We start from the raw sequence: 57,454 nt of genomic DNA, 5'->3' as shown, positions 1-57,454 counted from the left end.
GAGGAGGAATGTGGATAACAACCCTGGCTGCCTGTGTGTTCCGAGCTAGGAAGATGTAATGTCCCCACAAACGGGGTAAATGGCTTGCCTGCGTCACAGCTGTCTCAAGCCCAGGCCCTGGGCACCAGCCCAAGCCCAAGGACTAGGTCCAGAGCCACACAGCGCCAGGCCACATCCGCCTCACCTGGGACCCTTTGTGGGGTACAGTCTCCGGCCCCACCCAGACCTGCTGAATGAGAGACCCCATGGCAAGGACTCAGCCACCTGCAGTTTCACAAGCCCCCAGTGGGTTCCTAGGCATGAAGACCACCGGATAGAGGCTGAACTGGCAGGAACCTGTCTTCAGCCCCTCCTCACCCCAGCCGGGCCCTGCCTCAGAGGCAGCACCCAGGACGTGGCCATGACCCGTGGACTCCACTCAATCCCTCTTCTCCAGGAGCCATGCAAAGTGTCAGCCAGCCAGGCCCCTGGAAAGCAGTCGTCACCTCTTAAGGCATTGCGGGTGTCGGTCCTGCAACTGCCAGGTGCAGCACACGACCCATGTCCGGTGTTCGATAGCAGGGAGCCATGACCTGGCAACGATTCCACGCTCAAAGGGGCACCCAGGGGGCCCTGGGTCGGGGCGGATCAGCTTTCCCGGGCACATCTGCCTCATTCCAGATCTCCAGGACTCATGTCTGTGACAGGGAGGGAAGGCTCTGCCCTGGCCTTCCGTCAGCTCTGCCAGTGCAGGCTGGGCAGCCTGGGCTTTAGAGCTGGCTTCTGCCCGCACTTTCTCCGTGAAAGGAAAACAACGCTGAGGCTGCCAAACGCATCTCAGATGCGTTTTAAAAAATTCTGGTCCCCTCTCTCTGTCCCATCATCTGCCTCGGGGACTTCCTCTCTCCGTGGTTCTCACCCCATACTCTGTCACTGCCACATTTTCACCTGGGCCTGGCCTTTGTCTCCACCTGAAACTCCTGAAAATCTTGAAATGGATTTCTAGGTCACTGGGGACTCCGGCAGCACATTCGGCTTCAGAAAAAAGGGCGCCCGCGGTCCCCCAGCACCTGCCCAAGCCACACCCCTAGCTTCCCTCCCTATCCCTGCAGCCTGAGGGTCCCTTCAGCCACCCCTAAGTCCCCACCTGGGCTCCTGCCCCGCCCCTGGCTAGCAGCGCCTTCTCCACCGGGGCCCCTCTGCTCACAGAGCCCCCTCACCTCCCTGCGGATGAGGGGCCAGGCCATGACCCTGAAAGCCTAGCCCTGGCCTTGACCTCCCAGGAGCGCCCTCCCCGCCCTCTCCCGGCCCCATCCTCTGCTGCTGGCCTCTGGGTCGTGCCCCGCAGACTGAGCTGCGCTTGGGGGTCCTGGCGGCCTGGGCCGTCCCGCACCGAACCCAGGCGGTCGGAGCCCGGCGGGGAGGCGCGAGGTCCTTCTGGGGGCTCCTCCGACGCCTTCTCGAGTCGCCTGAGGGCGCTGCTTCCCCGCGGTCGCCCCGGGTTTCTGCGGAGCCGGGGCCTTAGCCTCCGCTCTCGGGAGACCCGGTGAGACCCCGGGGAGGCCGCTGGGGAGGCGCGGGCTCTGCTCCCGGGTCCCAAACGCACCGGCTGCCCCTCAGGAGGGAAGGCGACCTCCACCCACGGCGCTGGCGCCCGCACGGCCGCTCCTCCCGCTCCCGCAGCCTGGACGCCTCCCGAGGCCGCCCCGTCGGGCCTCACGCGCGGCCCCATCCACAGGCCGGGACTGCCTTCCCGGAGCTGGCGGCCCCCAGCCTGGAGGACCCGGCCCCAGACGCCCTCCCAGCCCTCCCCAGCCCACTCTGGCTCCGCAGTCCCCGCCTGGTCTGAGTGCGGGTCTCTGGCCCCGGCCTTTCCCAGGGAGAAGGAAAGCTCCCTTCACGCGCCCCAGGGAGGCGGCCAGGCTCGGAGCGTGGAATCCCTGCCCGCCGCGGACCGCAGGTTTTGGGCAAGCGCTGGCCTTCCTGAGCCTCAGTTTCCCCATCTCTACAATGGGGACGGCAGGGGTTTTTCTGAGGACCCCCAGGAAAAGCTCCAGGAAGCGCCTACTCACAGCGCGTGCTCAGTGGTGGCCCCGGAGCTGGCAGGGAGCAAACGCAACGGAATACGGCCGGGGTCGGGCGGTGGGGGTCTGGGTCGGGGTCAGGGTGGGGGTCGGATCGTGGTGTCCGCGGCGGGGGGGGCTCCGCGCACCGGCTGAGCAGCTCCGGACAGCGGGTGAGGGAAGGCGGCTTCCTCCTTCTTCGAGACCCATCCTCGTGCCCAGGGGAGCGCCTCAGGGAAGGAGGAGCCACGTTCCAGGGCACCTGGCTGGGACCTGCCGCAGCCTCTGCGCGCAGCGGGCTCCATCCCCCGGGCCACGGATTGGGAGACTGAGGCAGGCGCGAAGCCCGCCGCCCAGCCTCCGCTAGGGAGACCCGGGCCACCTCCAGGCAGTTTTCCTGAAGCCCGGGGCCAGGAGAAGGTGAGCGGCTGCCCGTCGGGGGTCGCCTGCGCCGGGTGGATGCGGCGGCACTTGGGTGCGGTGGACTCCCAACCTCACTGTCCGACCAAAGGATCGCCCCGGCTGGGCGGGGACCTGGCGCGCCTAGGCCGGGAGGGGACAGCTGGTTTCGGGCGGCCTCTGCCCCAGTGACCCGTAGACTTTGGCTTTGGTTCAGGGATGTCTGGGGTTAAAAACGATCGTTTGGGTTCCCGCAGTACTGTTCGCGGTCTGAGCATCTCCACAACGCGCACATTCCCATAATGAATTTCCGAGAACCGGCACGCGTGCCTCCCCTCTTGGCTCCTGGGACTGCGAGGCCGGATCCAATCTGTGCGCCTCTGTGCGCAGGGACGGCTGATGGCCCGGTTCCGCCTGTCCGTGCCCCAGGATGCTACAGGCAGCTCAGATGCAAACTCTTTGGGGCTGTGGAGTTTCCGCATTGGGAAACTCTTGCCATAAAAATAATCGTGCTGTAATCCCCAGGGACCATTGAGAGGAAGTGGTGAGGGCGGGGGAGGCGCGGGAGGAGGAGGCTGGGGGCTGAGGTGTGCTGGGGTGGGTAGGAGACCGGCTGCGCCCAGCACGGAGCCGCTTCCTGGTAGCCCTGGCGGCATCACCCTTGGGTCGGGTTCCAGAGCCCGGGGGTCCTTTCAGCTTTCCGTTCCTTTTCCTTATCCTTCGTCCCTCTCTCCAGCTAGAGAGGGGCAGGCTCTGGGGTCTGGGTGCTTTTGTTTTGGAGCCATTTAACTTGAGTTATAATAACATGCTTTTCTGATTATAAAATTAATGCATGGCTACCATAAACAATTTGGAAAAGACAGAAAACAAGTTAACACGTTAAAATCTCAATCCTGTCTGGTGAGGACTGCAGTGAAGCCCAGCTGGCCACCCCTTCCGGGGCCTCTGTTCTCCCCAGGGCCTTGCAGCCTTTCTGGGCTTGGCATTGCTATGGCTAAAGTGTGAAAGGGTCATGCAAGGCTGTCAGCCCTGCGTCCCCCACGTGTGACTGCATGGGGTCCCACCCAAATCGGAGTAATATACCCACTCAGCCTCACCCCTGCTCTGCTGGCCCCAGGGAGGAAGTGCTCATCATTGCATCCGCCCACCCCACCCCTGCAGTGCCACATTCACCAGCCTCGCTGGGCATCTTCCCCCTCCCCGCCCTCTGCCCCTGCCGCATTCACCAGCCTCACTGGGCATATTTGCCCTCCCCGCCCCTGCGGTGCCATATTCACCAGCCTCGCTGGGCATGTTCCCCCATCCTGTCTTCTGCCCCTGCCTCATTCACCAGCTTCACTGCCCCTAGCCTTCCCTCACTCAGCAGCCTCTGGGCCCCGGTCCCCACTGCCACTCCGTGTTCCCAGGCTCTGCACTCCCAACCCTTCATCTGCTCATCCCTGGGAGGCAGACCTGTCACCTCATTTACAAATGGAAAAAGGTGCCTTTCAGGAACTGACCTGAGGCTGTGCAGCCCCCTGCCTAGCAGGTGCCTAGCGGTTGCTGCTGTTTCTATCAGAAAGAAAAACTAACAGGGGGAGGGAGGGGGGAGGGCTGCCCTCCAGCCTTCAGGGGCTTCATGGGTGGAGGGGGCCGGACCTTTCTGGTCAGGTCCCTCTGGGTTGAGAGGTCATCTCCGGGCCAGGACTCAGAACTGGAAGAGGGAGGGGCAGTGAGGAAAGGTCCCTTCCTGGCGGTGCTGCCTTCCATGGGGGCCTGGTGGGGCAGAGGCTGGAACACCCACTTGGGGTTTCTGGTGGGAACTGGGGAGCTGGGTGGGGAGCCTGAGTCCCCTCAGAGGAGGAGTCATTTTGAAACTGGAGGGAGAGGCTAAAAGAGGAGGCTGTGGAGAGACCTAGTGTTGACCAGGGTCCAGCGTCAGGGTTTAGGTTCTCTAGCTCTTCCCCGCCTCCAATGTCCTCCATGTCCGCACCATTCCCACGTGCCTGTGTCCCACCCCTTCTCCCACACACTGTCCCCACTCCCCATGCCCCATTCCTCTCCAGAGAATCACTGGTCTAGAATAGAGACCTACAAACTTGGGCCCTTAGGCTGGCCCTCCACCTGTTTTTGTCAATAAAGTTTTATTGGAACACAGTCATACTCATTCACTTTCAGAAGGTCTATGGTCACTCTGCTGCCACAATGGCAGAGCTGAGTAGTCACGGCAGAGACCATTTGGCCAGCAAAGCCTAAAACACATACTGTCTGCAGGGGCTTCCTGGGTGGAGGCGGGGTGAACCTTCCTGGTCAGATCCCTCTGGGTTGAGAGCTCTTCCCCCTCCAGGGAAGAGCTTGCCCACCTCCGCATCGCAGCTCACTTTTATGGAGCACTTTCTGTTCTGTGCCACCCGAGCCCATACCCAGGCCCAGTGAGCTCTGCACATTGGTCATCCCCTCACTGCAGGGGGAGGCCCCAGATACCACCCACAGGACACATTTGTGTGTGAAGTGCCACACTAGGGCCCAGAAGGGACAGCTCCCCACCAGGTAGGGACAAAGCAGGGGTAAAGGGAACACATGGGCCGGCCTATGAGCTGGACCCTTCAGGATGGGAAATGCGTGGGCGGGGTTGCAGAGGGGGTTGGTGAGGGGCTCGGGGACAACACAGGTGTGTTCAGAGACAGGGCGGGTCATTAGATTTGATGGAGGCTTGGGGTCCCTGAGCTTAGGAAGCCCCCATGGAAACCAAGTCACAGGCATCCAGGGTGAGGAAGGCTGCCCACAGGCATCCAGGGTGAGGAAGGCAGCCCACAGGCATCCAGGGTGAGGAAGGCAGCCCACAGGCATCCAGGGTGAGGAAGGCAGCCCACAGGCATCCAGGGTGAGGAAGGCAGCCCACAGGCATCCAGGGTGAGGAAGGCTGCCCACAGGCATCCAGGGTGAGGAAGGCTGCCCACAGGCATCCAGGGTGAGGAAGGCAGCCCACAGGCATCCAGGGTGAGGAAGGCAGCCCACAGGCATCCAGGGTGAGGAAGGCAGCCCACAGGCATCCAGGGTGAGGAAGGCAGCCCACAGGCATCCAGGGTGAGGAAGGCAGCCCAAAGGCATCCAGGGTGAGGAAGGCTGCCCACAGGCATCCAGGGTGAGGAAGGCTGCCCACAGGCATCCAGGGTGAGGAAGGCAGCCCACAGGCATCCAGGGTGAGGAAGGCAGCCCACAGGCATCCAGGGTGAGGAAGGCAGCCCACACTTTTCTTGGAGACACATCCCCAAAGACGTCCTTGCGTGGCTCCGTTTGGGCGGAAACCATGAATTGAACGGGAAAAGAAATATGTCAAGTATCAGAAAGAAGAGTGGCATGCTTTGACAGCAAGTGGACTCCGAGTCCAGGGCAGAGCCTCAGTTAGGGTAAGAGGCACCCACCCGACCCGACCCGACCCGACCTGACCCGACCCTCGGGAGCCCTGCTCTCTGGTCAGTTGGCCTTCGTGGGGGTGGGGAGGTGGGTGGAGGAATGAGGTTTAGTGGTCTGTGAAGGTGGCAGACCTTGTTTTGGTAGATGAGGCATTATCTCCCACTGCCCCACCGCATTCGAGCTGCTTTCAGTCGGCTTGGTGCTTTTGCTCTCTCTGACCATGCAATTGTCGTTCACTGCTGGGCCATGTGGACGGACTGGAATTACAGTTTCTTCTCCTCCAGTTTTCCCCCTGGAGTCCATCGTTGCTTAACTGTTTTCCTTGTTCCATCTCCTTTGAACATTGAGCATCTTCCCACCCCCAGGGGGCCTGGAAGCCTTCCCAGCATAACTCCCCACCCAGCCAAGGCTACCGGTCAGTCTGTCCCTGGACAGGGGGTGACAGGTGAGCCTGTCTGGCAGCCCTTGCCAGGGGCTGTGAAATCTTCCTTTGGGTGAGTCAGGGAAGCAAGAATGCCACCTCCTCAGCTCTCTCCCTCAAGGAGGAGCCACACCACGCAGAGGAAGGCAGAGGAGGGAGGAACTGTGCTCCCAGTGTGGGAAGCTGCATCGGGGGGTGGGGGGCACAGGCCCACCCAGGCCACAGGGGGATGGAGGCTGCCCCCAGCTTCTCGCAGCCCTCCCTCCTTCCTACACTCACCTGCCTTCCCCGGGGCAGATCTCCATTTCTGCATTGCACCCGGCCTGGTGGCCTGGGACCAGCCCTGATGGTCGGCCTGTTTGTATGGATCTGTGGGGGATCCCATGAGAAAGAGCTTGTTGGAGCACCCCACCTGGGGCACCCAACTCCATTTCCTGCCCCGAGCCCTCCCCACTCGCCTCCAGGGAGTGTGTGTCACCTCCTCCCCTCTGCCAGCCCTGCCTGCAGCCCTCTTCTCCGCCCCCGCCCCCGCCCCCAGCCTGCAAAAGGCCTCACCCGCCTTCAAAGGGAGCTGAATCAACACTGCAGAAGGAAGTCACTGGGGGGAAGAAGTGAAAAAGAAAAAAAAAGGCCTACGTGGGGGCAGGGTTGGGAGGAGACCAGAGTTGGGTTGCAGGGGAATTTGCAGGCAGGTTGGAGGGTGGGCGGGAGAGGGAAGTGTGGTGAGTGACTGGGAGGGAGCAGCGGTTCCCGGGTGGCCCCCAGGGTCCTCGTGGGGGTGCTCTCCAGGCAGGAAGGGGCTTTCTGCCACTTGGACATCTCCCCGTGGGGCCAGACCCCAGGGGTCTCCAGGGCTGGTTAGACCCCGTTCTCATCCCTTATGAACCTCACTGACCTGACTCTTCCCTTAGTGCCGCCAAAATATTGCAGCTCCCCAAGCACCTCTGTGAAGTGAGCCTGGAACCACCCCCTCCCCACTGGCCCTCTCCACCCTTAGCATCTTTCTTGACCTTCAAACCCTGCTCCTATGGGGTCTCCTCCGTGGAAATTTCCAGAATCCCACCTGTCACAGAGAGACCTTCTTCCCAAGCTCTGGGGTTGTGTGTTATGGGGATTGAAGCTGGGCGAAGGGAAGCTGGGGGGCCCAGGCCAGCGTCCAGTATGGGAGGGCAGGAGAGCAGCCCTCAGGCTCTGAATCTCCTTCCCCATCTATGCTCACCGGCTGCCCCTGCTGCCTCCACGTGTGGACGCTGGGTCCCTCTCATCTGCCTTGTGTCATGGCTGACATGCTTGTCTCCTGAACTCGATGGTCTGTTCTGGAGCTCAGGGTCGGGCAGCCTCAGAGCACACAGTTCTGCCAGGCAAGCACAGGGAAAGGCTCAACCAACCAACCCCTGATGACAGCAGGTAGTTTTCTGGAATACATAACTGAAAGTGACTGCAAATGGAATTTCTGGGCTGACTGGAGGGAAAAGATTGTTCCCAGAATCCTGCTCCAGTCCTGCTCACTCACGCCTGGCTTCAGAACCTAGCTTGGTGATTCAGCAGATGAGAAACCCGGAGCAGTTGTACCCAGACATGCGGCCAGTTTCGCCCGCCTGACTCCCTCGGCTCTTAGGGACGGACTCCTCAGTCCTAGCTTGGGATCAACATCTACTCTTTCCTGTGGCTGCTTGGCTGGAGGGCCCTGGGAAGCAGCCCGGCGTGGCCCCACGGATGCCGGTTGCCGGTGGTACTACATTTCCTTCTGTGGTCGCCATTTCCTCATCAAAGCAAGAGGGCAGGGCAGCAGGCCTCCCGGCTCCGTGGAGCCTGTGATTTTTCACTCCGTGCAGCCACACCTGATATTTTTACACTAAACGCACCAATTACTCACTTGTCTCCACAAAGAAAAACGTGCACAGCCTCTGACTTCCAGCCTTGTGCAATAGGCACGTCAGATGGGGGATAGTAAGATGAGTGCTGAGTGAGTCCCCAGAATGGAGGTCTGGGTCCCCCCATAGCAAGGTCACGGCTCTGGGAAGCCCCACGGTCCCTAGCCCCTCCCCTCCACTCCCTCCACCAGCCTTTATTTATTTATTTAATTCATTTATTTATTTATTGTATATATATTTTTTGAGACGGAGTCTCGCTCTGTTGTCCAGGCTGGAGTGCAGTGGCACGATCTTGGCTCACTGCAAGCTCTGCCTCCCAGGTTCACACCATTTTCCTGCCTCAGCCTCCCGAGTAGCTGGGACTACAGGCACCCGCCACCATGCCCAGCTAATTTTATTTTTACTGATTTATTTTTGTTGTTGTTGCATTTTTAGTAGAGACAAGGTTTCACCATGTTAGCCAGGATGGTCTCGAACTCCTGACCTCGTGATCCACCCGCCTCGGCCTCCAAAAGTGCTGGGATTACAGGCGTGAGCCCCCGCACCCGGCCTCTAACAGCTGTTTTAATGCTCCGTGTGATCATTTCAGCATTGAGATTATCTCAGAGTTGGCATCTATTAGTTATCTTTTCTCTTACAAGTTCTCAAGGTTTTCTTTGTTGCTGTTTGAGTATTTTTGGGTTGTATCATGGACATTTTGAATGTTATTTAATAAGACTCTGGATTCTACTAAAATCCTCTGGACAACAATGATCTTTTTGTTTTGCTAGCAGTCAGTCTGGTTAGGGTTAGACCACAAGTCCAGACCTGCCTCTTGTGGGCTGTGGTTCTCATGTGAGTTCAGCTTTTATTTTTTCTTTTCTTTTCCCTCCCTCCCTCCCTCCCTCCCTCCCTCCCTTCCTTCCTTCCTTCCTTCCTTCCTTCCTTCCTTCCTTCCTTCCATCCTTCCCTCCCTCCCTTCCTTCCTTCTTCCTTTCTTTCTTTCTGACAGGATCTTACTCTGTCACCCAGGCTGGAGTGCAGTGGTGTGATCTTGGCTCACCATAGCCTTGGCAACGTAGCGAGACCTAGTCTCTATTAAAAAAAGAAAGAAAGAAACAACAACAACAAAAAGAAAATTTACGGAATTGTGCAATCATCACCACAATCTAATTTCAGAGCATTTCCACCCCCTGAAAGATCCTTCTGCTCATTTGCAGTCACTTCCTCCTAGCTCCTTTAAAAAAAAAAAAAAAAAAGATATAAACTATTTTAAGAATACAGAACAGCATGGAGAGCACTAGCACCAATCCCCAAACAGCTACCTCTCATCTTACCAAATCTTAACCTGTTGCCTGACTTGCCCAGAACTTTTTCTTCCTTTTTAGTAAAGAAAACTCTACAATAGAACTTTGAAGCCCTCTGCTTCCATCTCCCAGGCCCGTAGCCTTCTCTGTCTTCAGAGGTAACCACTGTCCTGCTCTAGGGGTGTATGGGTCTGCAGGGACGAGGTGCATGTTATTCTGCAATGCCTCCTTCTACATTTTGCTTTTCAGAAGAATCTCAGTGTTACGGACCTGTGGGTCACAAGGCTTCAGAGCAGCACTTCAAGGGCTCTTATTCATTACCCCGTAGCGTGAGTGTGGCACCATGGATGTATGCGATCTAGGCTATATTTGGGTCCACTTTTCAGGAGTGCTGTTTTTTTTTCTTTAATGCCATCCTTTGGCCAGCATCTAATTTCATTCAATTGTGTCCATGAATTTGGCCTCCTTATGATCTTTGTGCTTTGGAATATGTGGTTATTTCCCTTGCGGTCTAGTAATTATGTGTTTATCATTGTCCCACTTTGTAACATAATTGTGTTTAAGTTGGAGACGAACGGTTACACTCCTCAAATTCTCTACCTGCCAAATTTGCATTTCTATTTGATTTTTTCTTGTTTGTTTGTTGTTTTTGTTTTTGAGACAGAGTTTCATTCTCGTCACCCAGGCTGAAATGCAGTGGCACAATCTCGGCTCACTGCAACCTCTGCCTCCCAGGTTTGAGTGATTCTCCTGCCTCAGCCTCCCAAGTAGCTGGGATTACAGGCATGTGCCACCATGCCCAGCTAATTTTTGTATTTTTAGTAGAGACAGGGTTTTGCCATGTTGGCCAGGCTGGTCTTGAACTCCTGACCTCAGGTGATCCACTCACATCAGCCTCCCAAAGTGCTGGGATTGCAGGTGTGAGCCACCACGACTGGCCTGATGTGTTTATTTCTGAGAGAGATCTGTTAGAGATATTTGCTGTTTGGGGCTGTGTCAGTTTGCTTATATATTTGTCAGTCTTTGTTTTATATATTTTGAAGTTTGGCACATAAAGGATTATGGCTGCTGAACTGTCTGTGGATTCTGACTCTCATTGGCTACATCTTCCTTTGTCCATTTGATGCATTTTGCTTTGATTTCTATCTTTTTGATGTTACACGATATCTTCGTTAGTATTTTCTAGCACATACGTGTATTTTCCGTTTCTTTATTTTCAGCCTTCAGTGTTCTCTTTTAACAGTTTATCTGATAGAGAGCCTTCTTTACACTTTTTACTTTTTAATTGTGATAAAATATACATAACATAAATTCACCATTTTAACCATTTGAAGTTATGCATTTCCGTGGCATTAAGGACACTTAGTACTGTGCAACCATCACCACCAACTTCTCCAAAACCATTTCATCTTGCAAAACGGAAACTTTATACCCGCGAAATAATAACTTTACACTTCCTTGAAATGTTTTTTTAATCTTACTACAAAAAATTTCACACATCTACAAAAGTAGAGAGAATAGTTTAGTGAAGCCCTATGTCCCCAACAGTGGCTTCAAAAATAATCAACTCACAGGTGATCTTGTTGTATCAACACCTCTCCCGACTCTCCCCCAACCCAACCCACCCTCTTTATTGGGAAATAAATCTGAAACATTATACTGCACCATCTGCAAATATTTCAACACGTAACTCTAAAAGATGGGGACTTTTTAACATAACCACAAACCATTGTCACACCTAAAACAATTAACAATGATTTTAAAATATGGTCTATGCATTGCAATTGGTTCTATTAAGAGATTAAATCTCTTAATCTAAAGGGTCTCTCTCCCTTCGTCTCTCCTCTTGTACTTTGCCGTTTGCCTTGTGAGGGTTTCTTCAGCCTGGATTTTGCTAATTGCATCCCTACGATGTCATCTAACACACCCTCCTGATGCTTCTTTGTAGATCTAAAAGGTTCGACCTGATTCAGGCTCAATAGTAACATTTGTTCTTTCTATTTTTCTTGATTTCTATTGTTATTTCATCAAGACTAATTCATTAAAGGTGTGTGCATAATGTCTGCTGCGTCCGTGATGTTCGCAGCGATGGTCATTGCTTACTTTAAGTCATCAGCGGGTGTAGTAGAATGATATTCTCTTTCTGTCCTTCTTCATTATTTTCTAGGCTAAGTCTGTAATGAGAAGATACCCTTGACAGAGAACATTTCATTGGAACTTGTTTTGTCTCTTTATTTCTAAAACCCAATGCAAGACCTTGTTGATTTAAAACAGGAAAATGTAACCCATTCACAGGTGCTGTGATTCCTGATGGGTTTGAAATTATTCCCAATGTTTTATTGTTTGGTTTTTATTTACCTTTCTTGTTTGTTCTATTTTCCCTTACTTTTTTCTTTTAAAGGATTTGCCTTTTTTTTTTTTTTTTTTTTTTTTTTTGCTCAGTTGCCCAGGCTGGAGTGCAGTGGTGTAAGCATGGTTCACCGTAGCCTCAACCTCTTGGGCTCAAGCAATTCTCCCACCTCAGCCTCCCAAGTAGCCTGGACCATATCACGCGCTACCATGCCTGGCGAATTCTTAGAACATTTTTTTGTAGAGATGAGGGTCTGGGTCTCCAAATGTTGCCTAGGCTGGTCTCGAACTCCTGGGCTCAAGTGATCCTCCCACCTCGGCCTCCCAAAGTGCTGGGATTACAAGTGTGAGCCACCACGCCCAAAATAAAGATTTGTCATATTTTTTTTCAGGTATATACATGCTATTTTTATTCCTAAGGAGACTCTTGAATTGTTAGCGTATATGCTTAGATATTTTCTATCAAAATGCCCACTGACAAGTATCTATATTCCTCCCCAGATAGGATGGAATGGCAATGTGCTCCCTGGCCCCTCCCAACCCAGTCCTCTAGGCGTTTTGTTTCACAGCGTTAATATTTTTACCACTATTTTTTAAATCAACAGGTTATGACATCATAATTTTTGCTTATTTCTTTGCCCAACTTTGTATCATCTGCTCTTGTATTTCTCATGGATTTCTTCATGTCTATTTCTGCAAGACATCTTTAAAACAGAGTTTAGGAGCCGGGAGCCATGGCTCACGCCAGTAAGCCCAGCACTTTGGAAGGCAGAGGTGGATGGATCACTTGAAGCCAGGAGTTCAAGACCAGCCTGGTCAACATGGTGAAACCCTGTCTCTACTAAGAGTACAAAAATTACCCAGGCGTGGTGGTACATGTGCCTGTAATCCCAGCTACTTGGGAGGCTGAGGCAGGAGAATTGCTTGAACCCGGGAGGCAGAGGTTGCAGTGAGCCGAGATCACGCCACTGCACTCCAGCCTGGGTGACAAGAGCAAAACTCTGTCTCAAAAAAAATTGAAAACATAAAAATAAATAAATAAAACAGAGTTTAGGGTAGTAATGTGTCTGAGTCCTTGCTCTGAAGATGTCTGATTTGGGTTTTTTTTTTCTAGGTATAATCTCTTTCCCCCCTCTTCCTCCCTCTCCTCCTCTCCCTTCTCTCTCTCTCTGAGCCTGTAGTATTTTCCCTTTCGTGTTCTGTGGTATCCTCCTAATGTCCCTAGTGAACAGGACCTCATCCATCCATCCCTGGGGTGTTCAGTGGCCTCGCAATCCACGTCCCCGCCCAGATCTGCAGCCTTCCTCCTGTGACCTGAGTGTCTCCTCCTCGCTGTCCCTGTTCTGTCCCCTCCCGCCCCCACATGCAGGTGGATGTCAATGTGTGCACGCACCCAGGTTTTCTTGCCTGTTCCCATCTCTTTATCCTCCTTGGCTGGTTCCTCCGCTCCATTCTCTGGCTCAGGAATTTGCTCTCCAGGGTTTTTCATTCCGCTCTGTAGCAGAATGTGCTACTATTGCTTTCCAGCATCAAACTTTTCACTCCCATGGCCTCTGTGTTCTTCTTCCTAATGGGTGCCCTCTCCTCTGCCTGGCGCTCCTGGAGGCCGGGCCCCTCTCCCGAGTGTGAATCTGATGGAGGCAGGTCCTTCTCGCCGGGACCTCATGTGAGAAATGACATGTCCCACCTGTCTCAAGGGGCCGCTCTCTGACATCAGAGCCGCTGTAGAGTGGAGAGGGGCAGGGGTGAAGGGCCACGGTGGTGCAACCCACCACTTCCTCCAAGGAGGAGCTGAGAGGAACAGGAAGTGTCAGGACTTTAGGACCCGCGCCTCCAGCTGAGGTTTCTAGACGTGACCCAGGGCAGACTGGTAGCGAAGCCCCCACGCCCAGCCAGGAGCACCGCCGAGGACTCCAGAGCACCAAGGGTGAGTGTGCAGAGGCCCCGCTATGTCCACGGTGATTTTTGGAGGGAAGCACTCTCCTGCCCCAGCCTGGAGTGACCCTGGTGGCCCTGCTCATGGCCCCGGCCCAGGGGTGTCTGGCAGGAAGGGGTCTCCAGACCGTCTGCTCCAGGGTCCCCTTTGAGACCCGGCAAGGGGAAGTGCCTGCCACCAAGAGCAGAGCCACATGGTGTGCTGGGAGCGCTTGCGGCTGAGGATGGGGCCAGCATGGGAGGACAAGGGGCTGTGAGGCCGGCAAGGCCAGGAGGAGGCTGGGCCCACAAGCCCCTAGGGGCACGGCTGGGGGATCCTGGTGCTCCGGGCTGGGCAGGAGGCAGGTTCCCGGGGCCTCCTCTGTGAACCTGCTGCGCCTGCCTGTGTTAGGCCCTCCTGTCTGCATGCTGCCCTGCCTGGCTACAGTGATTCCATCTCCAGATCGACTCGCAGTGTGTGGTGTGTGATATGGTGTGGTGTGGTTCGTGGTGTATAGTGTCGTGTGTGTAGTGTGGCATGGTGTGCATGTATGGTACACGTGTGTGGCATAGCGTAGTGTGGTGTGTGTGTGCATGTGTGGTGTGCAAGTGTGCGTATGTGATGTGGGGAGTCTGTTGTATGTACATGTATGGTGCACATGTGTAGTGTAGTGTGGTGTGGTGTGGCACATGCTCCACGGTCCTCTGGGACCCTCGAGCTTCCCTGCCTCCTCCGTGGGGACCCCTGGGTGACGTCTTGCTGTAGGGGAGCGGGCACTGCTGTGCGATTCTGGTCGAGTTGGTTCAGCTGGTGACCCTGGCCTCCCCACAACAGGCTACTGGAGGCCATTCCCAAGGTCCTGGTGGGAGGGGGATTGAAGCCACGCCCCTGGGTCCCAGGCCCACCTGGCCCCCTTCCCCCAACACTGCACTCTTGGGGCCAGCCCTCCCCATGCATTCTCCACCCCTGGCACCACCCCTTGCATCACCGTCCCCACACCCAATCCCCCCTCCCCTGGATCTGGGAGCTGGGATTCTGCCCTGCTGTCCCTGTCCGTCCGGGGCCCCTCTCCTCTGTCAGTTCCTGGGTGGGGAGAAGGAGGGGTGGCATGGCTGCAATGGGGAAGGGGGGGATGGCCGGAGAGCACAGCCTGGGAGCGAGCTGTGGGGGCATAGGGGACACTCGCTGTCACTCGCCTTCCCCGTGATGGTGGCGCGACGCCTGCGGGTTTGGGGGCTGAGGCCGGATTCTGGAGGCTTCACAGAAATGAGCTGCTAGAAGCTCTGGGCTGTCTGCCGTCACCCCAGCGCTTCACCATGAGCGGCTTTGCGACTCCATGCCCAGCTCACTGCAGAATCCCCGGGGGCCAGCACTTTACCAAAAGTGGCCTCCAGACTCCACATTTTAGGAAGGAACTCCCGCCCCATCCAGCTCACAGCAGAATCCCCAGGGTCCCTGCCAGCCTGGCACCCAGCGTGCCCCTCAGTATTCTGGGGATGAGTGGGGGAGTCCCTCTGCCAGGAAGAGGTCCCTGGCTGCGTCCCTGCAGGGCGGCGGCTGAGCCCATGCCTCGGCCCCAGGGCCAGTCCCCGCCGGGTGCCATCCTGAGCAGGGCCACAGAACGGATGTCCCACATGGCCAGGACCCCTGTGGCCACCTGACCCTGGGGGAGGTTGTAGCCCTCGGTGAAGCAGGTGACCGGGCGGGCTGTGGGGTTTGGTGTCAGCTCCGCAGCGTCACTGCCACTCAGCGTATGAGTTTCCACTCCCAGCAGTAAATGAACTGATGAGCAACCGAAGGCACCTCTGAGTGCTGAGAGAGGGGAACGCTCAGCTCCTAGTGCTGGGAGAGGGGACGCTCAGCTCCGAGTGCTGGGAGAGGGGACGCTCAGCTCCTAGTGCTGGGAGAGGGGAACGCTCAGCTCCGAGTGCTGGGAGAGGGGAGGCTCAGCTCCGAGTGCTGGGAGAGGGGAGGCTCAGCCACCCAAGGGCCTTTGCCCCAAGGGAGTAAATCGGGGCATTTCCTGGTGGGTGTGGGCTGGGCTGGAGAAGCTGGGCCTCCTGGCAGGGGCTGGCATGAGATCCAAACACTGCCCAGGCAGCTGGACACTCCTGAGCCTCGAGCTTCTCACCTGAACCACGGCGTGGTAACCCCTGCCCCTCAGGCGGCATCAACATGACCTGCCTAGTGCACAGTGAGCCCGAGGCAACACGGCCACCACCGGGAGACTCCCTGGGGAAGAGGCCCCCAGACAGCGAGGTGCCCATGAAGGAAGTTCTGCACAGGGGCCGCGGCCGTCCAGGAGATGGGAGGGGCCCTGTCTGCACCCTGTCTGGAAGGGGCATGGGGTGAGCAGGCTATTTGGTCCCCGGCGACTCAGTTTCCCCATCTGTGAAACAGGAGGGGTGGTCTGGCCAATTGTGCGCACTCCAGCTGTCTCTATAGTCAACCATGTAACTTGAACTCACTTCCCCAGGGCTCCTGCCAGGCCCAGGTCTGTCCACTCTGGCCCAGGCTGGGCCCCACCAGGTACCAGGGCTGTGGGGCATTTGCCTCTGTGGATGGGGCAGCGTGACGCCTGTGGCGATTCCATGGAACAGGTCCTGTGTGGGCCCCCCTTGCTGCACTCGTGTCCTGTGTCAGAGAACCGTGGTTCCCGCCTGAGGCCATGTCACCGGAGGCTGGCTCCTGTTCCCGGAGGAGAATGCCAGCTGCCACAGGCGTCAGTGACACAGGCATTCGCCCAGCAGGTACAGCCCAGGTCGCTGGGAAGCCCCAACTCAAGGGGCTCTGCAGTGGGCGCCTAGCAATTATGGAGATGTGGGTGATACCCACCCCAAGCTGGACCTGGTGCCAGCAATGATCCCTCCCATTCTGCTTGGCACAAACTGGCACTGACACGGGGCATTGATTAGGTGGTTGCATTTGTCGATTCCGAGCCCATGTGTGTGGAGCCCAGGCCCTGAGCGAGCACAGAGGGCCCTGGTGCTGTCCTGAGCAGAGGCCCCTGCCCACCTGGGGCTGCGTGTTCTCTCCGGCCATTCAGGGTCCGAGAGTGCAGAAGAGTTAGCCCCAGAGGAACACCTTCCTGCCCAGCTGATTTGTAAACAGCCTCGCTGGGGACACATGTTGGTGTTGGGAGTGGTGGAGGTTTCTGTGTGTGATGGAAACTTGGGGTAGGTGTTGGGGAAAAGAGGTACTGAGAGTCTCAGCAGAGGGCAGAGTCCAGGAGTCCTGGAGTGCAGCTCCCAGCCCCTGTGCCGTGCCTAGAAGAGAGGCTGGCAAGCCCCTGTCCCATGGATGGGTGAATGGGTGAGTGACAGTGGCAACAAGCCCATTCCAGCAGGGAGGTCCCACCGCCATGAAGCAGCATCCTCATCAACGTCACAGTGGGAACAAGAAAGCCGGTGGCTTCGGAATCTGGAGAAGCAATTTCAGCATAATTCATCGACCACCATGAAATTCCATTTTTAAAATGTCCTTTATTCATTTATCACAAAAAGGGTGGAAAATACAAACAGGAATAATGAAAATCGAAAATACTCATAGTGCCACCACCCAGAGAAATGCAGAATATTTTGGAACTGTGTCTCTCTTTTTTTTCCCATAAATTCACTTTTACCACGAAGCCAAGCTGCCCTGAGCAGCTGTTCGCATGTTTTTGTTGCTGTGTGGGACTCCATAGCGCAGGCACCGAAACTGCCAGAGCATCTTACAGGTTGATGGCTACACAGGGAATCAAGATATTTTGGCTGAAATCCCTGGTTCTTTCCTGGGGTGACTCATATGTTTCTTAGCCAGTTTTCTTCCTTCTTTTGTGAATTACCTGCTCAGGGTGCCACACCCTTGAAACATCCTTGAATGGAGTATTTACCTTTTTGTTATTAATTTCTAAGATCTCTTTAGAGATGAAGATTACCATTTACCTTTTGCACTAGAGAGATAATAGCTATTTCCTCTATGCAATTTGTTATGTACAACATGTGCCATTTTTAGAGTCTATCTTCTTGCTATTTTCCCCCTTAGCTTTTTTTTTTTTTTTTTTTCTTTTGAGACAGTTTCACTCTTGTTGCCCAGGCTGGAGTGCAGAGGTGAGATCTCGGCTCACTGCACCCTCTGCCTCCCGGGCTCAAGTGATTCTCCTGCCTCAGCCTCTTGAGTAGCTGGGATTATAGGCGCCCGCCACCACGCCCAGCTAATTTTTGTATTTTTAGTAGAGATGGGGTTTCACTGTGTTGCTCAGGCTGGTCTCAAACTCCTGACCTCAGGTGATCCGCCTGCCTCAGCCTCCCAAAGTGCTGGGATTATAGGCGTGAGCCACCATGCCCGGCCTCCCCTTAGCTTTTATGCTGAGGTTTCCTTACTCTTAGATACCTATTCTTCTATTTCCTTTATTGTTTTATTCCCTAAAACTGAAGTCCTACACATTTGTGGCCATTCTTTTATGTCCACAGCAAGAGCGTCCGGGGCCTCGGCCTCACGTCGCCACCCAGAGACAGACAGTCTCCTTCATGTTAGACGGAGGAGTGGTGTCCCCTTGTCTAAAATGCTATAAATATCATTTGATTTCCCTTTGACTTCAGGTATTTAGCAGAGTACTTTAGCATTCCTTATTAACATGTGTGTGTGTGTGGGGGGGGGTGGGGTGTCTCATTTTATTTAATTTGGCCAGAAATTGTGGCCTTTAAAATTTGTGCTATCAGGCCGGGCGCAGTGGCTCATGCCTGTAATCCCAGCACTTTGGGAGGCCGAGGCGGGTGGATCACGAGGTCAGGAGTTCGAGACCAGCCTGGCCAATATGGTGAAACTCCATCTCTACTAAAAATACAAAAATTAGCTGGGCCTAGTGGTGTGCACCTATAGTCCCAGCTACTCAGGAGGCTGAGGCAGAAGAATTGCTTGAACACGGGAGGCGGAGGTTGCAGCGAGCCGAGATCTAGCCATTGCACTCCAGCCTGGATGACAGAGTGAGACTCCATCTCAAACAAACAAACAAACAAACAAAACTGTGCTATCAAACTTCACAGATAGTCAAACCAACGGTAGGAACACGTCTCCCTGACCCTTGGGAAAATATACTTTTGCAGGGTCGCAGGTTCAGAGGCGACATGGGCTGGGTTTTCCTGCATCCTCTCTGCTCCGACTTGTTCCTATTTGATCTGACCTGTTTTTGTCCCTGGATTTCCTGGAGCCTCTGTCATCCAAGGACAGTGTTCCAGCCCCCACCTGACGGCACTTCTCTCCAGTTCTTTATCACGTTCCTACGAAGCAGGAATGAGTCCATCTTGATGCTCTGGCTTTTGGCTTAAAAGGTGGATGCCTAGTTTATAATCATCCCTTGAGCCTTCAGTTCCCAGCGCAGGGGTTGGCTCCCATGTCCTCTTCCTTCCAACCTTGTACCCTACCGGCATCGTCCATCACTTCCCGCGCACCTCCGAGTCACTTTGATGCGAGCACCTCTCCTCTAAAACAGCGCAAGGTGGGTTTCAGCACAGGCAGGAGGAAGCTCTGATGCAAAGTTCTAATGGGTCTGCGGGGCCTCTGGTTCCTCAAGCAGTCTCGTCTTAGAGTTTTACGGGGTTGCAAAAAGGAAGCCTGAGACTGGGCACGGGGGCTCACGCCTGTAATCCCAGCACTTTGGGAGGCCGAGGTGGGCGGATCACGAGGTCAGGAGATCGAGACCATCCTGATCAACACAATGAAACCCCGTCTCTACTAAAAACACAAAAAAATTAGCTGGGCGTGGTCGTGGGTGCCTGTAGTCCCAGCTACTCAGGAAGCTGAGGCAGGAGAATGGCATGAACCCGGGAGGCGGAGCTTGCAGTGAGCCAAGATCGCACCACTGCACTCCAGGCTGGTGACAGCGAGACTCCGTCTCAAAAAAATAAAAAGGAAGCCTGACCCTGCTGGATTCCTCTCCCAGCATAGGCTCTGCCCTCTCTCTGCTGTCTTGCTTAAAGTTTCCTTTCTTTTTCTTTCCTTTTTTTTTTGAGACAGGGCCTCGTTCTGTCACCTAGGCTGGAGTTCAGTAGTGCCATTAGGGTTCACTGCAGTCTCCCCGTCCTGGGCGCGAGTGATCCTCCTGCCTCAGCCTCCTGAGTAACTGGGACTAGAGATGCATGCCACCATGTCTGGCTAATTTATTTTCTATTTTTATTTTTTGTAGAGATAGGGGTCTCACTGTGTCACCCAGGCGGCTCTCAAACTCCTGGCCTCAAGTGATTCTCCTGCCTTGGCCTCCCAAAATACTGGGATTGCAGGCGTCAGCCACCAGGCCGGCCTCTTCCTTTCCTGTGTTTGCTCCTGTTCTCCTGTCCTCGACTTCTGTGAAAGGGTGTGTGTGATTTGGCCCAGATCTGCTGCAGATCTCTTCTGACGCCGCTTTCGTGTCTCAGAGCCTGAATGTTCAGAGCTTTGCTCACCGTGAAGTGGGGTTCTTGTTAGCTGTGTCCATTTGGTGCCCGGGAGGGAAGGGCGCCTGGCCCCTGAGGGGTTGTCCGCAGAAGGACGACCTCGTCCCCCCGGTCCTGCCCCCTCAGCCCCCCGCTCCCCCTGTGCAGGGGACTTGGTGACAGGTACCACTTCCTGCAGCTGGGCTGGGGTTGCACCAGCACTTCCCTCTCAGGCAGGGTTGAGGTCAAGGGCGACTCTGATGCAAGGTTCTGAGAGGCCTGTGGGGCTGTGGATTCCTAAGCAGCCTCAGCTTTGGGTTTTGCACCTTAGGTCTTGGTAAGGGGACCCGCCCGCCCTTAGACGGGGGAAGTCCAGGAGCTGGAGGATGAGGAGGGCACCCGCCCCCAGTGTGGGGCAGCAGGGAGGGCCTCAGGGTGATCAGGTTCCAGGCCAGAGCTCTGGGGCCAGCTCAGGGGCTGGGGTGGGGGGTGTCTGTGCTCTTCCTCCCCTCCTGCCCTGCAGCTCTGCCGGCTTAGCCTCAGGGCACCAGAGGTGACAGTGGCCAGGCACCTGCCTGTTTGCCCGAATGCTGCCCTACATCTGTGCCTTACCCATTCCCATCCCCCAGGGAGCTGGCACAGGCCCTTCGACCACCTCCAGGCACACGGAGGAAACCGAGGCAGATAGGCCTGATGGGGTCTTGGTCTCTCAGGCCTCAGGTGAGGCCCTGGATCTCCGTGGGCCATCCTGGCTGCTGGGCAGAGGGGCTGCCCTGCCCTGTTCTCCCACAGAAGGGAGGCCGGCTGCCAGGCTCAGTGCACTGCCTTACCTCCTGGAGCGGACCTTCGTCCCCAGCTGTTTGTCTGGGCTCAGCCACTGGCAATGGGGGGTGGGGCAGGGCCTGGCTTCTCTTGTGCCCCCAGCTCCAAGCCCCCCAGGGCTGCTCATGGAGGAGCAACAGTGGGGAGAAGGTGGCTCCCCACCAGCCCCCTTCCTGTGGTCAAGGTTGGGGTGCTGTGGTCTCTGAGCCAATCCTGCTGGAATCAAGGTGCACCCCCCTTTCCCTGTGGGCAGGTGGGGGTGCCCAGGGTAACTGGGCGCCAGGTCCATATCTTGCTGCTGCTGGGGGCCTCAGTTTCCCCATTTGAGGGTACGAAGTGTTTGCATGCCGCTGGTCATGACTGTGTTAGGGGTGGAGACGTCGTGTCTGCGGCCCCAGGGAGAGCGTGGAGCTGGGGTGTGGGTCCTTACCAGCCTGGCTGGGGCTGCCAGGGGAGGTCTGCACCCCCTCCCGACTTGGCGCAGCTGCGACCTGGGGGAGTCCTGAAGCCGGCTGGACCCTGCACCCTGGGGTAGCTCCAGCATGCACAGGGCCTCCGGTCAGCTGAGGGGCTGGTGGGCACTCGTGGCACCGAGGTCAGTCCAGGCGCAGGACTTTGAGGGGGCCCAGATGGAGAGCTGGAACTGGCCTCGGCCTGAACCACAACCCCCAACGATCAGAGATATGGGGGCTTTCAAACACAGGGTGGGCCCAGTGTGAACCAAAACCACCTCCTCCAGGAAGTTACAGCAGGGTGCAGGTTCTGTTTTTGACCCCAGGAGGGGAAGGATCAAGGGTTCCCTTTTGACATTTTTGAATTCTGATTATAATTTTGCTGGGAACCAGGGAATGAGGTCACCGCCAAAACAACAGGACCTTGGGGCTTGTTGGGGCATCTAAGCTGTGGGATCCTCAGATGGGCCCCTGGTGGGTGTTCCGTCGGCCTCAGAGCCCCCAGCACAGGTGCAGGGCTTTCGGGGGATGGAGGGGAGCCAGGGCCTGTGGCTGAGGGCACCCAAGCCTCCCGGGCCACAGCACAGCACCCAGCGCTGTCTTCAAAGCCGGCAGGCCCTAATTTGGGGCTCTGCTGGCTTGGGTCTGCCCACTGAACCTTGGGTGACCCTGCCAGCACCACCCGAGGGAAGGGAGTGGGGCAGGAACGCCCCAGCAGCCTGGGAGGCCATGAGAGGAACTGGCATTTGCTGGGGGAGGTGTGTTGATCTTTGCTTCTGACAACAGCCCCAGGGTAACGGAAATGTCTTCCTGCCCACCATGACAGGAAGGCTCCTGGGTACCCCTTCTCAGTACCTCTCCACCTTCTTGGTGCCAGATAAAAGGGTCCCAGCCAGCTATAACGTTCTCAGGTCCTGGGAGGTCAGACCCAGGGGCCCACCCCACCTAGGAAGCCCTAAGACCTCCCAAGGAGCCGACCTAGGCCTGGTTTGTGCACCTCCAGGATGGAGGGAAGGGAGCCCAGGGGTGGAACGGCCCTGCTGCCTGCTAGGAGGTGCTGCCGGCCTCCAGCACCAGGCTGAGGCCTGGTTCCGTCATTTTGCCTCTGGGGCCGAGGGCCTGTGAGTGACCACCGAGCCGCCCCTGGCTGTGGATGTGTGGATTAAGGACAGGGTGGGTGTGTACCTGGAAACAAAAGGGCAGGACCCCGGCAACTGGTGGCTTGGGCAAGTCAGGTGACTTTTTTTCCCACCTGGCAGGGACTGCAGGGCTCCTGGGCAGGCCTAGCACACAGCTTGGCACCCCTGGGCATCAAGCCAGCTTTCTCTTCCTGGCACACAGCCTGGCACCCGCGGGCATCAAGCCAGCTTTCTCTTCCTGGCTATGTTTCTGCCACAGAGAGACAGGGCCAAGCCCGGCTCTGCTCCAAGCACAGACTCTGCTCACGGAGGACCTGGGGCACACTGGGGCAGAGTGCACACACCGGGTGTGTGGGGTTCTGGTGTTTGTGTGCGTGTACATTTGCACGTGTGTATGGTGTGTACGTGTGGTGTGTATGTCTGTGTGGTGTGTACGTGTGTGTACATGTGCATGTGTATATTTGTGTGTGGTGTGCAGTGTCTTGCGGGGAGTATAGTGTGGGTAAGGGGTGTATACATCTCTGTGTGTACATATGTGTGGTGTGATGCATGTATATGTGTGGTGTGTGCATGCACGTGGTATGTACATGCGGTCAGGCACGCATCTGCATGCACGTACACGTGCATGTGTGGTGTGTGTACACGTCTGCATGTGTGTGTGTGCCTGTGTTGTGTGTCTCTGCAGGGGCCCGCTGCAGCTGTCCTGGGTGCCTGGCTGCTGAGCAGGTGTGCTGCCCGCACTGCTGGGCCCGGGATCCCTCCCTCCCTGGCTGTTGGCAGCTGGGCCCAGCGCAGCTGTGCTGGCCTGACCCTAACCCACCCCCTGCAGCAGGGACAGGGCCCCAGCTCCTTGTCCCAGGCCAGCTCCAGGAGGGGAGCTTCATGGGTGGTCAGCCCCAGGGGTTGGGCCTGAGACCGTCACCAAGACCCCTTCCCTCCACAGGACATGCTGGGCCTGCGCCCCCCACTGCTCGCCCTGGTGGGGCTGCTCTCCCTCGGGTGCGGTGAGTTCTGTGTTCCAGGGAGGGGACTCCACGCGTGACATTCCGATCAGGGAGAACAGGGCCTGCCCTCATGTTCCCATAGACAGAAGTTCCCGGGAGGCTGGGGAAGGACCTTGCCACTGGGGGTAGGTCGGGGACTCAGGCCTCGTCTCCGCACGTGCCAGGAGGCTGTAGCTGTGCTGTTTCCCGAGGGCCCCTCTTTGCACCTGGGGGTGGTGGCTGATGCGGGGCCTCCTCCTGGAGGCTGCCTCCCTGTCTTTTTGGGCCTCCTCTGACCTTCCTGCTCTACTCCCCCTTGGGTGTGGGCAGGGCGGCCCAGAGCACCCACTCACCAGCCGGTCTCGTCCCTCAGTCCTCTCTCAGGAGTGCACGAAGTTCAAGGTCAGCAGCTGCCGGGAATGCATCGAGTCGGGGCCCGGCTGCACCTGGTGCCAGAAGCTGGTAAGTGCCTCCTAGGCCCCTCCCCACCTGCCCAGCTCCTGGGCGGGGGCCCTTTCCGGCCCCTGAAGCCAGTGGCACCCAGAGGACTAACAACTCCATTTTCTTTTTGAGGGGGTCCCCAGACCCTGGCCTCACCCTCCCCTCAAGCGGCCCCTGAGGTTCTAATGTGTGGTCTGTTTGGAAACACACACAGAACACACACTTGTATGTTTTCTCAGCCATTTCCGAGTAGGTTGTAGACATGGAACCCTTTGTCTCTTAGTACTTCAGGGGAGGTCTTTCTTAAGAACAAGGTTTTCACTTACAAAACCACGTAAGCAAGTGCAGAAACACGCGCGCTTCTGGCCCCGCATCGCCAGCACGCTTTCCTGCAGAGTCAGCAGGTTTGGGGCCAGTGACGGGACCCACCAAACACAGCCCTCATCAGAATCCAGGGGCTTTGCAGGGACAAGGTGGCCGAGAGGAAATGTACTTTGATGTAAATGTATTTTGATACATATATATCTATATTTGATAAATTCATGTATCAAATTCAGGAAATTCAGCATTGGTATCTCATTATCATCAAACCTACACGCTACGCATATTTTATTGGTTGTCCCAATGATGTCTTCGTGAGCATATTTTCCTGGTGGATTTTGTCACCCAGGCTCACCCTGTGCTCAGCTGTCTCAGGCTCAGAATCTCCTCACTCAGGCTCACCCTGCACTCAGCCGTCTCAGGCCCCAAATCTCCTAACCCAGGTTCACACACTGCGCTCAGCCGTCTAACGCTCTGAATCTCCTCACCCAGGCTCGCCCTACGCTCAGCCGTCTCCTTGGGCTTCTTGAATCTGGACAAGTCCTCAGCTTTCTTTGTCTTTCCTGTCCTTGGGCGTTTCTGAGGAAGTCAGGAGAGCAGCTTTGTAGCATGACCCTCAGGGGTCTTGTCTGGAGTTTCTTCTGCCTGGACTCAGGTGTGCTTTGGCGGGAGCCCCTCAGTGATGGTGTCCTAAGTGCCCATGAGAGGCACTGCTGTGGCCCCGTCCCAGTCTTGATGAGGTCAGCGTGGACGGCTCTGCTGAGACAGCATCCCCCCGGCCTCCCCATCCCGCTGCACGATCCCCTCGCAGCCACTGTGGGCTGGTGACGTTCTGCCCTCATCAAATCGCACCCACAGGCTCAGCATCCGTGGAGGTCCCCGCCTGAAGCTGCCATCACTGCGATGGCTGCAGATTGGTGCCGTGCTGGTCCCCACCTGCCACTCACGGCTGCCAACCTAAGGAAGGGTCTCTCCTTCTCTGCAGCCTCTCTCTCATCAGCGTGACCCACAGTTTTATTTTGTTCAGTAGTGCATGATCTGTGGCTGTCCTTTCTTCCCCGAGATGCTCAAATCCACTGGGTCTGGCTGCGTGTCCTGTCCATGCATCCTCATTCTATTGTACTGAGCACTTTCTTGCTTTCTGGAGCAACATGATGCTGCAGGCCCATCTTCATGTCCCTTGCCCCAGCCTGGAATCAGATGGTTTTCTGACGGCTCGGGTTCCTTTCCCTGAGAGTCTGGGCTCCAGCACCGTTGTAGCCGGACAAGCCGCAGACAGAAATCCTCAGACACCCGGTTAAAGAAGGAAGGGCTTTATTTGGCCAGGAGTGTCGGCAGACTTGCGTCTTAAGAGCCGAGCTCCCCGAAAAAGAAATTCCTAGCCCTTTTAAGGGCTTACAACTCTAAGGGGTCCACGTGAAAGGGTCGTGATAGATAGAGCAAGTGTGGGGAACGTGACTGGGGGTTACATGCATCAGCTGACAGAACAGAAAGTTTTGCAATGCTTTTTCATACAATGTCTGGAATTTACAGATAACACCAGTAGTTTTGGTCAGGGGTTAATATTATTATTATTATTATTAGTTTAACCACCAGGGCCGGGTGGTGGCGCCAAGGTCGTCTGGCTATTTATCTTACTTCTGTTTCTTTCCAACTTTTTGCTTTCTCACTTTTCTCCTGTCTTATAAACTAGAGAAGGGGAGGGGGTGGAGAAGAAGGGGAGGGCAGCAGGAGAAGTGGTGTCTCATTTCTTACCGTCAGCAGCTTCCTCGTTTCTCAATTTTGCGTCCCACGGGGAGCAGCTTTGGGTCCTCCAGCCCACGCCACCGCGGCGAGCAGCCCCCGGAGGAGAAGCCGGGTGGCTCCTGTCTGTCCTCGGACTGAGCAGGGTGGCCAGGCCCCAGGTGGAAACCACCTTGGTCAGGCTGGGTTTTTTCCCTCCCCTTTCTGGAGGTTTTCAGCTCCTCTGAAATAAACACCTTTCAGTGAGATTTGTTTGTTTCTGTGTGGATTACATTTAGGCTTTCTTTTCTCTCTTGCTGGGATACTTGCTGATGTACTTTTATTTCTGGAGGACTTCTTTAAAAACTTCTGTGGTTCCAAAAGTCAGAGCCCTACAAAGAGGCACCCTGGGGACTGTCGCCCTCCCCTCCCACCTGCCCCCCTGCCTGCGGGACTCACCAGCCTCTGGGGGCCGGGCTTATCCTCCTGAGCTTCCCTCTACGAAAGCAAGTGCACAAACACGCGCTTCTGGCCCCGCATCACCAGCACCCTTCCCCGTAGAGGCAGCAGGCTCGGGGCCAGTGACGGGACCCACCAAACACAGCCCTCATCAGAATCCAGGGGCTTTGCAGGGACAAGGTGGCTGAGAGGAAAGCGCCCTGGGCCCAGGTCTCCCAGGCTCCCCTCCAGCTTCTGTTCTTCTAAACTTTGAGGGGCTTGGCCCAGGACCCTGCCCATGTTCTGGGTTTCTTGGGGGCCTAGGGACTGTCACGTTCCTTTGGGACAGAGCAACTCCCTTGGACAAAGGTTCTGCTGATGAAGGGCTTGAAGCCCCTGGACCAGCTGCTAGAGGACGCTGAGGCCTCTCCTCTTGGGTCAGCCTTGGGCTGGAGAGTAGGTCCTGAGTCCTTTCTGCCGCTAGAGGCAGAGGAGGAGGTGATACCCTGCCCCCCAGGGGTCTGCTGTGGCCGGGAGCCTTCAGGGAGGGGCTGTCTGGGAGGCCGGAGGAGCTCCCTGTCTCTGTCCACAGGGACTTCTGTCCCAAATTCCAGGCGCAGAGGAGGAGGGGACAGGGTGGGTCCCCAGTCCTCCATGGCCAGTCAGCCTCCTGCAGGTCCAGCAGTGTGGCCCCCTCCTGACCCCTGACTCCCCCTCCCCAGAACTTCACAGGGCCGGGGGATCCTGACTCCATTCGCTGCGACACCCGGCCACAGCTGCTCATGAGGGGCTGTGCGGCTGACGACATCATGGACCCCAAGAGCCTCGCTGAAACCCAGGAAGACCACAATGGGGGCCAGAAGCAGCTGTCCCCACAAAAAGTGACGCTTTACCTGCGACCAGGTAGGCTTGGCCTCGGTGGTGGTGCCAGGCACTGTCTGTGCTGGTTATTGGCTCTGGCTGGGAGCCCGGCCCTGCTCTGGGGTGTCAGGGCTGCCCAGAAGGCGTGTGTCCGGGTCGGACAGGTGTGTGGGCCAGTGAAGCCCCAAGGCTGCTGGAAAGCTGAGCTCCTCAGTGCCCTTCCGCTCTGTCCCCAGGTGGAGCTGCCCCAGCCCTTACCATCGGTGCCCAGTGTCTGCACTCTCTCGCAGCCCGACGTTCTGCACCTTTTTTTTTTTAAAGGGAGACCAAACCATTTGCAAAACACTATTCTGTTACACACTCAGAAGGCCAAGGTACTCTTAGAAGAGTAAAGGCTCTGATCAGTTTTGCAGCCAAGAGACCTAAGTAACTGTTTAAACCAGTGTTGCCCAAACCGACTTGACCAGAACACCTGTTTCGACTTGACCAGAGCACCTGTTTCAGAACACAGTCCCCTGTCAGTGCTTTGAGAAACGCCCTCCTTATCAGTGGCTCACGCCTGTAATCCCAGCAGTTTGGGAGGCCGAGGCGGGTGGATCACTTGAGGTCGGGGGTTCGAGACCAGCCTGGCCAACATTCTCCTGCTGCGGCAGGAGAATCACTTGAACCTGGGAGGCAGAGGTTGCAGTGAGCCAAGATTGTGCCACTGCACTTTAGCCTGGGCGACAGGGCGAGATTCTGTCTCAAAATGAAAAGAAAGGAAGGGAAGAGAAGGGGAGGGAAGGGAGGGAGGGAAGGGAGGGAAGGGAAAGGGAGGGAAGAAACGAAGCGCCCTCCTTGCTCCAGGAAGGCAGGTGTGGTTGTGCAGCAGATGGGAGAAGGAGGCCTGGTGTGGCCACCGACCTGTGACCTCCCAGGCCACAGTGAGGCCAGGGAAGGAAGGGGAAGCCATCTCCCAGGGAGAGGGTGCAGACGGGGCCGGGGTGACTTTAGAGGAACCAGCTGGTGTCGGACAGGCTGGGGCTCAGAGCTCTGCCCTCAGGGGAAGCCCAGGTCAGCGGCCACTGAGTTAGCCTTGGGGCAGAGTGGCCCAGGGTGCAGGCGGCCAGGTGACAGCCAGCAGCAGCCGGGAGGGAGGCGGCTGGGAGACAGTGAGGGATGGGGCCGAGCCAGTGGGGAGGTCCTGCAGGAGCAGGGGCCAGGTGTCCCTGGGGGCAGCAGGGGACAAAACCCCACCCTGGTGGTAGGGTCAGGCCTGCCCCTCGCTGCCCCGTGAGCAGGCACAAGCCCCTTCGTGCTGGAACCTCCACCTCTGACCTCAAACTCGAGGGCCTGGCCCTGTGGCCCCTGGAGGCAGCTCTGATGTATTTTCCCCACGCCCCACTTCACAGTGAGGAAACTGAGGCTGACAGAGGTGTTGCCTGTGGCCAGAGTTTGTGCAGCTCTGTGGTGCTGGAGGTGTCAGGAAGGATCGTCCTGGAGGGTGGGGGTGCGCCTGAATGGGGGCATCCTTGTGCCGTGGGGAAGGGTGGGGGAGTGGCTGCCCACGGCCTGGCATGCATCCCCACTGTGCAGGGGGCAAATGCGGTGGCCTCTGGGAGGGCACAAGTGAGCTCGGGTGGGTGCAGGTGAGGGTCGGCAAGCTCGGGTGAGCACCAGGGAGAGATCTTAACAGCACCCCAGGGCCACAGGCTCCCAGAGCAGGGCGGCAGGATCTGGGAAGGGACTGTCCTCTCGCGGGGTCCTGGCCCTACCCCCGCAGCCTGCTGGCCCTTCGCTGAGCCTCCACTCTGGAAGGGAAGGGACGGGGCTCCTTGGTCAGCCACCAAAGGCCTAAGTCTGTGCCCTTTGACTGCAGCACGGCCACACTGCTCGTGGGGACATGGTCTTGGCTGCCTCCTCCATGTCGCTGCAGACGCCGCACAGCCCCCAAAGCCAAACACATTTACTGTCTGGCCCTTCATAGAAAGTGCTTGGGGTCCTTGGCCCAGAGGCCAAGTGAAGCCTCTGAGGGCTGCAAGGCACAGCAGGGCGAGGGCCAGGGCCAGGAGTGCCGGGTGTGAATGTGGGTGAGTGTGTGTGTGTGTGAGCACATGTGTGTGTGGTGTGTGTGTATGCATGGTGTGTGTGGTATGTATGTGTTTAGCATTGTGTGGGGTGTGTGTATACGTGTGGCACGTGTGTGTATGGGTGTGAATGCATGTGTGTGGCATGTGTATATGTGTGTGGCATGCATGTGTATGTGAGTGCATGTGTGTGGTGTATGTGCGTGAGTGCATGTGTGTGTGTTTGGTGTGTGTATGTATGTGCGAGTGTGTGTGCGTGCATGTGGTGTGTTTGTGTATATGAACAAGTACATGTAGTATGTGTGCTTTGTGTCTGGTGTTGTGTATGAGTGTGTGGTGTGTGTGTATGCGTGCATATGTGGTGGTTGGTGTTTGTGGTGTGTGTGCATATTTGTGGTGTGTTTGCTGTGTGTGGGTGCCATGTGCGTGTATATGTGGGTGTGTGTGTGCTACGTGTGACTGTGTGTGCATGAGGTATATTTGTGTGTGAGTATTGTGTGTGTGCATATATGTGGGTGTGTATGCCATGTGTGACTGTGGGTGCATGTGGTGTATTTATGTGTAGGAGTGCGTGTGTGTGTGTCTGTGTGGAGGGGCACATACCCTTTCTCCCAGGGCATGGCAGCAGGCAGGTTGGGGGTGGAGTGGGGCTCTGCACTTGTCCTGCCGCCCAGGGGGGCTGAAGGCTGGAGGGTGGGGCAGAGGGGACAGGCTTCGTCACCCTCCCTCCTTGCTCATTCATTAACATGATGTGTGTTTATGGAGAGCTGACTTGTACCAGGCACGGTTCTGGGAGCCAGGGACACAGGCTGGTTGCGGTGACAGGTAAACAGACAGCTACACAACCGCACGTGTGACTGAGATGCAGGCGAGCGGAAGTCCAGGGCTGGGATGGAGAAAGGGGCCTCCTGGGGACGGCCCGCGTGGGCCTTGCTGGGAAGTGCCAGGTTCGTGTGATGCCTGTCTATGTGGCTGCTGATGAGGGCGCCCGTGGGACTGCAGGCATGGGGCCCGGTTAGGTGTGAGCCCAGGTGAGTCGCTGGCACTCTCAATGAAAGGCGTCCCCAATGTCGCTGGCGTCAACTCTAAGCACCCCAGGCGGGTTTCAGTGTCACTGCGAGGCACATGCCTGCATCCGGGAGTCATGTCCTTCCTCTGAAACTCCAGCCTGCCTGGACGTCCTGTGTCTGGTCCTCAGCTCTCCTGCCAGGCGGGGAGAGGGGAGGTCAGGAGGATTTGGGGGCTGGAGGAGAGGGTGCCAGTGCACAGCCCGCTCGGGGCCACACGCCCCCAGACACCCTGTGTGAGATGTGAGGTGTGGCTCCTTTTGTTCTGTCCCCACCGGCAGGCCAGGCAGCAGCGTTCAACGTGACCTTCCGGCGGGCCAAGGGCTACCCCATCGACCTGTACTACCTGATGGACCTCTCCTACTCCATGCTTGATGACCTCAGGAATGTCAAGAAGCTGGGGGGCGACCTGCTACGGGCCCTCAACGAGATCACCGAGTCCGGCCGCATTGGTGAGGCCCAGGCACTGCAGGACAAAACCCAGTCCTTTCCCAGGCCCCGGCCACTAAGGCCAGGTGCTGCAGGGCGAGGCCCAGTCCTTTCCCAGACCCTGGCCACTCCTGCCTGTGGCCCACACACCTCCTCGCACTCAGGTCCCCAGGGTAGATCTGGGGGCCCCAGATGCAGGTCCCCCCAGGGCATCCACAGGGCTGCAGTCGGCCTGCCTCCCTGCCAGGGGCCACACCCAGTCCCTGGCTCCCCAACACTTGTAGACGTTGTCCAGCCCTCCACTTCCCCTTCCATCTTCTACTTCCTTTATTTATTTCTTGGTATGTTTAAAAGACAAAATTCTGACAGTGCCAATTATTAAACTTTAAAGACCACAACACATATAGACGGCACAGCGACGGCAGCGCTGAAGAAACCACACAGCAAGCTCTGCTGGGCCAAGGGCTCCGCTCTACACCAGCACTGCCTCGCCACAGAGCAAGTCTCCAGCACACATGTGTGTCAGTCACAGCGCATGTCTTCCCCGCCGGGCGTGGCTTCTCACATCGGCACTCTGCCACCTTCCCTACATGCGGGGATGCACACACGCACACTTACACACACACGCACGCAAATGCATGCTCACACAAATGCATGCTCACACACAAACGCACGCTCACGCACGTGAATGCACGCCCACACACAAATGCATGTTCACACATGCAATGCACACTCACACACAAATGCATGCTCACACATGCAAATGCACACTCACACATGAATGTATCCTTACATGCACAAATGGATGCTCACACACGCGAATGCATGCTCACACACAAAAGCACACTCAAACTCAAATGCACACACACGTGAATGGATGCTCACACACGTGAATGCTCACACACATGCTCAAACACACAAATGCATGCTCTCACATGTGAATGTATGCTCACACATGAATGTATGCTCACACGCAAATGCATGCTCACACACGCAAATGTATGCTCACATGCACAAATGCACGCTCACACACGTGAATGCATGCTCACACACAAATGCATGCTCACACACGTGAATGCATGCTCACACTTGCATGTGCACACACATGCACACACATACACACGTGCAAGACCACATGTGCACACAGACATGCTCATGTGCACACTCATGATCACCCATGTATGTCTTCACTCACATGTATAAATCATACACAAACACACATGCCCACATATGTACCTGGTCACCTATGTGAACTAGGTGCGTCCATACCTGAACATGCTCACATGCATACAGGAATACGTGCACACACAGTTGTGCTACGCATGTACACACTCATGTTTACACATGCAGATGGCTGCACACACAGATACACATACGCACCTGTTCACATGCCCACATGTATACCTGGTCACACACATACATGCAGGAACACACATGCATACACTTATGCTCATGCATGTACATGATTGCACACTCCCAGGTTCACACACACGCCCACATACGTTCACATGCGTGCTTGCACAACGCACATGCTCACACACACACTCCACATGTGCCATCTTGCTTTCTCCACCTCCCTGCTAGGAGAGAGGAAACAGGCTTGCCCTCGTGCCCCTTTGAAGCTGGCCCTCCCACCTGGGCCCAGCCTGCCACCTCCCCAGCCCCTCCATGTGCCCTGCAGGCTTCGGGTCCTTCGTGGACAAGACCGTGCTGCCGTTCGTGAACACGCACCCTGATAAGCTGCGAAACCCATGCCCCAACAAGGAGAAGGAGTGCCAGCCCCCGTTTGCCTTCAGGCACGTGCTGAAGCTGACCAACAACTCCAGCCAGTTTCAGACCGAGGTCGGGAAGCAGCTGATTTCCGGAAACCTGGACGCACCCGAGGGTGGGCTGGATGCCATGATGCAGGTCGCCGCCTGCCCGGTGAGGCCGCTGCCCCTGCTTGGGTCCCCACGTTCCCCCAGTGTGGGGGGCTCTGTCAGGCGCTGTGTGGGGGCAGGGGGGTACCCTGGCCGGCAGGTCGTCTAAGGGACTCCAGCCTGGGCCTGGGGAGAGCAGCTCCTCACCCTGCTCCTGCCCATGCAGGAAAGGGCAAGAGGAAGGGAGGGTGGCCACGAGGGCTTGAAAATCATGCGCTGATTTCATTGTTTGCTGTGAATTAAATCTGTGACCCTGGGCAAACCTTATGAAGCCTAAATATTTTGCGAGCGGCCAAGGGTGGAACAGGGCCGCTAGGCAGCAGGTCCCGTGATTCCTGGGGTGGAACCACCCTCCTCCCTCCAGGCCGGGTGGGCGCTGGCTGCCCAGTGTGTGTCGCTCTCCACGTCCCGCCCACCCAGTTTGTGACTATCAGCCTAACAGAGCAGCCACAGTCCCTGGGCTATGTTGAGGCCACATGCACTGTCCTCCCCTCACAACCCACCTTAGCTCTCCTGCTTCCCTGCAGTCTCAGCGCAGACACACTGCTCACAAGTGTGAGGTCACAGCCTAGGACACGCACGGCCCCCACATGCGCCTGCCAGGGGCTGTCAATGGTGGACTCAAGGCCTGCTGGGCCCCTCAGGCTCGTTTTCCTCCGTGTTGCACTCGTTCTGCGTGTGGCCCATGCGTCTGTGAGGGTTTTTCCCCTTGGGGATGGTTTCCTGAGGGTTTGTTCCCAGCTCTGAAGTGCAGGGACCGCAGCCATGTCTGTCTCCTTGCCTTTCCACGTGTGCCCCCGCTCCCTGCGCCTCACACGTGCACGGGGTGTTTGAGGGCCGTTGTCTCCTCCTGGGCGTGGCGTCTGGGGGAACACAGCTGGGTCCCTGAGACCCAGGGGAAAGGGGGACCCACACCCGCCTCCGGGCCACCCCACCAGCTCTGCATCGTCTCCTCTGCTCCAGAGGGCCCGGTCTGGGAAACTGAGGCAGGTAACCCTGCCCCCCACGCCTTCTTCTCAGGAGGAAATCGGCTGGCGCAACGTCACGCGGCTGCTGGTGTTTGCCACCGATGACGGCTTCCATTTCGCGGGCGACGGGAAGCTGGGCGCCATCCTGACCCCCAACGACGGCCGCTGTCACCTGGAGGACAACTTGTACAAGAGGAGCAACGAATTCGTAAGTCCCCACCCCAGGCACCCGGGCACCACCTGGCAGGACACCACTGACGGAGGAGACAAGGGTGGGGTCTCCACCTGACAGAGCCTCCTTCTGACCCAAGGAGCAGATTCCTGAGGAAACTTCTGGAAGCCCCAAGTGGCAGCGTGGGGTCTCCCTGGACTGGCCTCAGGCCAGGGGAGGGTGGGGTTGGTGGGGGCAGCCAGGCTGAGGCCCGGCCTCGCCCTCGTGGGACACCCAGGCCCTGTTGGTCTCCAGCCCCACTGCCCCCCTACCTGGGCTGACAGCTGCTGTGGAGGTATAGTAACCGCCCCCAGGCTACAGCTGCACCCTGCCGTCCCCGCCTCTGGCCAGGGTCCCATCCCCGAGCATCTGCCTCCTCCCCCTCCCGGCCTCCCCGTACGTTCCCTGCTGCCCCTGAGTCTGCCTCCTCCAGTGTGGCCCCTCCCTGCCCCTATTGCCTGAGCTGGGTGAGGGGCTGCGGGGACCATGAGGAACATGCGGGGAGGGACAGAGGCGAGAAGGGGCCCAGGATGCACGGGGTTAGGATGAGCCTCTCTGCGGAGGCATCTCAATGGCTCAGAGGGGCCAGGACTTCTGGCTGGGATCAGCCGTGGGCCGAGAGGCAACCACCGGTCACAAGGGGCTTGTCCTCGCTAGCCGTGGTGCGACGCTCTTGCAGCCTGACGTCGTAGGCTCTGGGGGCCGCAAAGGACTTTAGAGATACAAGACTCAGGTCCTCTGCCGGGAGCCACAGACAGGGGAGGGACGGCCCTCGGGTCCCAGAACTCGGGTACGGAGAGCCGCACCTGACACTCATGGCCTCTGCTGAAACTGAGTGTCCCTCAGTGCGAAAGCAGGTCCACCGTGTGGGGAAGGCTGGGATTCTGCCCCCGTGGACATCCCCAGTCCCACGGTGAGACGCCTCAAATGCTGCTCATGCCTGGACTCTGAAAGCCCGAGTCTATGCACACGTTGCCCAGAGGGCGTGGCAGCTCTCTGCCCTGCACTCCTGTGTGGCAGCCTCTGCCTCTCCAGCCTTCCCCAGAGAGGGTTCGAAGCACGGGCAGGGCTGACGCTGAGCGGGGCAGACAGGGGCGGGTACCTGGAAGCCTTGTCCTGGACTCGGGGCCAACTGAGCAGGACCTCCTCTCTCCAGGACTACCCATCGGTGGGCCAGCTGGCGCACAAGCTGGCTGAAAACAACATCCAGCCCATCTTCGCGGTGACCAGTAGGATGGTGAAGACCTACGAGGTGAGTGCTGTCGGGTCCCGAGCATCCATTGGGTGGGGGCACGTTTCAGCCACGGGCCAGACCCAGCGCCACTGCAGGTCTGAGCGCCACCTCCGCATGCTGGGCACGTGAGCAACCAGCCGGCCCAGGTCACGGATCCCCCTAGGTGAGGAGCCCGAGGCTTCCCGTCGGGGACAGGACGCCTGCGTGTCGATAGGAGGAGGGATTCCTCCCCGTCCCTGAAACTCAGCTGTGTTGACAGCATGTCTTGGCATTGGTGATACTTCTGTTTTTTCCTGGAATACAACACAATTCTTTATTTTATGGAAACACACTTATTTTATGCTCACATACATTTGAACATCAACACTCTCCGTGAAGATAAAATTACACAAAAACGTTCACAAGCTTGGAGTGCGGAGTGGGATGAATTTCACGAAGGAAGCACAGCTGATAACCAGCCTCTGCTCCTAGAATCAGAGGCCCCCAGTCAAACACGTTCATCCTGCATTTCCGCTGCTAGTGCCATGTGTTCAGCCTGAGCAGGTCAGTGCGTCAAGATGCTCAGGTGCTGTCGGGGTTCCCAAGACCTTTCTCAGGATCAGTGATTTGCCGGAAGGACTTGCAGAGCTCAGGAACCAGTAAACTCACAGTTACAGTTTATTGCAGAGCAGCCCCTCCTGGGTGCCAGCCGCTGCCCGAGGTGTGAGGATACAGACAAAAGTCAGCAAAGGTCAAAGGTGCACAGGAGAGAAACCAGGCACCAGCTCCCAGTGTCCCCTCCCTGCGGGGGTGTGGTCGGCTCTCCATCCTCCCAGCGATGCGTGTGGCCTCATGCACAGAACATGGTCCCCAGGGAGGCTCTCGAGCCTCGGCGTCTACTGGGGGTCAGTCACAGCGGCGCGGCTGACACCCCATGGCTGACCTCAGTCTCTAGCCCTCCAGAGGTCAAGCTGAAAACTGTCCAGGGCCCCACCCCAAATCACACTGTGGGACTATCCGGTGTGACCTGAGGCCCCAGGAACAATGACACCCCCATCGGGTAGGATGTACCAAGGACTCAGAGGCCACCTCTCAGGAGCTCAGCCGGGGTCTACCACTCTTCGGCATGTGTGCGGTGTGGCCAGCCAGGCCTGCTGGGTGGAGCCTTGACTGCGTAACAGGGATTCGCTAGAAGGAAGGAAACACTGCACGCCCTGCTGAAAGGAGCCTCCGCCCATAGCAGCCTGCACAGTGTGTGGCCCTGAAGCCACAGGGACAGAAGGACTGAGCTGGAGGAAGGAGGTGGTTGTCATTGTACTTTACACAGCCACGTGCCCCGTTCTTCAGGGTGGACAGGGCCCTGGGTGGCTCACCTCACACCCGGCTCTGTTACTCACCACAGGACGCCCTAGGCCCTTCCTTACCCCGAGCCCTCAGTTTCCTCATCTGTGAAAGGGGCAGTGGTGCCGGCCGGCAGTGCGTCATGGGTACTGAGCTCACCCACTCGGGGAATTCACAGAGCAGCCGCCCTAAAGGGCCCGATTACCCTCATCCGGACAGTGACCGACCTGCTGGCCATTCCAGGGCCATCACCGCCATCTTCTTCAAAATGGCACACGGGAAACCAGGGCCCCCGCTTCCCCCTGCCCGGGGCTCTGCCCAGCTGGGCAGCCTCACAGCCCCTGCCCTGCTGCTTAGGCTGAGGAGACATACTCGGGGTTTGGGGAAAGAAAGTGCCCGGGAGGGCCGCTGCTTTTGTAAAGTGCACATTTGCTGAACTACAGGGATCCATTGTCAGGCCCGTATCCCAGCTACAAGCTCAACCTCGTGGTGTGTTGGGGCCGACAGCGAGACCAGTGGTTCCTGCCATAGGTTCCCTGGGCTCTGGAGTGGGAGCAGGACCCTGAGGGAGACACGGGATGGGGGCAGGTGTCTGGGGGACCCTCCGAGTGGGCACCCAGAGCTGGTCAGGCTGCCGGGACAGTGGATCAGCGCAGGGCAGGGCTGGGGCTGGACATCCACGGAGACCACCTGCTGGTCAGGATGTCACAGCCCTGTGTCCCATCTGTAGGTGGCCATGATGGTCCCCTCCTCACCAGCAGTAGCAGGTCCCAATCCTTTGCCATTTGTCATGGCAGCCAGACTCCGGGCGATGGTGTGGCACCAGGGCCAGGCACTGGAGGCAGGTAGAGTGCACCCCATGCCTACTGCTGAGCCTTGGGGCACACAAGCCTTTCTCAGCCTTTCCTGGTCACCTTCGGGGGTGGTCAAGGCAACAGGCAGCGAGTGTGGACACACGTGCCACGCCCCCTCCGAGTGTGTTTCTGCACCAAGCGCACAGCAGGCTCAGCAGGACAGGATGTGGGAGGGCCCAGCTCTCCCAAGACAGGGATGGCCCCAGACTGGGACGGATGGAGGTGGGCGGTGGGCGCAGAGGAGGGTGGTGGCCAGGCTGTGACCGGCCCCAGGAGCTCCATGGAAGGGACTGCGTCCATTCAGGGCAGTCATGGGAGGGTTTGGGCGGGGAGGTGACCCGACCATCTGCTCCGTGTTCCTGGAAGGTGAAATGATGCCGCAATCTTCCATGAAAGGAGCTGAGCATGTGTGAGCGTGGGGGAGGCTGGCCGCGCCCCTGTGCATCTGGCCGGCCAGAACCGATGTCACCGGGCTGTTTAACACCCATGGAAACTCAGTAGAGTGCCCAGAGCCAATGGCTTCCTGGTGATTTTACTGTGATCCTCCCTCGTGGGGCTACTTCCGCCTAACACCTGTGTGGTGGTAGGAATTTCCTACCTGTGTGGTGGAAATTCTGGCCAACACTGGCCACCATGCACGTCCTCCCAACCCAGTGATGTTGCCAGCTTGAAATCCACCAGGCAGGATCACTCACACCAGAGGCAGGAGCACTCACACCACAGGCGGGAGCAGTCACACTGCAGGCGGGAGCACTCACACTGCAGGCGGGAGCAGTCACACCGCAGGCGGGATCACTCACACCGCAGGCGGGATCACTCACACCGCAGGCGGGATCACTCACACCGCAGGCGGGAGCACTCACACCGCAGGCGGGAACACTCACACCACAGGCGGGAGGACTCACACAGGCCTGGACAATGCTGCAGCTCAGGGCTTTGCTTTCTTTTCTTATCCTCATGATGCAACAGTAAATTTTTTTTTATTTTTTATTTTATTTTATTTTATCGAGAGAGAGTTTTGCTCTTGTTGCCCAGGCTGGAGTGCCATGGTGTGATCTCAGCTCATTGCGACCTCTGCCTCCCGGGTTCTCCTGCCTCAGTCTCCTGAGTAGCTGGGCTTACAGGCGCCCACCACCATGCCCAGCTAATTTTTGTATTTTTAGTAGAGATGGGGTTTCACCATGTTGGCCAGGCTGGTCTCAAACTCCTGACCTCAGTGATCCACCCACTTTGGCCTCCTAAAGTGCTGGGATCACAGGCGTGAGCCACCATGCCTGGCCTGGGTTTTTTTTTTTTTTTTTTTTGAGACAAGGTCTTGCTCTGTCGCCCAGGCTGGAGTGCAGTGGTGCGATCTCAGCTCACTGCAACCTCCACCTCCTGGGTTTAAGTGATCCTCCTGCCTCAGCCTCCCGAGTATCTGGGACTACAGGCATGTGATGCCACACCACTCTAATATTTGTTCTTTTTGTAGAGATGGGGTCTTCTTATGTTGCCCAGGCTGGTCCTGAACTCCTGGGCTCAGGCAACCTTCCCACATCGGCCTCCCGAGTACTGGGATTCCAGGCGTGGCCCCTGGGCAGCTCAGGGCTTTTACCCCCGAGAACCTCTTACCACACATCACTGACCACACACTCTGGGGACCAAGTGCAAAACTGCACTGAGGACCGTCCCAGCCATTTTGCAGGTGCAAAAGCCCCTGGGGTGAGCCCAGTGCGTGGAGATGCCGTGGCACAGGTCCTAGCCGTGCCATGTCTGGTTTTCTTGCCCAACAGAAACTCACCGAGATCATCCCCAAGTCAGCCGTGGGGGAGCTGTCTGAGGACTCCAGCAATGTGGTCCATCTCATTAAGAATGCTTACAATGTGAGTCTCCTGCACCACTCAGCTGGGACCCATGGGGTGGCCAGCAATCTCCCCACTGCAGGTCAGCTCCTGCTGCAGGTCAGCAGGAGGGTGGTCTGGGAGGAAAGCCCCTGCCCCGTGGGGCAGCTGCAGCCTCCCGACCTGCCCTCAGGCCTCCAGGACACCCTGGCCCGGCACTTCCACGGGGAGCTCTGGGTCCTCTCTCGTTGATGTTGTGGGCGATGCTCCCTGAAACCCGAGCTCCGGACTCTTCATTCCAGACTTTTCTCTGCGGGTCTCTATGGAGAAGGGGGGTGGACAGCTCTGGTGGCAAACAGTACAGCTGGGGCAGGAGGAGGACACAGGAAACTCCCACGGTGGACTTGGGCCCTGGGAAGACACCCTGGGGGGTGGAATTCCTCTTGCTCTGTTCACCTGTCCTGGGCAAGCTCCAGAGAAGCCCTCACCACCTGAATTTCTCCCTGGTGCACGGCCTATCGAGCTGCACCCTGGGCTGCTCCCCTGGGGAGCCCATGGCCCTGGTGGACATAGGTAGGAATAGGGGCGCACTAGGTGCCACTCAGGGCCCCAGGCACCAGAGGTCCCGACTGCTCTGGAAATCTACCCCCAGGTGAGAGATGTTCTCAGAATTCTGGCCTGGATCCTTCTAGGCCAAAGGTCCTGCTGGCTTGAGGGAGCTCAGCACGTTAGCGCCTCCGACAAATGCTGGGTCATTGAATTAAACTGAAGGCCCGTGGAGGAGGTGCCATTTGCTTCTCGTAGCCTCCCGTGAGCCCCAAACCCCCAGAGCAGACCCTCCTGGGTGCCAGCCACTGCCCGAGGTGTTTCTGTCCTTACACAGAGGATGCAGGTGACGCCACTGCCCTGGCCATTCACCCGATGCCCCTATGAACCTGTTCCTCTGCCTCCTCTCAATTTCCGTCTGTCTCTCAGTCTTTGTCTCTCTTTCTCTGTCTCTCTCTGTCTCTGCCCCATCTCTGTCTGTCTCTGTCTCTGCCTCTCTCTGTTTCTCTCCATCTCTCTGTCTCTGGCTCTGGCTCTGCCCATCTCTGTCTGTCTCTGCCTCTCTCTGTTTCTCCCTATCTCTCTTATCGCTTGAACAATTTATGCAGCTCCTGCCCTGTGCTAGGTCCTGGGGACTCAAGGCTGAGGAGCAGCAGAAGCTCCCATCCCTGAGTCTCACACCCTGGCTCCATGCTAGTCCCTGTGGTCGGGCTGTCTCGAGGGCAGGACTGTGGCCCTGGCAGCCCTGCCATCCTCAGCACATCCTGCTGTGCTCTCCTCTGTGTCATTAGCTGACACTGGGGACTTGCGGGGAGAGCAGAAGTGGAGACGGGTCTAAACCACTGGGCCAGGCAGGGCCAGGACAACAGAAACACTCGCCCCCTAAGAGTAACCGCTCTCTGCCCACAGAAACTCTCCTCCAGGGTCTTCCTGGATCACAACGCCCTCCCCGACACCCTGAAAGTCACCTATGACTCCTTCTGCAGCAATGGAGTGACGCACAGGAACCAGCCCAGAGGTGACTGTGATGGCGTGCAGATCAATGTCCCGGTGAGCCTGGCCACAAGGGTCCCCATCTCAGCTTGCTGAGGGGCTCTGGAGACAGCCAGAAGGAGCCAGGGTCCCCATCCCAGCACACTGAGGGGTCCTGGGGACAGCCAGAAGGAGCCAGTGTCCCCATCCCAGCACTCTGATGGGGGAAGGGAGGGGCACACAGGCATCAGAGGCTGTCTGGGAGCAGGCAGCATCCACTGGCAGGTCCCTGTTTCTTTCCTTCACCTCCTCTCTGCCGAGGCCAGACGCTTTCCTTGTGAAGCTGATGTCAGGAACGTCAGTGAGAGGGTGCCGGGAGGGTGCTTCTCAGTGAGAGGGTGCTGGGAGGGTTCTTCACACACGCCTTGGCCCAAGAGTCCTACTCATCAACCTGGAGCCCCAAATCCCTGGGTCAGGCCACTGCAGACTGAGGGATGGAGTGATGGCTGCACCCCCTGGGGGCAGACGCCGGACACACAGAACAGGCACAAACGGCAAACCTGGGTAGGGTTAGTTGTCATGATTTTCTGCGTGTTTCATTCTGTTTTTTTGACAGAAACATTAAGGCATGGGCCACACAGGTGGTTAGGAATGGACACTGAGTTCCTTCCCTAATCTTTCAGGTTTAAGTTTATTATCCAATCATTTGTTGTTTTTTTTTGTTTTTTGTTTTTTGTGTGTTTTTTTTTTTTGCTAGCTGTGAAATACTATTCAGTAAGACACTTGCTTTCATTGCATTTTCTTAATATGACTTTGGAATTCCTCCAAACATGTTTCTTCGTAAATGCTGCCTGTGGATTTTTTTTTTTTTTTTTTTGAGATGGAGTTTCGTTCTGTCGCCCAGGCTGGAGTGCACTGGTGCGATCTCGGCTCACTACAATCCAAGTGATTCTCCTGACTCAGCCTCCTGAGTAGCTGGGACTACAGGCGTGTGCCACCACGCTCGGCTAATTTTTGTATTTTTAGTGGAGACAGACTTTCGCCATGTTGGCCAGGCTGGTCTCGAACTCTTGACCTCAGATGATCCACCCGCCTCAGCCTCCCACAGTGCTGGGATTACAGGCGTGAGCCGCGGCGCCCGGCCGTCCCATGGATTCTCACCAGAACGTTTCCCTCATGTTGGGTGGTCCGAGTGGGAGTGTGCTCAGCTTATCCTGATTTGCTGTCTGCGTGTCACATGTCTCTGCTGATGTGTGGCCGGGGAGATCCTGGTGCCGGCCAGCGCGGGAGTGCGGGCAGAGCACCTCCTTGCCGGCTGACTTCGGCTCTCGGATCTGAGCATGAGCTCTTCCTGCTCCTGGTCACCCCTTCCTCCCCACGCTGAACCCCCCAGGACCCCTGCAGAGGCCAGGAGGTGAGGGTTGGGAGCCGGGCTGCCACCCTGGCCGCCGAGGGTCCCCACCTGAGCCCAGCACTGCCCTGCAGATCACCTTCCAGGTGAAGGTCACGGCCACAGAGTGTATCCAGGAGCAGTCATTTGTCATCCGGGCGCTGGGCTTCACGGACATAGTGACCGTGCGGGTCCTTCCCCAGTGCGAGTGCCGGTGCCGGGACCAGAGCAGAGACCGCAGCCTCTGCCATGGCAAGGGCTTCTTGGAGTGCGGCATCTGCAGGTGAGGCGGGCGCAGGTCCCTGTTGAACCATCCCCAAGCCCCACCCCACAGGGCAGGTGTCAGCAGGCAAGGCGGGCACAGGTCTCCATGAAGCCTCCCCCAGCCCCATACCACAGGGCAGGTGTCTGCAGGCGAGGCGGGCGCAGGTCTCTGTGAAGTCTCCACCAGCCCCACCCCACAGGGCAGGTGTCTGCAGGTGAGGTGGGCGCAGGTCTCTGTGAAGTCTCCCCCAGCCCCACCCCACAGGGCAGGTGTCGGCAGGTGAGGTGGGTGCAGGTGGCTCCATCCCTTCCCCCACCCCACGGAGCAGGCATCCTGGGGGCCCCCTTCTGCAGGAGGTGGGGAGATTTGGGATTGGAACCCAGAACCCCTCGGCAAGCCCTCACCCGTGCTCCTGAGCCAGGGCACCAGCAATGCCAGCCTGTACTCTACACTCTCTGGCCATGGAGGACCCAAGGCAGGGGACTTGTGGGCAGGAGGACCCCCTCACCAGAGGATGGAGGCCCATCTCAGGGGCACAAGGAGTCCCCGCTGGCCGTGCCCATGGCCTTGAGTGGGTCACTTTCTCTGCCCGACCTTCCTTGACCCTAGGAGCTGGCTTCTCTCTGACCTTGGGGACCCAAGGCCATCAGGCTGGCAGCCCTGGGGCATGGGTGGCTAGAGAGCCTCCTGGGACAGGTGACGGCTTCTGGGAGCCTGGGCCCCATAGGCCACCTCTCGGGCGTGCACACCCCCTGCCAGGCGTGGGCACCCCACCTCAGGGAGAAGTGGGGGACAGGTGGACCCAGTGGGGATGTTCACATGGCACTCAGCCAGGCGGCCTGCCCGGGGGCTGGATGGCTGTCCCCCTTTCCTTGCTTGCCTGGCCAGAGCTGCTAGGCCGACCTCCCAGGACTCTGCCCCCTTTGCTCTGGTCACCTCCTCCCCTGTCCTGACCGCGGTGCCAATCCACGTCCTGGTGGCAGTGCCCTTCCTCACCTTCAGGTCCCCGCTGCCCCCAGCCTCCTCCCATATCTCAGGACAATGATGGTCTCTGTGGTCTTGGTGGTCTCTGTTGCTGTCCCCGTGCCTCAGTGGCCACCCCGCCCACTGTCCTGGGTGTGCAGCCCTGGGGCGGCCTCTTCACGGGACTGTAGGGGTGACTCAGTCGGAACACTTGGCAGGTGTCGGGGGGTGCCCTGCCACAGGTACTCAGACACTCGGTCCTGCAGCTTCCTCCTCTGGGGAGCAGGAGAGCCCGTGGCAGTGCCGTCTCTGAGGACGCCTCAGGGTGGGTGTGGCTCCTGCCTGCCAGCGGCTTGATGCCAGCTTCCACATCTGTAAAAAGCCCTTGTCCCTGCATTCTCCCACAACCTGGCCTGTCAGTGCACGAACGCAGGAGGGAGGGTGGGGCTGTGGCAGGTGGCAGTGCCGAGTCCCCGCTGGCCACCATGTGGGGCACGCAGGAGCAGACACCAGCCACTCACAGAGCACCGGTATCGCAGCACAGGCCATGTGCATGGCTGCAACACAGCTCCACAGTGAGCCTGCCAAGCCACTGCATGCGCAGGCCAAGGCCAGGTGTCTGCTTTCCCCTCGGGACATCCTGGGGAGGGAACGCAGGGCCCCTGTACGTTTTGAGCACAATTAGTCCGTGGCAGGTGCTCAGTAGGCCTCGAGGAAAGCACAGACAATGTGCCATAGGGGTGTTCTGCACCAAGGGCAAGGGGCCTGGAGGACAGGGCGGCTGTCCCTTGTCCCACATCACTGGGGGGAGCCTGACCTTGGGGCCTCTCCTGTCCCCAGGTGTGACACTGGCTACATTGGGAAAAACTGTGAGTGCCAGACACAGGGCCGGAGCAGCCAGGAGCTGGAAGGAAGCTGCCGGAAGGACAACAACTCCATCATCTGCTCAGGGCTGGGGGACTGTGTCTGCGGGCAGTGCCTGTGCCACACCAGCGACGTCCCCGGCAAGCTGATATACGGGCAGTACTGCGAGTGTGACACCATCAACTGTGAGCGCTACAACGGCCAGGTCTGCGGTGGCCCGGGTGAGCCCGTGGGTCCCTGCTGGACAACGGCCGTCCTACGGCACAGACTTGGTGTTGGGGGGTGCGTTCTGGACCATTCGACGAGTGGAACAGAAAGGGGGGATCCTGAGGACAGACAGTGCAAGTCTCGCCCAGCCACCGGGCGTCAGCAGGAACTTGGATGACCCTGCACCCCGTCCTGCCTCAGTTTCTGTGTCCATGAGGACAAGGCGTCCTTGTGGGGAGGGTCCACAGGAGGAACGGTCACAGCCCTATTGAGGTCCCATCACAGCAGGGCAGGGGAGGTCCAGACTGGCCAGGAGGCGGCCACGTGGCTGGCGGGGGCAGAAAGGCCTGGCTGGTGGCCCCATGCCTTTTGCTCAGGAACATCCCCCAGGCTGGAGGAGGCAGGCGGGCCGGAGGGAGCAACCGCAGTGGGGTTTCGGGCGGGTCTCGGTTCCCAGGCCGAGCAGGAGCTTAGCCGTGCTGCCCCGTCTTCCAGGGAGGGGGCTCTGCTTCTGCGGGAAGTGCCGCTGCCACCCGGGCTTTGAGGGCTCAGCGTGCCAGTGCGAGAGGACCACCGAGGGCTGCCTGAACCCGCGGCGTGTTGAGTGCAGTGGCCGTGGCCGGTGCCGCTGCAACGTATGTGAGTGCCATTCAGGCTACCAGCTGCCTCTGTGCCAGGAGTGCCCCGGCTGCCCCTCACCCTGTGGCAAGTACATGTGAGTGCAGGCGGAGCAGGCAGGGCGGGCAGGGATCCCCACTCCCCGGCCACCTACCCAGCAGCCGGGCTCACTCGGGGACCCCAGTGAGCACCTCTGCACCGCGGGGTTCTCTGCGGGTGCATCTGGACTGAGGGGCCCTCAGCGGCCGCCGTGCCCCTGTGCCCCTCCTCCCTCCTGTGCGCACCTGCCGCGGGCCCTGGGATCAGGCTTCCAGTTCACCCGCTGCACCTGCATCTGCCCCACTTGGGCCCCCTCCTTGGCCTGAGGGCACCCCAACCCCACCTGCCCCCCCTGGTGGACACACACCCAAGCCCGAGCCCCCGTTGCCGGAGCCCCCGCACACCCTGGCACCGATGCTCACACCTGACTCCCCGCAGCTCCTGTGCCGAGTGCCTGAAGTTCGAAAAGGGCCCCTTTGGGAAGAACTGCAGCGCGGCGTGTCCGGGCCTGCAGCTGTCGAACAACCCCGTGAAGGGCAGGACCTGCAAGGAGAGGGACTCAGAGGGCTGCTGGGTGGCCTACACGCTGGAGCAGCAGGACGGGATGGACCGCTACCTCATCTATGTGGATGAGAGCCGAGGTGAGGCCGCTGGGGTGCAGCAGGGACCGGCTCCAGAGCTCCGGCTGCGGGGTCTCCGCAGAGGCGAGGGTGGTGCGGAAGGAGGATCTCACCTGCAGTGGTGTGGGCCCAGCAGGGTGGATGAGCCATGCGGGATGCCCTTGGCATCGCAAGGAGGCCAGAGGCCGGTCCCCTCACCCCCAGCAGCCTCCCCTTTCCCTCCCCTCCTCACCTGACCCCACATCAAGCTGGGCAGCAGACGGCCTGTTCCCTGGGGGCACCACTGCTCCACACCGGGCAGGCCCACCAGCATGCCACACGGCCCGGGCCATCTCCCGCTGGATGCCTCATGGGGCAAGGCTTGCAGTTGCAGGTCCCCGGGGGTGGCCCGCGGTCAGGTTGCTGCGTGAGGCTCCCTTGAGGGGACTGGGAGATCCTGGTGCTCGGCTCTCAGCCCCGGAGGGGCCCAGGGCCACCAGGCACCACCGTCCCCTAACACTCTCTGCCCATCACTCGTTCGGCTCCAGTCCAGCCGGAACCAGTCCCAGCCCCACAGTGACCTTGGTGGCACTGACCCTGTCTCGTTCAGCTCCAGTTGGAACCAGGCCCAGCCCCACGGTGACCTTGGTGACACTGGCCCTGCTTCTTCAGGTCTCATGTTCCACAGGCTCCTGAGAGGCAGAGGGGCTGGGGCTGGGGGGCCGCAGGCGGACTCCATCAGGCATGGCCAGCAGCCGGCCAGGACTCTTGCAGAACTGAGACCTGGGAGCTCCTCCCTCCCCAGGAAGGGACCCGAGGCAGGCGGCGGGGGTCTCTGAGCCTGTAGGTGACATGCCTGGAGCTCACAACCCACATGTGGGCCTGGGGCTGCAGACCCCCACCTGCCAGGGCAGGAACCCCTGCGGGCCACTTTGAGGGACAGACTTGGGTCACGTCTGGTTTGTGCAATCCTGGCCAAGTCACTTCACCTTTGAGGACAGATGAAGGAAGGCAGGTCCCCCAGGAAAGGCAGGATGGCAGGAGGGGGCACGGGGAGTGAGAGTGCAGGTCAGGATGGCAGGAGGGGCACAGGGAGTGAGGGTGCGGATCAGGATGGCAGGAGCAACCACAGGGAGTGAGGGTGCAGGTCAGGATGGCAGGAGGGGGCACAGGGAGTGAGGGTGCGGATCAGGATGGCAGGAGCAACCACAGGGAGTGAGGGTGCAGGTCAGGATGGCAGGAGGGGCACAGGGAGTGAGGATGCCAGACCAGGCCAGGGACTGCACTGAACGCTAGTGTCTGTCCCAGGGTTAGCAGCTGTGGGCCTGGCCCACTATGGCCCACAGCCCCCATGCTCAGGAGGTGGGCACAGCTGCCGTGGGAACCAGGACCTTGCGTTGCTCATCCTGGCACCGGCCTCACCTGCTGAGCTCAGGTCTCTGGTCTTGTCCTTGACGACCACAAATCACCTTCACAGTAGGGGGAGTGAACTCCAGCAGGGACCCTGAGCCTGGTTCTGAACTCTGCTGTAGGAGAGCGGGGTCCCTCGCACTGTCTCCTACCCCCCAGTATTAGCACTCTGTCCTGGCTGCCCGGTACCCTGGCCCTGCCTTCTTCTCTGTCAGCAGGGGTGGTGGCAATGGCCCTTAGGTTTCATTTGGAACCACAGGGCCTGGCCTGGAATCCAGCAGGGGCTGGGCCAGGTTCTCACTGACCCCTGGCCATGGTGATGGATGGTGAGCCGGGGCCCTGGGAACCTCCGTCTCTCTAAGTGCTGTGTTGTGGGGTGACCTCGGACCTGTGGGCACACGGCTCAGTGAGATGGGGCTGGACTGACGCTCGGGTGTGCTGCTTCTTCCCTAGAGTGCGTGGCAGGCCCCAACATCGCTGCCATTGTCGGGGGCACCGTGGCAGGCATCGTGCTGATCGGCATCCTCCTGCTGGTCATCTGGAAGGCTCTGATCCACCTGAGCGACCTCCGGGAGTACAGGCGCTTTGAGAAGGAGAAGCTCAAGTCCCAGTGGAACAATGTAAGTGGCCGTCCTTGGGGGTCCCACGCAGAGGGGCACGTGCGTCCCACACTATGCGACCTCCTGCTGCGGGAGGCCGTGGACACCCGTGTGTGGCTGCACCCCGGCCTCCCCAGGCAGCTTGTCCTCTGGGCGTCCGCCGCTGTGGGTGAGCTTGGCTGCCGGTGCTGGGACCCTGGGGGGGCTGCCCCACATCTAGCTCTTCCTCAAAGTGACGGCTTCCATGCGGGGAGTGTCCTCAGGGAGAAAGATTCTGCTCTGAAAACCTCCCACACTCACAAGCCCCTGTTTGCATTTCCCACCAGGATAATCCCCTTTTCAAGAGCGCCACCACGACGGTCATGAACCCTAAGTTTGCTGAGAGTTAGGAGCACTTGGTGAAGACAAGGCCATCAGGACCCACCATGTCTGCCCCATCACGCGGCCGAGACATGGCTTGCCACAGCTCTTGAGGATGTCACCAATTAACCAGAAATCCAGTTATTTTCCGCCCTCAAAATGACAGCCATGGCCGGCCGGGTGCTTCTGGGGGCTCGTCGGGGGGACAGCCCCACTCTGACTGGCACAGTCTTTGCATGGAGACTTGAGAAGGGAGGGCTTGAGGTTGGTGAGGTTAGGTGCATGTTTCCTGTGCAAGTCAGGACATCAGTCTGATTAAAGGTGGTGCCAATTTATTTACATTTAAACTTGTCAGGGTATAAAATGACATCCCATTAATTATATTGTTAATCAATCACGTGTATAGAAAAAAAATAAAACTTCAATACAGGCTGTCCATGGAAACTGGGCACTGTGTCCGCTGTATTCCCCCGACTGGCAAGGTGGCCAGGCGCACGTGGGCCCTGTCCTGCCCGCTGACCTTTGCCGCACAGGCACACAGCTGGCTTCAGACCGTGGGGCAGGTTCTGTTTTCCCTTTTCCTTCCTCACCTGCTGGTCCATACAGAGCCCCACTCTGAGCCCCTGTCCCAAATCCTAGGTGCATTTCCGTAAACGGTGGTGGCCCCACCAAAGAGGTGCCTGCGGCGGAGCCTGGCCAGGGCAGAGGCAAAGCAGGAAAGTGGGTATCTGTCTGCCCTCCCTCCAGCCATCTACACCTCCTCTCCAGCCATCTACACCTCCCCTCCAGCCATCTACACCTCCTCTCCAGCTCTACACCTCCCCTCCAGCCGTCTACACCTCCCCTCCAGCCGTCTACATCTTTTCTCCAGCCATCTACACCTCTCCTCCAGCAGTCTACACCTCCCCTCCAGCCGTCTACACCTCTTCTCCAGCCATCTACACCTCCCCTCCAGCAGTCTACACCTCCCCTCCAGCCGTCTACACCTCTTCTCCAGCCGTCTACACCTCCCCTCCAGCAGTCTACACCTCCCCTCCAGCCGTCTACACCTCTTCTCCAGCTGTCTACACCTCCCATCCAGCCGTCTACATCTCTTCTCCAGCCATCTACACCTCCCCTCCAGCCGTCTACACCTCCCCTCCAGCAGTCTACACCTCTTCTCCAGCCGTCTACACCTCCCCTCCAGCAGTCTACACCTCCCCTCCAGCCGTCTACACCTCTTCTCCAGCCGTCTACACCTCCCCTCCAGCAGTCTACACCTCCCCTCCAGCCGTCTACACCTCTTCTCCAGCCATCTACACCTCCCCTCCAGCAGTCTACACCTCCCCTCCAGCCATCTACACCTCTTCTCCAGCCATCTACACCTCCCCTCCAGCAGTCTACACCTCCCCTCCAGCCGTCTACACCTCTTCTCCAGCCATCTACACCTCCCCTCCAGCAGTCTACACCTCCCCTCCAGCCGTCTACACCTCCCCTCCAGCAGGCTACACCTCCCCTCCAGCCATCTACACCTCTTCTCCAGCCGTCTACACCTCCCCTCCAGCAGTCTACACCTCCCCTCCAGCCATCTACACCTCTTCTCCAGCCATCTACACCTCCCCTCCAGCAGTCTACACCTCCCCTCCAGCTGTCTACACCTCCTCTCCAGCCGTCTACACCTCCCTTCCAGCCATCTACACCTCCCCTCCAGCCGTCTACACCTTCTCTCCAGCCGTCTACACCTCCCCTCTAGCCATCTACACCTCCCCTCTGGCTGTGCCTACACTTCCCCTCCAGCTGTGTCTATGCCTTCCCTTCAGCCATCTACTCCTTCCCTCCAGCTATCTACATCTCCCCCCCAGCTGTCTATACCTCTCCTCCAACTGTGTCTACACCTCCCCTCTGGCTGTCTACAGAGCCCCCTCTGCCTCCCACTGGGGTACTCAGAGGGGAGGGAGCCAGTTCTGCTTTAGTGGAAGTGTGGAAACAGCCCTGGGCTGTGCCAAAGCTGCTCACGGCCCCAGAGCAGAATTCAGCACCAAGCTCCACACAGATCCTGCCTGAGAGCTCTGGACACAAGCAGGCTGCTGGCCGTGGTTGCAGTTGGTGAACGTCTCAGTTCTAGCACAGGAAGGCCTTTGTCCTGGGAAACCCCTTAGTTTGTCTGGGCAAGCCACACAGCTGGCCACACTGCCAGGGCCACTGCAGACCTGCAAATGGGCACATGTGGGTGGCATCTGCTTTAGGTCCCCTACTTTAAAATTCTAACTGTGGCCAGGCACGGTGGTTCACGCCTGTAATCCCAGCACGTTGGGAGGCCAAGGTGGGAGGATTGGTTGAGTTTAGCAGTTCGAGATCGGCCTTGAACCTGAGGCTGTTAAGTTAGCAGCTGTTAACTTAACAAGAGTCACACAGCACACCTGGCGACCCAGCCTTGAACAGTGAGACTCCATCTCTACTAAACATTAAAAAAAATTAGTAGTGTGGTGGCACATGCCTGTAGTCCCAGCTACTCGGGAGGCTGAGTTAGGAGGACGGCTTAGGCCTGGGAGTTGGGGGTTGCAGTGAGCTGTGATTGCACCACTGCACTCCAGCCAGGGTGACAGAGAAAGACCCTATCTTTAAAAAAAAGCAAACAAACAAACAAACCAAAAACGAACTTCTAACCGCGTGATAACCTCTTACTGTATATGCCTGGGAGACTTTACCTGGGCAGGTGGGAGGAGCTAGAAATGGCCAGATGCTCCATCACCGCCCACTTCCCAGCTCAGGGGTCCTCCACCCAGCCCGCACCTGGGGCTTTAAAAGCCCCTGCCCTGTCGGAGAAGGGCTGCCGTGACTGGCGTTCAGTGTTCCTCGGGGAGGCTGCTGTGCAGCCAGGGTGGACCCCCACTGGCCTTGAGCCTCAGTTCCCCAAGGCTGGCCTTGGCAGCAGAACAAGCCTCACCTAGAAACCTGTCAGAGGCGCATTCTTGGCTTGGCCCCGGACCAGCTAGTCGGCAGCACTCCGGGTGGGCTCAGCAATCTGGGCTTTGCAGGTCCTCCAGGGATACTGATGCACGCTGTAGTTTGAGAACCACTAGACAAAGCTAGGAGATGGAGGTCAAATTGTCGACACTGGCTGGGCGCAGTGGCTCACGCCTGTAATCCCAGCACTTTGGGAGGCCGAGGTGGGCAGATCACAAGGTCAGGAGATCGAGACCACCCTGGCCAACATGGTGAAACCCCATCTCTACTAAAAATACAAAAATTAGCTTGGTGTGGCGGCACGTGCCTATAATCCCAGCTACTCAGGAGGCTGAGGCAGGAGAATGGCTTGAACCCAGGAGGCGGAGGTTGTGGTGAGCCGAGATCACGCCACTGCACTCCAGCCTGGCAACAAAGCTAGATTCCATCTCAAAAAAAAAAAAAAATTGACATCAAGGTATGGTCTACAGGGGTGTGTGCAGGGTGGTGATGCCCTCTCAGGAAGGAGGGATGGGGGAGGGTGACCTCAGGTGACCCAGGCAATCAGACGGCCTGGCCCGGAGCACGTCCGGCAAAGATCAGATGCCAGCCCTGAGTGAAACCCTCCTCACAGGGTTACTGAGAATTCCAACGCAGGCTTTGGGCAGAATTGGAGTTAGGCACTGACCAGGGTATGGCAGGCACCACCACCCAACTCACTGCAGCTGCTAACTTAACAAGAGTCACGAGGCACACGGATCACCTGCTCCCCGTTGTTCCTACAGGTGGAATCTCTGAGCCTGGAACTTTTAAGCCAAGAATTGCTTAAGGTGTTTCCCACACCCTGAATTCCAGCAGAACAGCTGACGCCAACCGGTCTGAAGGCCCCACCAAGGAACCGACTCAGCTCAGGAATGTGGTTTCTTCATCCCCTATCCCGTGACTTCACCCCTCATACTCATCAATCAGCGATCCCCACGCCTCAGACCCCATCACCTGCCCAGACCCCTGAAAAACACCATCTCCAAGCCCCTCGGGAGGTGGGTTTGAGGTTTCCTCCCATCTCCTCGCTTGGCTGCCCCACGCGTCTTGGACTCTTTCTCTGCGGCAACTCCCTCTCTTTCAGTGTGTTGGTATATCACCATGCAGTGGGCAATAGGCCCTGAGCCAGGGTCCTAGGACACGTGCCCCCGCTCGAGATCCATCTCAGTGATTGCAGCAAGGGCCTGGATCACCCCCAGACGTGCCTCTAGCAAGACAAACTGTCAGATGCCCTCAATCCATTTTGTGGTTTTTCTGACCTTTTCCTGCCAGTTTTCAGAAGGTCTTTTTGACGTTCCAACCTTGTTCCAGGGAAATGAGGGGAGCTCCTGAGACATGGGGAAGAAGCACGGACTCCAAGGGTGAGCCCCCAGTCCACGTCCAGCTCTACTTCTTACTGGCTGCCTGACCTGGAACAAGCTGTGTTTTGTCTTGTCAAAAGTATAGGTGGAGGGATCACTAAAGCTTGGCCCTGGGAGGATGCCGAGAGGCTGGCACAGGAAGTGCTTTGAGAATCATAACTGCTCGCAAGGGATGGGCAACCGGAACTCTCTGTGCCTTGGTCAAGGACAAACTCCTGAGCACAAGAGACCTCGCGTGGCACAGACCAGCTCTGAAGCCATGAAGCTGCCAACCGTGTGCAGCCCCACAGGAGTCCTCCCACATACCAGGGGTGCAGGTTCCACACCACTGCTTAGTCCCATCATGGGAAATGGGCTCTGGCCTGTGGGCCCAGCCCTCTCTCCCTCCCTCCATGCCTCACCCCAGACCCTGCTGATCCCTGCCTGTCCAAGGCTCCACACTGTCTAGCCCCTTCCAAAGTGAGTCCAAAGTCTGGGACCTTCAGGTGCTCTCCTTGTTCTCCCCAGTGTTAAGCATCTGGTGGTTTAATGGGTTGCCAGAAGCTTCACTCTTTTTATGCAGCCTCTCTGGAAGTAACTCTTTCACCCAGTAAGGAATGTAGTCATAATGACCACACACACACACAAAAAATCCAACTGCACAGACACTTAACCACCAAATAAACCCACTGGTGGAAATCCCCGGCAGGTGACTCCAATATGCACAACTAGGTGGGGACCCTGGAACTTCCCCTCTCTGGCCCCAGCCCACTGTGGCTGTCTGGTCCTGTGGACAGTCCTTTCCATTGCTCTGGGGCTTGGCTGTCATTTCTCCTAAGTTGATACCATTGTGACTGTATCAGTTTAATTCCCTAACCATCTTTCTTCATGGAAAGACATATGCACTTTTAATTCCAGACTGCTCTAAGTAATCATCCTGTTTCTCTAGAGTCATTACGGCTGTACTTCCTGTACGATGTGCCGTTTGGGTCATTCCTCTGAGCTTGAAGCTCTTTGACAATTGAATATGTATCTTTGGATTCCAGACATGTTAAATTACACAATGCCTCCCATTTCCTCTTTTTAAATCTTGACTTCCATGCGGTTAAAACAGGAACTGGGGTTATACCACGCATTTTTTGAACTTCTGCATTAAGTTGTCCCAGAACTTAGTTATATTTTAAAATGCCATTGTGCATTGTTTAAAATGTGGTGATATTCACCGAGTTTTGGTTAATGTTTCCAAACACCTAATGTCCTTCAAATACCATTAAATTAGCATTGTGTGGTTGTATTGTTTCAGGGGCATAGTTCTAAACTAGACTTGTGTTTATTCTGTTTCTGCAAATTGACTTTTTTTTTTTTTTTTCCAGACGTAGTCTCACTCTGTGGCCCGGCTGGAGTGCAGTGGTGCGATCTCGGCTCACTGCAACCTCTGTCTCCTGGGTTCAAGAGATTCTCCTGCCTTGGCCTCCAAGTAGCTGAGACTACAGGTGTGTGCCACCATACCCGGCTAGTTTTTGGATTTTTACTAGAGACAGGTTTTCACCATGTTGGCCATGCTGGTCTCCTGACCTCAAGTGATCCACCTGCCTTGGCCTCCCACTGTTGGGATTACAAGCATGAGCGACTGTGCCTGGCCTGCAAATGGCTTTTTAAACATCTTTTGATACTATAGAAGATCCCAATGAAGATGTAAAGTATTTGAACTGGAAGATGTGGGTCAGAGACACAGTTTGCTGTCACTAAGGTCCCTTTGCATCCACTTTATCCCTTTATGCTGAGTCTGAGTAAACAGGACAAACGTAAAAAATGATGGTAATTTCTAGAATAAGTTAACAGTTTTTGTCACTAATTTTGCCAAGATCCCAACCAGCTATTTAGCCAGCTGTTTAGAGGAGGTTTTGGCTCTGAAAGGTTGGTTTATGTGGGTTTCACATCAGCCATGAATTTAGTGATGTTATTTGGTTTATCTGGGATATAGACACACCTTTTAGTTTTACGATAGCACAGGTTACCCTCGAGCTGCAGTGAGTATGTCTAAAGCCATATGGTTTTATAATACAGATTTTCTCAGGTAAGTTTATCATTTATCATGAGATACCTGGCTATATCTTAAGGCCTTTTGTGTGTAACTGGTGAGGGCCTCTACGTGTCAAGTAACGCCTTCAATACCCAGTTATGGCAGAAAGACGGAAGCTAAATGATGATACCAATGGAATACAGGATGAATCTGACAAGACTGTAGATGGGGAAGATTGGTGAGTGTGAAACAGTATGAAATATTTGACCTTGTGACCGGCATAACCCAAAGAACACTGTCCCAGCTGTCCCAGGGTATCACCTTCTGGTACAAGAGCCCATTTCGGGGGCTCAGTTTTCTTTGTTTTTGAGATGGAGTCTCACTCTGTCACCAAGGCTGGAGGGCAGTGGCACAATCTCGGCTCATTGCAACCTCTGCCTCCCGGGTTCAAGCAATTCTCCTGCCTCAGCCACCTGAGTAGCTGGGATTACAGGTGCGCCACCATGCCTGGCTAATTTTTATATTTTTAGTAGAGATGGGATTTCACCATGTTGGCCAGGCTGGTCTCGAACTCCTGATCTCAGGTGATCCACCTGCCTCGGCTTCCCAAAGTGGTGGGATTATAGGTGTGAGCCACCGCGCCCAGCCGAGGCTCAGATTTCTTCAGATGGGAGATGTGAATTCAAGGGTCGTCTTCTAATTTTATGGTGAAGGCTGGTCAGGAGTACCTGATAAGGTCCATAGCAGGTTGCAGAGACTTTTTTAAAAATGTCATTTCCAATAGACAAAATCTCCTGGTTGAAGTCTGCGGTCCTTGAAATTTTTGTTTCCCAGGAGCTCACTGTGAAAAGATTATTTTTGCCAATTATAATTTTTCATTAATTGTTTTGCAAGGGCACTGCAATAGCTGAATATGTCTCCCTTTAATATCATAGACGTACAGTTTCTTGGAGATAATTTCATGGGTCTGCCTAATTTTTAGCAGAGATAACTGGTGTTTACCTAAAGGGGTCGACCTCTGATTAAGCAGAACCAGTAGAAGAACTTCTGACCAAGGAATTTGAAAAGCCTTGGTTAATTTTGCCAATTGAGTTTTGATTATTCCATTGGTGCATTTCACTAACCCAGATGACTGGGCGTGGTAAGCGCAATGGAAATGCTGGAGGATGGGCCAAAGTTTACATACTGATTGGATCATCCGTCCAGCGAAGTGAGTTCCTCTATGGCTACAAGTTCCAGAGGAACTTCCCAGATTGCAATACCTTTTTCTACAGCAATTTTACTCACTGCTAAGGCAGTGCTCTTCTGCATGGAAATGCCTCTGCCCAGTGAGAAAACACGTAAATTGTTACCAGAACATGTTTGTATGTTTCTGAGGGTGGCAACAGCATGGCATCTAACGGTCATACCTCACAAGGGCCTCGGGTAAAAGGAAATGTCCTTATAATGGTTTTCCTGGATTATATTTTAGGGAACTGTGGCAATGATTGTCTGTTTCGATCTTTGTGTTTGTAGAAAGCAAAAAGTTCCTCTTCAAAGTTTCCCTTCTTGTTAAAGAGTAAATCATAAGTGTTAAAAATAATAGTGTCTTTTAAAAACTAACTTCCTTCAAGCCTCCTGGCTTTGTGCTAATAACTGCTTGTTAAGCCCTAGCCTGTGTAGCTGTTACACATGCTCACGGGCACGTAGTACATTCTATGTCCTTGAACCTTAACCAGGATATTTGTGCTGGACCTGCTCACGGGCACATTCCAGCTCGCAGCCTATGCCCCTTCCCTATTTGGCATAAGCAACTTCCTCTTTTCCTTTGTCTTTCCATTACTTTTACCTATTCAGAAAAGTTTTAAACTGTTAGCCAATCGGGTTTTAGTTTAGATTGTGAGGTCTGGCTCCAGCCAATGGAGACAGGACACAGTAGCAGGGCCAAACAGCGGCAGGGATGAAAATGGCTTCCCTCCTTTGTTCAGGTGTGCTCTCGCCATTGTTCCATCTGTGATGAGCACCCCTTCTGCAGAAAGTAAAAATGGCCTTGCTGAGAGAATTAAATTTATGTTCGAGTGCTGTTTCTTTGCAGCACTTGGGAACAAGCATTCTGTTTCTAAATAACAATTTTTACATATAACAGTGTTTTAGGAACCCCTAAAGCATCTCCACCACTTTCATGTATTATACAAATAATAGAATGGAAGGTTATAATTTGTATGCCCCAAAGGCGGAGCATTAGCAAGGTCACGTTTGATCATTTCAAATGTTGGTGGATTTTCTTCTGACGACTCTAAAGTCCTGGCATGTCCTGTTTTTAGAGAGCGTATAAGGACTGAGCTTTAAAGAAAAGTTTGGGATCCAATTTCTATAATATCCTGCCAGTCCTCCACATGCTTTTGTTTCTTGGTTGTTGGTGGTGGAAAGCTAAAATTCCTTTCAGTCTATCTAGATTAGTAGAAAGTCTTTCTTTAGATATTAAGTGGCCCAAGTACTTTGTTTTTTATAAAATTGAGGTTTTTCTTTAGGAATTTTATGTCCCCTTAGGGCTGTTGTAATGAATGTATCCCATCTTCTATAAAAGCTTGTTTATCTTCTGAGCAAAGGAGTAAACTGCCCATGTATTGTAATAAAAAAAGTTTTTTAAGAACAAGTCAAAAGACTGGGCCCAGTGCCTCGTGCCTGTAATTCCAACATTCTGGGAGGTTGCGGTGGGCGGATCACCTGGGGTTCAGAGTTCGAGACCAGCCTGACCAACATGGAGAAACTCCATCTCTACTAAAAATACGAAATTAGCCAGGCATGGTGGCGCATGCCTGTAATCTCAGCTACTCGGGAGACTGAGGTGGGAGAATTGCTTGAACCCAGGAGGCAGAGGTTGCAGTGAGCCAAGATAGCGCCATTGCACTCCAGCCTGGACAACAAGAGCGAAACTCCTTAAAAAAAAAAAAAAAAAAAGAACAAGTCAGTATGTAAGAGAACTGTCTTTGCATCAGTTGGGCTCTCAGTGTAGCCCTGAGCATGGCTGGCTGTGTGTATTGTCTGCCTTCCCAAGTAAAGGTAAAGAGAAATCAACACTTTCACCCACAGAACTACTGAAGGATGTGCTAATAAGTCCACTACACTAAAGGACTTTGATCGGGGTAGCCAAGAGGATTCTTCCAGTATC

At 56.7% G+C, this 57,454-nt stretch overlaps 1 protein-coding gene and 1 long non-coding RNA gene across 8 annotated transcripts; one reads left to right on the top strand and one right to left on the bottom strand.

Annotated features, from left to right (window-relative positions):
• Positions 1 to 2,298: 2,298 nt before the first annotated feature.
• On the top strand, positions 2,299 to 48,417 carry ITGB2 (integrin subunit beta 2). 5 transcript variants are annotated; one of them, XM_063803346.1, is made up of 18 exons: positions 5,063 to 5,333; positions 5,507 to 5,830; positions 13,465 to 13,694; positions 23,431 to 23,491; positions 23,844 to 23,932; positions 27,115 to 27,295; positions 30,668 to 30,838; positions 32,497 to 32,738; positions 33,755 to 33,910; positions 35,070 to 35,165; positions 39,094 to 39,183; positions 40,597 to 40,737; positions 42,145 to 42,332; positions 44,118 to 44,362; positions 44,844 to 45,063; positions 45,444 to 45,646; positions 47,468 to 47,634; positions 47,940 to 48,417. In XM_063803346.1, exons 4-18 carry the CDS (start codon positions 23,434 to 23,436, stop codon positions 48,000 to 48,002), a joined length of 2,310 nt encoding a protein of 769 aa, XP_063659416.1. In that variant the 5' UTR covers positions 5,063 to 5,333; positions 5,507 to 5,830; positions 13,465 to 13,694; positions 23,431 to 23,433; the 3' UTR covers positions 48,003 to 48,417. The 5 variants fall into 5 exon arrangements, with proteins under 5 accessions (XP_063659415.1, XP_063659416.1, XP_063659414.1 ...); XM_063803345.1 differs by lacking the exons at positions 5,063 to 5,333; positions 5,507 to 5,830 and adding an exon at positions 2,299 to 2,462; XM_063803344.1 differs by having other exon boundaries at positions 5,116 to 5,830.
• Positions 4,548 to 13,543, bottom strand: LOC100614323 (uncharacterized). 3 transcript variants are annotated; one of them, XR_010154430.1, is made up of 5 exons: positions 13,161 to 13,543; positions 7,478 to 7,612; positions 6,814 to 6,856; positions 6,538 to 6,627; positions 4,548 to 6,129 (listed from the first exon to the last, which is right to left on the bottom strand). It is a non-coding gene; the product is annotated as an uncharacterized LOC100614323 (long non-coding RNA). The 3 variants fall into 3 exon arrangements; XR_010154432.1 differs by lacking the exon at positions 6,814 to 6,856 and adding an exon at positions 11,522 to 11,592 and having other exon boundaries at positions 13,161 to 13,498; XR_010154431.1 differs by lacking the exon at positions 6,814 to 6,856 and having other exon boundaries at positions 13,161 to 13,479.
• Positions 48,418 to 57,454: the final 9,037 nt, after the last annotated feature.

The sequence above is a fragment of the Pan troglodytes genome, chromosome 22 (assembly GCF_028858775.2).
Source record: "Pan troglodytes isolate AG18354 chromosome 22, NHGRI_mPanTro3-v2.0_pri, whole genome shotgun sequence".
Lineage (NCBI taxonomy): Eukaryota > Metazoa > Chordata > Mammalia > Primates > Hominidae > Pan > Pan troglodytes.
This window is presented reverse-complemented; position numbering and strand designations above follow the sequence as displayed.

What these genes read in the sequence shown, in the direction of transcription:
- ITGB2 (XM_063803345.1), top strand. Translation starts at nt 23,434, where the DNA reads ATGCTGGGCCTGCGCCCCCCACTGCTCGCCCTGGTGGGGCTGCTCTCC. An exon ending in ACAAGAGGAGCAACGAATTC is followed by an intron (nt 33,911 to 35,069) that starts GTAAGTCCCCAC and finishes TCCTCTCTCCAG; the next exon opens with GACTACCCATCGGTGGGCCA. An exon ending in CCAGGTCTGCGGTGGCCCGG is followed by an intron (nt 44,363 to 44,843) that starts GTGAGCCCGTGG and finishes CCCGTCTTCCAG; the next exon opens with GGAGGGGGCTCTGCTTCTGC.